Source organism: Phragmites australis, chromosome 6 (assembly GCF_958298935.1).
Source record: "Phragmites australis chromosome 6, lpPhrAust1.1, whole genome shotgun sequence".
Classification (NCBI taxonomy): domain Eukaryota; kingdom Viridiplantae; phylum Streptophyta; class Magnoliopsida; order Poales; family Poaceae; genus Phragmites; species Phragmites australis.
The window spans coordinates 32,108,426-32,180,514 of NC_084926.1; the positions used below are offsets into that span (position 1 = coordinate 32,108,426).

A 72,089-nucleotide genomic window follows, 5' to 3' on the forward strand; every position below is an offset into this window, starting at 1 on the left:
GCATTTTTCAAGTTTTCAGCCGATTTATCAACTCAACAGATATTCATTTCGCAATTTCCGATTTTCTCTAATATTCAAATGGGCCCACACCTTTTTCTACCGACACCGTCCCAGCCCCAGTTACTGACCGGTGGGGCCGGCTCCCTTGACCGAAGTCAAAATCGGCCACGGCAGCTGCGCGCGCAACTGGAGGACGGCCGGTGGCCCTTGCGGTGGCTGCCGGCGGCGAGCGGCAGCCTGCACGCCTCGGCCGAGGGCGAAAACGGCACTAGCGCGAGCACGCGGTCACGGTGGGGGCACACGTCGACGCCGGCGACGGCCGGAGCACGGCGAGCGGCGGCGAGGGGCAAAACTAGCACGGCGGCGGCACGGCTTTGACACGCCGACGGCGAACGGCGACGCAATAAGCCCAGCCGAGCACACCAATACGTTCTACGTGAGCGCGTAGAGCTAACGACGCGCTTCCCGACCGACGAGCTCGATGGCGGCCCGACCGGCGGCGTGCGTGGGGAGGCGGCGGCGACTCAACCACCGCGGAACACCGCGCCGGCGACGGGACAGAGAGAAGACGGCGCGCGCATAAGGCGTACATGAGTATGAGGAAGCTCACCGTGCAGCGGTTTAGGCTGGCGAGGCTGTAGAATAGCGGGGCGATGGAGGACGGCGGAGCTCGGCTGCCGCCGTTGGGGAAGAAGGCGCGGGCTGCTCCAACCCGTGCGGGAAACGACTGGGGAAGGAGGGGAAACGGCGGAGGAGGGCCTTGGCGATCCCCCTCTGTGCTCTACCTTACTCGGGCTCGGTGGAAAACGCCGGCGGCGCGGTGATTTGGCCGGCGGCCAGTGCGTGTGCTCTGCACTTTGCTTTCCGGCCGCGCGAGAGAAGGAGCAGAGAGAGAGAGAAAGCAGAGGGCGGGGAGGGGAAAAATAAGGCGCCCGGGGCTGAGATCTTTTGGCCGGCAATTGCGGCTTGGCCACCGACATCAACAAAGGCGGCGCCGCATTGCTCTGTGAGAGCGGGAGAAGGGGGAGCAGAGGCGGTGTCTGAGCGAAGGGGATGACAGGTGGGGCCGTGAACAGTGCTGGCAATGCAAAATATCCCCACTACTTTAGCCATCCATTTGAATGCCTTCCCAAAGTCCAAAATTTGCAAAACAAATTTTTCTTGAAACTAAAACTCAGAAAGAACCCATTTGAACTTGTTTGACTCAAAAAGCTTGCACCAATTTCAAATGAAAATTCTCCAAAGAGGCAAGCTTTTCTAACTTGTGTTGATTTTTATCCCTTTAAAACAATCCCCAAAAATTTGGGAAAATTCAATTATATTCTTCTCCTGGCATCTACTAATTTCTAAAATTATCACCAGCCCTAGGTTCCATAGAAGTTTTAGGAGATGCTTCACAACGCATCAGTTAAACCCAGTTCAACTAAATTCGGTTTAATCCACACTGCAAGTCTATATGGCTCAAAACAAAAACAAATGATGCTCATTAGCACTTAATTACGTGTTTAGAAACTCTGGGCCGTGACATTACATATCTGTTATCAGAAGTGAGCAGATACGTGGAGGATTGGGTGATAATCTTCTATACCAAAGTTTGGATTGCACATGAGAGGAACTTCATTCAGTTCATGTTCCAGGGAGAGAGTTTGAGGCTCTATAGAAATAATATTCTCAAGGTGTTGGGTCTTCAAGCGAGTTCTTGGTCTTTGCATGAGATAGTACACCCTCACGCTCAGTCACACCGCTATCCTCTCTTTGGTGGAGTATTCCTGATAGATGATGAGATCCTACTGATCTTCAGACAGCTCTTCGTTCCAGGATCACTCAGGGTGTCAGATATGTTGACCATTGAGGTGAAGGCATTACATATGACATTGAAACGCATCCTCCTCCCGAGCATTGGATATGGAGAGGTGATCACCAGTCTACAACAGTGGTTGATCTTGTCCATTCTCACACATCAGCATTTTGATGTAGTTGATTTGATCTTTTGTGAGACTAAGGACGTCATAGCAGAAGGGATGACTATGGCCAAGAAGCAACCATACACACACTTCATATCACATTTGCTTGCACACTCGGTCTGATTCCCGGAGTTTGTACAAATCTAAGAGCAGTCTCCTACTCACTTCAGGGTGTATGCACCTACTGCATCCTCCGATAGACGTCATGGTTAGCGTGCGATGTTCCACGCATAGGAGCAAGTGCCAGCCACAGATGGAGAGAGAGTAGCAACAGAGGACCAGAACCTTGCAGAGGCCGAAACAAAGCTCCCTCGCGCGTTCCACATCAGTGATAGGGACTCAAACTCTTCAGATCTCGAGTACTTCTCACCGGTCGCTAGGTCACACGATGCTAAGGAAGGAGGATATTCTCATGCTGCCCCTACAAGTTCTTTACCTTTTAGCTCATGAGACAACACCTTTCGTGCCCCCTGCTACACCACCTTCAAAGTTTGCCCTTATACTTCGATGGATGCAGCAGCAATATGCAGCACAGGTTGAGCAGCCGGCCAAGCTTCAGGCAGATATGTTACACCAGCAAGAACAACAACTTATACTTATGCAATCACTTCAGCAGTAGTAGTAGGCGGTGGTCACTACATTTCATGCTAATAGAGAGAACAACGACTGAATGTTCGTGTTCATTTCGGATTGTCTTGATTCTCTTTTCCAGGCAACAGGGCTATAGCTGCTAGTGGCTCCTTGGACTCCAGCACCAACTCCTACTCCTCGCTCGGGCAGTGTCAATGGATTCTTGGGTCCGCCAATGTCAGAGTTTCACCTTTCACTTCTTTTTAACATTAATGTTTTCTCTCAGCCTGTCCGGATGGCCCAGAGGCTAGTTTTGCCTTCCATGTCTACACCGTTGACAGTTGGCCCTCTACGCTTTGAGGACTCCCCTCAGTTGAACGTACCAAGTTAGAAGCCATCCGTTCAGTCTCCACTGGTGGTTTAGTCTGCCTTCAACGAGCTCAATGCAGCACTCTAGGAGATGGCTTCTAAGGGTACTGACACTACCATCTCCGCCCCAGCTCCAACTTTAGAAGCACCTACAGAGTCAATACAGTCTCCTCCTCCAGTTGTTGACCCCGCTACCATCGAGATTTCCGATTCAGATTCAGATTCAGGCTTGTAGTTTGAGGTGCAACCATTAGCAGTAGCGCTGGCTTCTTCCTCTCCTCCAGCTCCAGATGTCTAGGAGTGTGGTCTTTTTGGTGCTTAGATGTCAAAGGGGGAGAGAGTCTAGGTGTTAGGGGGAGTTTTTATGTTGGAGAGAGCTAGTTAGAGTGATTAGTGATCTTTCTAGTTTCTTAGTCTTAGCGGAAGCTTGGATAGATCAAGGTCGGAATATTGGTTCTTCATGGATTTTGATGTAATGACAGGTCATTTGGTTCTTAATTGATGTGTTTCGCTTGTCTTCTCATTGTGTTTCGTTTTGTGCTTAGTTTTATTTCTTATTCTATTAGCACCATAGACTGTTCTAATGCTAGGCTTTCTCTTGCTTAATTGTTATACGCTGTAGGGTGTTCTTCAATTCATATCTTTATCTTCCTATTTTTGTTGTCATCAATCACCAAAAAGAGGGAGATTGTAGCATCCAGGCCCCTATGTAAGTGGTAAGTGTTTCGGTGATTAATGATAATCGTATCATTTTGACTAACGTATATATTTTGAAGGGAATAAAAAACTTAGCTCACAATGATCATATGGGCATTCTTGGTCCCTTATGGATTTATAATGGATGATCAAAGGACATTTGCATCAAGATTAATAATCTTCAAGTTCTAAGTGTCATAAGGTGATGAAGGACACTTGGAGTAGTTATATGTTCCTTCTTTTAGTCTTTTGACTGTACTATAAAGGGGGACTAAGTGTTGTAGTTTGACCTAATTGAGTCTAGACTTAGTTGGATGCACACTTATGAAATTCTAGCACTAGGTAGCTTAAAGAAGCCCATATGTGAGAAGTCATGAAGTTAGAGCTCAAAGTTGATTGAATTGGATGGGACTCAGCAAAAATGTTCTCACCGGATAGTCTGGTGTGGAAAGAATTATGCTCATCAGGGCAATTTAATATTCTGTGTAGAAGTAAATTGACCTCACCGGATGGTCCGGTGATGGGAGCAAAAGCACACCGAAGTATTTAACAGAAGGGTTGATTTTTGAAGAAAACTGAAGTTAAGTACACCGGATGATCCAGTGTTAAAGAGAGTGTGAACATCGGAATATTTAATAGAACATTGGATTTTTCAGAGGAGAGGAAATTCAAGTCACCGGATGGTCTGGTGTTGTAGAGTTTAACACACCAGATCATTTTTTTGACTTGGTGTCTCGATGCAGGGAAATATGAACTCATTGGATGATCCGGTGTAGTGATTTGTAGATCACCAGAGCTATTCAGGCAACGGCTACTGACAGCTGGCAGGGCCAGCTTTTGCAAAAGGTAACACACTATATTGTACAAGGTTGTGTACACCAGATCATCCGGTGTTCACAAAAAGTTTGGGTAGTTGGGCAACGGCTAGATTTGGACCTCTAGCCTATATATACCCCCTTACTCAGCTTCATTCGTCTCTCTTGTAACCCAGAGGAGTTCATACACCGTGTGTGTCATCAAGAAGCAAGGGAGAGCATTTGAGTTGATTTTCAAGTTCTTTAATGCAAGATTTAGGACGTCATTAGTGCTTCAAGAGTAGCTAGTGTGCATCTAGCTGTTGTCTAGACTTGATAGGGATCAAGTGAAGCAATTAGTTTGTTACTCTTAGTGGTTGGCAACACCTAGCCGATCTTAGCGATTAGAGGTATTTTCGGTGAGCTCTTAGAGTTCTTGTAGGAGTCCTGGGAAGAGCTTTACTTGGTTTGATGCCCGCTAATCCGGAGATGAAGAAGTGGCAATCGCTAGTGAGCACTTGAGTCTTGGTGACTAAAGGGGGAGCAATATACTTGTGTTGATGCTCCAACGAGGATTAGGGGAGAGTGCCAACTTTTTGATACCTCAGAAAAAAATCGGTGTCCTCCTTCCTTACTCACTTACTTTCCCGCAATTTACTTCAAGCATTTACTTTTATGCAAGTTTCAATTCTGCATTTACTTTTGAGTTCTTTGCTTGCATGTTTGTTTGATTTGTTCTAGCTTGCTTGCTCAAGTAGTTGTTTTTCCTTCATCTAGATTAAGGTTACTATTTATTCTAGAAATCGGTAGAAGTTAAAATTTGATTAGAGCCCTATTCATCCACCCTCTAGAACCATTAGATCCTTTCAGGTACTGGTGCATCTCCTCCTCTTCTTCCCTCCTAGTTTTGCCTTGTGATCATTAGGTTTTACATTTGATTTTGCATTCTTACTGAGTTCCAGCAGTCGATTGAATAGATTCATGAGTAGCTAATTGAATAGATTCATTGACTGTATGGTGTAATAATCCTTTTACTGCAGGAGGAGATTATGTGTTTGTTCCAGTGTGGAAGTTATTGGTTATCTTTCTCTAATGCATTCAAAGAGTGCATAAGAATTACCCTTTTCTTTATATTTTCTAATTGTTGCATTCTATCAAAGTGGAGGGAAAAGTTATCTTCTTAAACCTTTATTCATTTATTATTTGCTTTATATTGGTCTGTAGGCTATATAGAAGTTGTATGATTTGATCTTTCATTGTGTGCTTTATATTGGTCTGTAAGCCTTTATCCAGTGAATTACATTGTGTGCTTTACATTGTGAGGCCAACAGTAAGTACAAATGTGATGGGTAAGTGTGGTTTTGTGCATGTGCACATTTCAGCTAGGTTATTTAGTTAGTTTTGGGCGATGACGGTGTGATAGAATTGGTATGATTACTGAATTTAGTTGAAGTTGTTTGCTTGCCAAATATGTCATACTATGCTAGAGTGCATGAATACTTCTGATTGGTTTGCTGATGTTATTCGATTTACTTCTGTGAGATAATTATAATATGGTATGATTACTGAATGCTTATGTTGGTTTGCTCTGTGTTCGTGCTCTATGAGATGATTGTAATATTCACTACTGTGAGATGATTGGAATGAAGGTGGCATCGAATAATGTAAAGTGTGAGCAAGCTACATACATGGTGAAATCATTTTTATTTCTAAAATGCAAGCTTTTTTTTACCCTATAATATGTATCAGTGTCGGTTGGTGTTAGAAATCGACACTGATAGTGCCAGGATCAGTGTTGGCTCTCTATTTTGAACCGAAACTGATACTGATTATTTTGCCCTGTAATATGTATCAATACCGGTTGGTATTAGGAATCAACACTGATATTGATTATCAGTGGCGAGTAATCAGTGTTGGTTCAAAAATCGTCACTGATGGTGTTTTTGAGCTGGTGTTGATGACTATTTTTTAGTAGTGGATTCGTGAAACGTGATCATCAATCATACATGTGCTGATTTTATGAATCATCATAATGATATGTAATCAGGGATCAAATTAGAATAACAACATGATACAAACAAAGAGTTCCACAAATAAGTCATATACTTGCTAATCGATGTAAATGATAGACATTCTTAGAATAATACATTATTCATAAGTATATAAATATAGACATGATACAATCATCTCTATGATTGCCCCTAAGGCATATCACCTTCAATTGTGTACATCATTTGAGTGCATGAGTGGCTTGAAGTAACAATCTTGAGTCCTGATTCACCAGGGATATGAGGTGATGCATAGCCAGAAGCTGCTTGTATGAAGCCACAACAATGGTGCATATAGATCATGAGGGCGCCTCCGAAGCACGTTTGGATTACACCTCCACCTTCTCTTGTTGATATGAAGGCCCATCTTTCTTAAAGAGGGATGTATAAACATGTACCCTTATTAATTGGCAGAAATGAGCCATATACATTGCTTGAAGATGCTATGAGCAATGTAGGACAGCACTCACTGTTGTTGTCTATAGTTACATAGTCAGGAAAGTGTATTGACATTTTGAAACATTCTGTCCAGGTACATCATTTTTTTTTTTGTGAGCATGCATCTATTTTAATTTCAATTGGCTAGATTGACATTGCATTGCTAGCTAGAGTTGGGTAAATAAAGTATTGTGAATATTCATATAAGAGGGTGTTATGGAATGTACATAACTTTTTAAATTTAATTTATTTCATGTATAGATGTTGTAGGTTTCGTGGTACATGCGACCAAAATACAATATGCATTGAGTGGGACCTGGAGGCAGGCACCTTTGGGCTCCATGACGTGTCCACGGGCATGTCCTTTTCTGCGAGGCTAAAGGGTTGAAGACTAGATCAGCAGCAAGGACAACTAGCTGGTGACCACGAACATCAGGTGCAACGTTGAGCTCCTGAACCCCCATAACTGGCGACCGCCCCTGCCATCCTTCACCACCATTTTTTGGTCAAAGTGGATATGATCTTTGAGCTTTATGTCACAAGCGTGTCGTTTAGTCGTTGTTTACAGCGCGTCACCCATTGTCGGACACCGATGTACCAAGATGGCTACTTGACTGTCGCTATATTTTCTGAGGGTTTGCTGGTATTCACGGCTACCGGAGATAAGCGCTAGACAGTGTTGAAGAACCCAATAAGCATGTTCTTATAAGACAATTATTATTATTCAGAAGTTTACTTGGCCACCATTGTCTTCGTGGGTAATGTGGTTGCCGGTCAACTAACATGGAGACATTTTTTATTGGGACATGGACGATCAAAGCCTGAATCCCTCAATGGTGCGGGGAACCGAGATTCACATCAGTGAAGACACTCTTGATGAGCACGGGTTCTACCTTGCCACGTCAAATGGCAGTCATCTTGTACTAATCTGCATGTATGACGACGGTAGAAGTTATAGCTACAATCGGAGGATGGTGATGAATGAATAGTGTAGGTTTGACTACCCAGATGGGATTTCGCTCCACGAGCTTGATGCCGTCGACGGCACATGGCAACACGTCTTGAGCCTCGGTGTTGATCTCGTGTGCTCGTTGTGGGGTTAAGCTACCCATTCTACGGCACTGTGCCATAGGGATCAAGGGATATCATGCTGAACTGCGTCTACATGGCATACGTGACTGACGATAACGCGGATATCTTTCATCTGGAGATGAGAGGTGATGTGAGCTTGGAGCTAGTCGTGGGTGATTCGTTGAGACACCAATCTTGTTCCGCCCAACTGATCCTTCAAAAGATAAGTGCTCTTAGAAGCTGGCTACGACTCCAATTAAAATGTAGAACTTTTTTTCTTATATATGCTTACTATGGTTGTGATACATTTCGTTTTGCAAATCTCAGGCATAACAAACATACTCGCTATTATTGAATAATAAACTGATTTTAGAACAATTCGGTAGCTATGATAAGGAGGCAATATTAGAACATTATTTCACCTTCCGAATATGTTACCTATGCTGATTTTGATCACTACTACTTGAACATGTACACTATTGGTCCTAGATTGCTAATTGAAATATAATTTTCAGTGAATTTTGTCATGTTAAATAAAATCTGTGTGTAATAATTTTGTTTTTCCAAATTCGTTGTTGGACATCATGGCTAAAGTGTGAAATTCCTCCGCCATTGAACTTACATCCGTATCGATGAACCTCATTCATATGAGCATGTACACTTTTGGTCTGAAATTCGTATAGAAAGAACAAGGAGCAAGTTTTATTTCGCTTTCGGGTGCTTGCGGATCAATCTTAATTTGATCGCAAGCTTTCCTTTTTATTTGCATGCACAAGAAAGTAATAGTTTGCGTGAAGATTGCACATTGCATGCAAAATATTTTGACAACGTTAGCATCCATCCAGGGCATGCAACGAAGGAAATTAGTTCTTTTCTTGTACATGTGTCTACCGTACATGTCAGCTATATATATATATATGGAATACTCTACGCACGTGAAGGTAATGTTTCAAAATTGCTACGAGAAAGGTTTCACGTGACACAAGATCAATTTGTTGATTTGTTTAGCCAGGGATGTGATGAGGTGGCGTTTACATTGCGAGTTTGCATGGTTTTATTACTGCTCCCTTTCTTATATCACTCTTTCAAAAATCTGCCCGTGAAAATGCAGTGAGTTTAATTAATTTGTTTTTGTCTATTTTTACTATTTAATTATTTTGTAAAAAGGATCTTGGTGAAAGCTACTTCCTAATAAATTATCTTTTCTAAATCCAACCTAAAATCAAGGAGTTGTTGCAGCAGCTCAATGACCGTCCTTTTCTTGCTGAGTCGGCTTTGTTTCCCTTTCTTTCATTGTGGAGACAATATTTGGTAACATAAGATTATTTTCTTTATTTTATATACGAAAACTCACTATTCACTCAGTTTCAGGGGTCAGAGTCAGTCTCCTCTTTCTTTTAGGTCGTTTAGCAGTTCCCCAACCAGCTTTTTCCATTTGGCACCCATCATGACAATATGTATGATTCCATTTTGATAGCACACAGTGCGGCTCTATCTTGAACGGGGGCGTGGAGGAAGCTCCTCTTCTATTTGTTTGCCAGGGACGAGGTGATCTTGACGAAGATCCGCGAGGCTGGGTTTGACGAGGACATTGTCATGCTACTGGACAAGGCGGCCCTCACCGCTAGAATCTCTTGCGCTGAGTTGCCTATATTGGGCACTTTAGCCGTATGGTTATACAGTTATTTTTAGACATTACTATGTATTTAACAATATATTACTTGTTGTTGTATCATTCATTTTTCTCCTTGACATCACAAAACCATCTTGGTACATATTATCTTATCAAAACATACACCACCATATCAATTACTTGATTTTTGTTAGGTCCAATTATAATAGGTGTATGTCAAATTAAAAAGTTGTAGTTTGCTTTTTAAACACGATGGATGTAGAACTGTCACACATGCACGATTAGGAAAATGCAACTCCGTATCTCTCCCACCGAATACTCATATCCGTTGATTCTCGCATCTACCTTATAATTTTTCCACCTACTCTTCTAACACAAATCTCAATATAAATGTATGATTCTAATAAAACCATGTGCCTGCATGCCCCAGTGAAATTATGATATTCACACGGTTACTAATGTATCTATAAAACTATAATAACCCAAAAGTGTCACATGTTATCGTGAAATGGTACTACCAGTAAGATAGTTGTCGCTCCTTTCAATAACCAATATTTTTTATGGGCATAAAATCAATTTTTTAGAGACCGTGCAGTTAACCAATATAAGTTTTATCCGATGCTTTCTTATGTATTTATATGCAACATATGAAAATTGTATGTATAGATTTGTCTCAAAAAGTGACTTATTATCATAATTTTATTAGGTTTGAAAGATATACTGTAAAAAATATATTAATTGTCAGAGTTATATTTTAGGATTGTGTCCATACCAAACCACCTACCAGGTTTCTCTCGTCCGATTGTTCCTCGCGATTTGCGAACGTGTCATTTGAATGAATAGCTGCGACAGATGTTACATTGTCTAGCTCCACCATTCTTCTCAGTGCTAGTACGCTTGCGAAGTTCACATGCCTTCTCAGTTCTGCGTTCTTACTGCTAACTCATGCCGTTAGTTGGGTAGATACCCACCTACGTAGCAAATACTTTTAAACAAAAATACCCTTTTATTGCAAGATGCGCGAAGGAAGCTAATTTGACTAATATTGATTATGACATTCATACTACACATCCCTTGTTTCTTAAATGATGCAATTCCTCAATTTTGGACGATCGCTCTCACCACCAACTCAGGTTGTACATGTTAAATTGAAGGTAGCTAAAATTATAATAGTTAGTCATACAACTCTTAAGGTTGTGTCGACTAATTCTGAATATGATACCAATTAAAATAGAATTTCAATCATAATCGTGTGCTCCTTATAATTCTCATTTGGAGAAGTAAAATTGGAAGACTAAAATAAAATAAGAAACTGCCCTAAACCCACAAAAGATGCTCTTCCGAGCTCTGACTTCTCTTACTGCTCTCACCTCTCGTCCCAACTCCCAGCCACATTCTCAGTCATGAGTCCCAACCTCCCCATTTTGTTTTTTTTTTCACCCTACCTACCGAATGATATCCTCCAAAATACCATCCTACTGGACATATGAACTTACTTTGTTATCTTATAACCTAGGGTGTAAGATAATTTTAAAAATTAATAAATCACATTAGAGAAATATTATTAAATTTTTTCAGATTTTTTAGAATTTTTATGAGACTTAAAAATTATTAGAAGTTACAAAAATAGTATCTTTAGAGAATTTTAGTTTGATTTCTAAACAAATGTTTTAGTGAATCTAATTAAAATAGTTTGCTTATGAATTATAGAGTAGGTATAAAAACGACATATTTTTTGATATTTTTTAGTTTAAATTATATAAGATTTTTTTTCTCTAGATACTGTTTTTAGCTCTTGATACATGCAGGACCAGTAGCATTTGAAAGTGAAGTTTTGATAGGATAGCATTTTGAAGGGTTCTATCCGGTACGTGGCATCTTCCTAAATAAAACCTTGAAATGTCCAGCAAATAAAAAAGTTTTTAATTAATTTTGGTTGGTGGTGCCGTCTACCGCGAGAGAAGGGGAGAGAGAGGGAAGGGGGAGGCAGGAGGAGGAGCTTGCCGCGACCATGGATTCCGACCTCTGGATCTCGCGCCTCACGGCCGCCAAGCGGCAGTATGCGCTGCAGCGCGCGCAGCGCCACCGTGCCACCCTGGCGTCCCACCACGGTACCCTTCCTTCTCGTTTCTTCATCCGGCATAGAAAGATGCGGCCTTTCTTGAGCTGACCATTATCCGGCGGGACAAAATTTGTCCAGATTGGGCTGTGCCGCGGCGCGGTTTCCCGGTGGATCTCGACTACCCGCTTGAGGAATCGGGGTTCAATTTTTTATAGTTTGCGCGATTTTTCTTTGGATTTATGTTCTCTTTGGTGAGCACCTAAAAAGGTTCGATCTTCCAGCAGGAATGCATATTAGTTTCGTTCCATTTGGTACATTTACGGGCGTTAGTGTGGTCACTAAATTCGTAACAAGGAGAGGAAGGAACCAAAAAAAAAAATTACTTTTGAGATAGTTAGACTTCTACCACGGCATATGAACAAATTATGAAACTTTTCGTGCAACATTTCTATCGTCCTCCATTATGCCAGCATTGCTAGATTTATCTGAAAGGTTGGGACTTGGAATTAGATTGCTTGCTATGTCAAATGTTATAACCATCTAATACTAGGTTTAGCTGAAAGGTGCAGTTTTTGTTATCATATTGCTCAGCAATCGAGAGACTACAGGATTGAATCGTGGAAAACCCACAATAAATCTACATTACGTGTATTTACCGAAACTTTATCCATGGCTATATACACAAGACAGATGTATTTTTTAAGTACAACACTGTTGGACTAGCTATCGGTTGGCACAAACCTTAAGTCTGTTGCACATATACGTTCTTAGCATGGTCTAGAATTCTTATTTCTGAAATGATTCTTTAGATTTTGCTTTGCGATCTTTTTTTATATTACAGATATGTCTGGTCCTTTGAGATGATGGGTGCAATCTTTGTTATTATTATTTTTTTCCTTATGGCACTTCCTATTCAATTTATTTCCCTTATTATACACAGATTGAAAATGCCATGGATCATTTTCTATAAAACACTCTGTTTATATTGAGCATAACCCCTACTGCAGATCGTTTTGGGTCCGATGATATTGAACCAGAGGACGACATACACTCAGACTTCCCATGCCCTTACTGCTATGAAGATCATGACATTACATCTCTTTGCACCCATTTGGAGGATGAGCACCCTTTTGAGTCTAAAGTTGTGGTAAGTTCTGTTCCTTCTAATTGTGTGATGTGCTTCTTTTATTTGACTTGCAATATCCAGTATATGTACAGGGTAGATTGAAAGTAGCCAAATCCAAACTAGTGAAGTTCTGTTTGAGATGTAAGAACTAAGAAGTGTCATCAGTCCTCCATAGCTTACAGTGTCGCCGGACGCCGTATTTTGTTGGTTGTTCTAATTAAAATTTCTTTCATATATTTTATTCAAAAGTATAGACTTAAGTGTTCACATCAAAATGATAGTTCGGTTTTTGTTCAAATAATGTTTCTCATTCTTAGAAAACGAAACTAATAAGCACTGAATAAACATGGTCTTGACAATATTTTACATGACCTGCAAGCTTACTCATCCAGTCTGAGCCCAGCTGTTCATAAACTTGATTGACTAAGAGGTGCGTGCATCATAGCTCATTTAGGTTGGCTTGAGATTATGTCAAGCTTTTAAACATTGAACTATTCTTGCCCCTTGGTATAAATTAGACATTACAAATTAGAAAAGTTGAAGTTCAGATCTTTCTTTTGCTTCTAGGAACTATACTAGGCTATGGGTGGTGATTATCAAGGATTTAGAAGTCACTCTATACAAGTAACTATGTGTTTAGGCCACAAGTTTTTATAGTTTGTACCCTGAGTTCAAATTTTCCCCTTGACATGCACAAAAAAAAAAGATAGTGTGTTAGGTCAAAATGGACGCAATCATCACATTCCCATTTAATCTGCTGGAAAATGCTGACGAGACACTGTTTTTGCTTATTTGCCTAATTACAGCTCCCACGTTGCTGTTAATCTCTCTTTCTCCTCATCTCTGCTCTACCATGCCTGTGATGGCACTGCCACTGGTGGAAGCGGCACCACCACAAAGTATCGCACAGTATGAGGGAGTTTCAACCATTCATATAGTATTAAGGTCCATTTGTTCAAAATGAGATGGAAAGGGGGGAAATCAAACTCAGAGTGACTTTGTTTCTTTTTAAAATTATTACTTTTTTACAGTACAGTATTAGAAAGCTACTCTAACCCAGCCTGTTTTTTAATGATACTTCTTTAAGTTACAACAGTTCCCACATTTGCTTCATTTGACATAAGAAATGGCTTTATAGGAGTAGATTCTTTCATTGCAACTAGCCAATTAGGTATTTGAGAATTGGGTACTGATAATACATAAGCAGTCAGCCAAGTTTCCTGTTCTTATCCATAGTAATGAAATATTCAAATAAACAGTGGAAGATTCTGTAAGATCTTCTGAAACTATTGCAAACATGTGTATCGACAATCAAGACATTAGTCTGAGTGACAACTGAAGTCTTCTGAACCTGAGTGGAGCTAAAACCTGTTCAGGTGCAGCAAGATCTTTGGCTGACCGCCGATCCGCACATGAACATATTCAGTAATTAGTTGCACTATGCAAATATTCATTCAATGTACTGAAACTGATTTTAGTAGAAGTTTGTTATACATTACAGTTAGCATGCTTACAGTTCATCCAATCAATGCACATGTAGAACACACTTCTCGAGGTACAATTGCTTATTTATTTGGTCTGGTTCCCACAATGATGTCATAGATTGTTAGGATATTTTGTTAGGGGAAGGACTCTTAGGACATTAATCATAATTAGAAGTCACATTTTTCATTTATCTCGTTGCCTTGTCCAATTGAACGTACCTAAGAAAATATCATACGTGATGTATCCTAATGGGAATAATGTGTGGCCTTCACATGTAGTTTCTTCCCCACTTCAACACCACCATGCATATAAGCAAGATATTCCCATAAGGTTTTTGGGTTTATGATGAAAGCCAGATCCTTTTTATTTTAATTTATTTATTTATTATTATTTTTTGTGTTGTGGGGGGGGGGGGGGGCTTATGCACCATAACCCTCCCATAAGGCAGCTATTGGCATAATATATTCTACAGTTACTAACCTCACTTGTATACTCTACACAGGCTTGCCCCGTTTGCTCGGCTAGGATTTCGAAGGACTTGTTGGATCATATAACCCTTCAGCATGGCTACCTGTTTAAAATATCCTTTTTAGATGATTAAGTCTTGATAGGCAATTTGCGCAGTTTTGTAAAAGTGTTTTTTAAACTGTAACTGTCACATGTTTCCTTAATGATGTGCACTTGCAGAGACATCACAGATCACGTAGAGTTGCTGGTACTGGCAACCACACTCTCTCCTATGCAGGGAGAGATCTTCAAGAGACCTACTTAAAGGTGCTTCTTGGAAATAGTGGTCGAAGCAGTGGTACCAATGCATCAAGCTCGGTTCCTGATTCACTGCTATCTTCGCTAGTTTTAAATTTATCTTCATCAGAAGCAGAAAACACATCAAAATCTTCCGCTCCTGCTGTGGTGGAAAATAATTGGTTTAAAAGAGCACTACCTTCAAAGACTTGGAAGGCAAGGTATGATTGATGTGTTTTCCTGTCACTTACTACTATTAGTTTGCTGAACCTAGTTCTGTATGGTATGTGGTTGTTTTTTTAGTTCTATATCAGGTGAAATTATTTTAGCATCTTTTGAATGAAAATTATTTTAGCTAAGCCATGAAACCTGTATAGATAAATTTAGCTTAAAGGTGCTAGACCTGTAAGCTGCTTGAACCATCCACACTAAATTAATTTTGCTGTTATATATGGGTTAAGACTTAGAATCAGTTTAATATATTATGAACCAAACAGCTTTCAAGTTTTTACTAGCCTGGACTCATTCTGTAAACCAACTTATTGCTCTTATATATTATGAACCAAACAGCTTTCGAGAAGCTATTTTGTTAAATCCAGTATATAAGCCCTTGCAAGGGTCAACAGCTCAATTGCGTAGGTGATATGCCGAAGAGTAAATTGCACTGCGGGTACAAGATCTTGCATGGTGGGTGGAAATAAGTCAGAACGGGACAGCAGATCAAATGCATCATTAATCTTGGTTTAGTGTGCAAGCTTGGTGCAAAACTAGCCACGCTGGCACTTTTGGCACCTAATCAGATTCCAGCGTGGCAATGGGGCTGGTGCAGCATTGCACTCTTCTGCACGTCGGAGGGCCTCCGCATGAGTTGGTCGGCTACGGGGTTCAAGAAGAACGCAACAGAGTCAGTCCCAAACAAAAGGGCGAAGGAGAACATGGTGGAGGAAGTGGACGTGTGCAAGTCTCCTCCGAAGGTGCCACAGTGGATTTGCTTTTGGTCTAAAAGAAAAATCGTGTCATATATAAATTTCTAGGCTAACAGGTTCTGATTTCAAGTATATATGGTTAATTTCGGGTCGGATTTCAGATTATGGCTGCATGGTTTGGTTCTGGTTAGGGGGAATGCAACGAGGCAATTGTTTTATTGTTTAAGTTCGGAGATATATTCCGGCACGCAAGAAGCCAAATCCATGGAGCAGGAATCTGAGCTATATTGCTGAAGTAGTAGGTGTAGAACGACTCATGCATCATATTGAGAAGTGCCATCACCCTTGATGTTAGCAGGCATGGTGCCAATGATGTGTCCATGTTGCTCACTGAGTCGAACTTGCTCAGCAGATTCGTAAAGGATGTGCAGTGCACCGCACCTAGTGTGTGCCTACTGAAGTCCGGACAGAGCACCAGCTTGGGGGGGGAGGGGGGGGGGGTTGAAACTGTGTGACTGCTGGTGCGTTGAGCTTGGACAATGGAATCTTGGTTATGTCGTGAGACATGCTGCAAGCATGTTGGAGAAGGTTCTTAACTAAGCTGCCCTTTGGAGGCGCATGAGCATTCCTTGTGTTTCTGCACTTTGCAAGTGGTTTGAATGGTAATTAGGGGATGAAATGTTAGGCCATGGTTTGGTAGTGTAACTGAGTCAAGCCTTCATATCCTACAATATAACGTATGCAGAGAAAAGGGAAACACTCACTGTACTCAGGAGGAGCCTGGTCCTGGAGATAAATTTATCAAACCAGACTTATTATATTGTTCTCCCATTGTTGCATTAAGTTAGATTTTTAAATAATACACTGTTATAACAGATGTACATGTTCAATGTTGAAAAACAAACAGGCTAAAGTTTTATACTAGATCCAACACTGTGGGTTCTCATCTAGCCCTGAAGTAAGCTTGCTAAACTGTAGCGGATGTTGGGAAATTGAACGGATGCCTGTGCACAGCACAAAGGTGGACCACCTGTGTGGTAGTTGAATTCAGATAAAAGTCGCAACCTTTGCAACCCCTCACTTTCTGTCGAGTAGACTATGCACTGCATCAAATGTAGGCACATATTTTGAACTAGGTACACCATTGATCATCACTTATTTCTGCGTAGACAAATTGCAATTATTATGATGGGATTTTAACCTCTAGTAGGGAGAACTGATGTTTTCGACATTGGCATTGAGTCTTCAGAGGGCATGATGAAATGTTAATGCAATTTCTTCTTTTAGTGCTGCTGATTCCAACCTTAGTCATGAAGAGAGGGAGCGAAGGAGGAGGCGAGCTGCGGTGAGGTCAGCCTTTGTACAGCATCTCCTTGTCACTACCCTTTTTGATGACTAGAAGAACAATCGCAGCTCATGCACCGGAATCATGTGGGCCCTTCGCCCACTCATTTATCTGGATGAATAATGAACTAGCCATCTTGGATATCTCAAAGTTGTTCATCCCACTGAGGCTTGTACCTCCATCAACCTCGACGATAAACTGAAGTGGAGGGCCTCTTATCCTATATGTTATGGAAGCAGCTCTGAACATTTGTTTTCTGGATCAAATTCAGATTTCTAGGCTATTCACTAGCGTTCCTATAGTAGAGTCATGATGTTTTTCATTGGATTTCAACCTGTACTTCAGAACAGTGGTGTACTTTACCTAAATTGATTCGTACTATGAACATTTGAAGATTGCCTTTCCAAGTTTGTGTTATATGCATGAAGTTACATGATCTTTCCTCTTGTTTCTTTTATTTTAAGTCATGATCTTAACTCATATTTGGATGTTGTAGCATTTACTAACCCATAGTATTTGAAAACCATAGTTTTCCAAGAGTCGGAGTGGAAGTTTTATAACTGCCAAAAACATTACGGTTTTAGGGATACCACAGTTTCCAAACCAACATAATCTCATGTAGCCAAACAATCAAAAGTATTTGATACCTTAGTATTTGCAAATACCATAGTTTTATCTAAAAACTCTAAAAAAAACCTTTATATCCAAACAGCGCTAGTACTGCAAATTTTGAATGTGTTGGGTTGGTTTGAATCATAAAGCTTGAACCTGGTCTTGTTGAAGTCATCCTTAGACCTGAACCTGGTCTTGTTGAAGTCATAGAGGAGGGCACTGTGACATGATACGATATGTTCAACTTTGAAAAAAAACTGAGTGCGATGCTTGGATCGTATTCCTTATTCCTTCAATTTGATCCTGCTAATACTAAGATTACAAGAGCAAAGCTGTTCATCCAATTGAAAAAGTTTACATCGTATGAAATAAATATTACATTTAGGAAGTAGGAGAACTTTGCTAGTGGTTACCCTAATCTACACCCTAAATTCTTGGAAATTTATGGTCCTCCCCATCGCCACCACCTAGGGCAGAAACACTCTGTCAGTCGGAAGCAATTGATTCATACCTGTTGAGATTCTTGTCTGATATCAGGCTCCAGGCCGGGTAGGCGTCTTGTAGCTTGGAAAACATGGTCTGGGATGCACCCCTGAATGTGCTCTTAGTGTCATCCTAATGGTCCTAAATCATGGTATGATCGGCGCCTTGTTCGTATAAGAAAAGAATGTTAGTTTCATGATATGATCTCGGTTGCCTTGTTCCTCTAGAAAAAAAAAAAAAGATAGGCGCCTTGTTTGTCTGAAATAAAGGATGGCGTCTTGCAGCTTCATGATATGATCTTGGCTGCCCCGCATCTTATTTTTTTATGAAAACAAAAATAGGAGCTCTGTCACTCAATTAAGAAGGAGAAAATCCAAAGACATGCGATCGAATCCTACTAGGGACTGGGGTGCTACAAGGCTGTGGCAGGGACACAGCAAAAAATGATTAAACGACAAACTGAATGCATCTCCAGCTAAGGGCGATGTCATCTTTCACTTTTACACCTATCTCCTGTGAGTGTTGGCAAATCCTTTCTTTCAACATACTCCACAAGATGTAAATGGCGACGATACACCTCTCCGATCGCCACCGTTAGTACCCTATTTTGTATGAGAGACCATACGAAGAACTTTTTGTTTTAGTATGGCCTTTCCATATTGGATTCCCCACTTTACTTTGGTCGTAGATAAAGAAGAGAACTTGTCGATGGGTCAAGCGATTCCAGATTCTTCTTCATTTGCAGCCTGTTCGTCATGCATGCTCCTATTATTTTTCCTAGTGATTTTAAAGAGACTGGAAGAGGTGTTTCCACGCTTCTCCTTCAAGCATCTTTGGTGCCGGAATTTTGAGTCTTTTCCCTATCTCAAGAATTATATCAACCGACATGTTTAAAAGCTACAAATCGGTGGGGTGATAAAGATCATCTCCAACAGTTTCTCTTCATTTCGTTCCCTTCATAACCTAAAATCCCTTTCCGAAGAGATTCCCTTATCAGACTCGTTCTCTCTAAGTTCCTGCATTCCAACATCATTCTTTTCTCCATTCCCTTCTCCAACAAACTTGCAATATTATATCATTTTCACACAACTGTCACGACGCTTACAATACGGCTGAAATATGTGGCATGTATACACTATATATGTATTTTGTACGTAAACGATCTTTAATTCCCTTCCCCATTCCCTGCTAGCTTTATGGCTTCCCCATTCCCTGCTAGCTTTATGGTCATGATTCTTCCCGTGGAAAAGAGTTTGGGGGAAAGTTATGTACCTCTCGCCGTCGCTCATCGCCGTCATCGCACCGCCTCCAGGGACGCCGCCACTTCCCTCCACACGTGCTCCTACATCAAGCCTCCGAGAGCCCATCGCCGTTGCTGCCAACCTTCCGCCGCCCTCCTCGCCGCCACCGTTGCCGCCCCTCGCTTTCCACCTCTTTCACCCGAGTGCGGAACTGCACGATCCTTTCCCTGCCCCACTCATCGTATCGGCGTGGGACGGGAGAGTGAGTGCGGAATTGCACGATCCTTTCCCTGCCCCACTCGTCGTATCTGCGAAGGGATAGGAGAGTGTCCCGCGCCCCTGGGAACATCTCTCCTCTCCCGTCCCACGCCGACCCCCGACGAGCATCCCTTGGAGTCCGGGTTTAGTTCCTTTCGCTATCTCTTTCTCATCGCAAAGGGAACGTGTCGGTGTATCAAGTAAAGGGGTACCCCGGCTAAACAGGCCCCACGAAGCGTGCAAACAGCTAGGGGAACATCTCCTAAAAAATCTAATTAGTCGATGGGCTACCTCGACCAGTGCAAAGTATGAGAAACTGTCCAAATAGTATTCTAATTAATCACTAAGTCGATCACTGATACGATCATGACTTCAGTGATTAAACAGAATACCGCTCCGGTAGTCCCGGCACGTGTTTTGTGCCTAAGGATAGGAACATATGCCTTCCAATATGTACATCACAACATAGCTTAATAAAGAGAGAGTAATAAACATTTATATTACAAGTATTAAGCATGCAACTAATTTCAACAATTTACAACAAAAGCGAGCTAGAAGGAGACAAAACACTTCAACTCCTAACCACAAAAGAACTACGCAGCGGAAAGTTAAATTTATAAACAAAAAAAGAGAACGGTGTCGTATGCCCTTAGGCACCGTCTCAAAAACGCCACTTTCAGAGTAGGATACACTACTCTTGCCTGCCACCAATATCGGTAGGCATGAAGTAGCCAAAAATATCCTCTTCCTCAGTAGTAGGAGTAACTGAAAGCGCATGCATGAGTACGAAGGTACTCGCAAGACTTAAACCATATAGAGCACATATACATAGCTCGACTCCAAGGATTATGCATTGATCATTAGAAAGGATGAGCCACAGGTTAGGTAAAACATATGTACTAAGCATCCTCGATATATGTGTGAGCGACTGAAACTTAACCAAAACATATAAAAACTACCCTGCAACTAACAACTGAACAAGTGTAACTGTAACTAACATGTGTATCAATAAATAACAAGAACCAGCATCACCATCTCCCACATATCGAACCACAAACCATACTTCAAACTCTACGACCGATGCAGATGGATAGAATCATGCTCATGACCGAGAGCGCTGCAGTGCGAACCGTTTATACACCCTACAGAGGATACTCCTGGACCCACATGACATGAGGACCATTCGACTTGTGCCACCGGCCAAAGTGTACACAAAGGGGTACTCGTGATAACCTTTCCCAACCAGCCCCAACCATTTGGATAATGCATCGCTCAACATGGCAGTACTAGAACTACTCCCAGAGCAAACTAGTACCGCTACAAGCCCGCCCGCTCACACCGTCGATGTCCACGCCCAAAAAGACACAGCTGAGAAGGTATTCGACTCGCCTTACCATTAGATCGGCATGTGGTGAGTAAGTTAAGTGCTAAAGCCAACAACACCGACGATCGGTGCTTAACCGGCGCAAAGCGGTCTACGGTGTCCGGTTTCCTCTACTGACCTACCTAGGGGAACTCCACATCCAGGCAGGACAAAACACCTCCTAGCACCGCCAACACCTCGTCTCATACTCACCACTCATACAACTATCTCAACCTCAACAAGTAAGGTCCTATGCTCGCGAACAACGGGATGCGCCATCGTTCGACTTCTACCGAAATGACCTAAGCATGGCTAAGCATATAAGTCAAACTCATGCCTAGACATTGACAACATCTTAAGGCTACAAGGAATGTAACTACACAGTTCAAAGTAGAAGAATGCAATCGGCATAGGTTCTACCTATTGGTACCCGACACTAACTTACTAAACATGCATACATATATAAGCATATTTCATCAATTTTAGACTTATCCAATTACACCAGATGGATCGATATGCTTAGTTTCTTGCCTTGATGCACTGGCTCAAATAGGTGGGGTGCGTCGGAATCGCCCTTGGCCTCCAGGATCGACGGATCGGCGTTCTCTAAAAAGGATCAACGCGTGCAATGCCATGAGTATGAATGAAGTGCAAATATACCAAAATATGCATATAATGGCTGAAAACATTTTTCATAGATAGAATAAGTCATAAGGAAACTAGCAAAATTGGATTCATCAATTTTGGACTCGCAAAGAACCAACGGTGAATTAATGAAGCATTAACCTAATTAATTTATCTCAGAAAGTTAATTAACTCTTTCATGGATGGGGACATTTTTAATAGGTATATTAGGTTATTATGAAACCAAAAAAATTGGTTTCATAATTTTTGGAGCTATGAAGAATTTATTATGAATTTTATAATTTTTGGACCGCTTGATGAATAGTAATTGTAGAAGTTCTGCAGATTTCTGCGGAAGTTCCGGACTTTTGCGGAAGATCCATGAATTTCTGCGGAAGTTCCGGACTTCTGCAGAAGATCCACAAATTCCTACGTGAGTTTCGGACTGCAGAACCTCCGGAACATTGTTCGAAACTTCCGGACTGTCCAGAAAAGCTCCATTTTGAGGGAAAACTTTGCCAAATTGATTTGCAATCGTCTCCAATCCAAAGGGGAATATGTTTGAGATGGTTTATGGAGTCTATAATTCACTCATCAACCTAGCAACTCGATTCCTAACTCAAATCTCATCTAAATCCTCATTTTAGTCCAAAACTTCAAAACTCATGAACTTTGCTCCAATTCAAAATCGACCACCCAAATCACAAATTCATGCCATGGGAAACCTAAGGGACTTACACAAGATGCTTGTGGAGTTGGGTGACCACCGGAGAATGGAGGAAACGAAGGGAAATGGAAGAACTCCTGTGTTCCTTGTGCTTCAACCAAGAACATCAAATCCGGCTCGAATATTTCGGGAAAGAGCAAACAAATTGGAGGGATAGGAAGCTTATGAGCTAAGGATCACGTGAGTACCACATGCATACCTCAAATCCTTCTCTTGAGGTCAGATTTTAGGAGAAAGGGAGAGAGAGCTTGAGAGGGGAGTGAGAGGGAGCTGCTCCTTGCTTCTTTGGCCGGTTGAGCACAGGAGTGAGGGTGGGAGCAGGTGGTTGCACATGAGGGAGAGGGAGGGATGGTTGGCCAACTCCAGTGGGGCCCACGTGCTAGAGAAAACAAAGTATTTCTAATGCGATTTCTATTCTTTTCTCTCTCGGATTAGTTTCTCTCATCCAATTGACTTTTAATGAAGTGCATTAGTATTCCCAATTACAATTACGTAAAATTAAACATAATTCTTAAAAATCATAATTATGCTTAATTGCGTGATTAAGGATTTCTAACGTGACACAAAGCCTCTAGCGACAAATCTCGCTACTCCTTCATACAAACCCACGACCAACCCCCTGGTCGCAGGACCAGATTGGACACTTGCCCGATCAATTCTCTTCATAAGGTCGTGGGGGGTGCAGGGGGATGTGTCTCATCCCGTAGCATTAAAGGCTACTGTGTGAGACTCTACAGGCTGGCGCAGCGCTGCACGACAGATGGGATGTTGTCAGCCATTCGGCAGGGCAAGTGGACGGAGATGGCGCAGAGAGGCAAGTGAACGGAGATGGCGCAAAGGCAAGTGGACGGGGACGGCGCGCTGAGGCAAGTGGATGAGAATGGCGTGCAGAGGCAAGTAGACGAGGACGACGCGCAAAGGCAAGCAGACAGGGATGGTGCAGAAGTGCACCATTCCGTCTCGTCACATTAAATGCAGCAGGATAAGGTTCTACAGCCTAGGCAAAGACGGTGCGCGGTAGCACGATATACAATGTTATCAAAGCAAGTTGCATGCTCGATACTCCGTAATGATGATCTGAGTTAGATATTAGAATGAGCAGAGGCCATTTGTGTAGAGCCCACATGTTAGTTCTCCCTCTCCCTACTATATAAAGGAATGAGGACCCCGTTGTAATCAAGACAGATCGATTCTGGTAATATGCTAGAACACTGCTGTAACCAAGTGAGATCTACTATAACACAAAAAACAGGACGTAGGGTTGTTATTCTCCGAGAGGCCCGAACCTGTATAACCCCCGGTGTCCCCGAATCCTTTGTCCAAATACATAGACAAATTCACTCCCTAAAATGCCGTTCACGCACCCACCATCTGACATACCCCGGAATCACTGTCAGGGATTACCCTCGACATTTGGCGCGCCAGGTAGGGGGCGCGCTTTTGTCGTTTCAGTAAGTTTGAGAAAACTTGATCAGGCTACCCATAACTGAATCCACGGCAACCGCTGAGTCCTATTCCGAGGACCCCGGGCGCCGCAATGTATTCGTCATGGGATACCACCCAGATGAACCAAGTGTACTCCAGGCATGGGACACCGAGCCAGAATCAGGGAGCTCCGAGACCCAACACGAGGTCTGCATGGTGACCCATTCCACAGAGGACACTGGAGGGCCTCACGCCTCAAACGCCGGTGGTGAACCCCGGCTTTGCGCCCAGAGGGAAACCAGCCTAGCGCCGGACAGGCAAGAGCTTCAAGATAACCCCAGCATTCCCAGCACCGTTCCAATGAGCCCTTGCACAGGGCATTTTCTACTGTGGCATCTTCACCTAGGCCATCACGCCACCCCAACCCTAGGGGCTCCCCACCTCACGACCTATCACCGCTCCATGCCCAGCGTCTCGACTACAAAACCATGACACTAGCACAGAACCTCCAAACCCTACGGGTTCTCCTCAGCCATCCGTCGATGCCCGTACGAGAAGGCTCGCTGGTGGCACCTTGGCTACGTGATCTCGCCCTCCTAGCAGAAACCGCCCGGCGCCAGACCATGTCAGCGTGCACCGCGCCTGTCACGAGGTTTGGTGAGGGTCGCGGTCGCCGTGGGTCACAGCCAGGCCCGCGATGGAATAGGTCTCGTACTCCCCCAACAACGGGAAGTACCCGTGGGCCACCACTAAATCGACGTGGCCAACCCTCCGACCTACGCGACTCCCTGAGCCAGCGTGACCTTTGTGGCGTAATCCAGAGCCAGGTGCCCACTAGAGAGGAGGAGAACAAGGCCCGACGGGTGTTAGAAAAGGGCAAACAACCCTACCATACGCCTTCCACCTACAAGGAAGCATCAGACGGCTCCACCCCGTCACTAGGGCCCAAAGACTGCCGTCTCTCCCCTAGGACATGAGCCGCCGCTCAGCAACGAGCAGCGCCCAGTTATAGGACAAGGTGTAATGCCCTGTCCGCCAGGCTACGAGAGGTGCGCTGGTCGGACAAATTCCGACCGGTCCAAGTCGAAAAGTATGACGGCTCAACCAACCTGGAAAGTTCCTACAGATCTACACCACCATGGTGCAGGCCACCGGAGGACACGGGAAGGTTATAGCCAACTACTTCCCTACCGCCTTAACCGGTTCTGCCCGGTCTTGGTTGATGAATCTCCTCTGTGGGTCAGTTCACTCCTGGGAAGACCTATGCGACCAGTTTGTGGCCAACTTCCAGGGAACCTACGCTCGATCAAGGGTCGAGGACGACCTGTATCAAGTTAGACAGCGACAAGGCGAGTCGCTACAAGACTACATCCGGTGCTTCACTGAGCACCGGAACACCATTCCAAGGATCACGGGGGAATCCGTAGTCATAGCATTCAAGAGGGGGGGGGTCAAGGATCAGAAAATGGTCGAGAAGCTGGCCACCCAGGTGATCCGAAACACCACCGAGCTCTTCGAGCTCGCAAACAAATGCGCACAGGCTGCCGAGGCCTGAGAATGGCAGATTGACTCCAGGTCGCGCCTGGTGATCGACCGGTCCACCTCTTCCAAAGGAGCCGACTGGAAAGACAAGAAGAGCAAGTGAAAGGCTGGACCCCCCGAGGTCTTGGCAGTCGAACAAGCCGGCCTTACACACCAACGCCTCGAAAAGAAAGACGGGAAAAAGGTCAGGGCTACTGCCTGATCCATCGCACGGACACCCACGACCTAACCGAATGCAAGGTCGTACGAGGCATCATCGACCAGGAGCTCGAAGAGTGCAAGCACAAACACGGTGACAACGATGAAGACCAGGCTTACCCCCGACCAGTCGGCACTGGGATACCAACAGGCCGACCACATGGTCCATCACATCTTTGGAGGGGCCGCGACATATTCCTCTAATAGGGAGTACAAGTCGGTGGTCCGAAAAGTGTGGGCAATCGCATCAGACCTGAGCCCGCGCCTCAAGTGGTCGGAGGTCCCGCTTACCTTCAGCCAGACCGACCATCCGGCATACATCAGGCTCCCTGGTTGCTACCCCATCGTGGTTGAACCCACGGTACAGAACATCCGGCTAGGCCACGTGCTCATCGACGGTGGGAGCTCGATCAACCTTCTCTTCATCAATGCACTGGATGCCCTGCAAATTCCAAGAAGCTCTTTAAAGCCATCCCCACCTTTCTTCAGAATCACCCTGGGCTCCTCGGCCAAACCGCTAAGATGAATTGAGCTACCAGTCACCTTTGGCTCCCTGGACAACTTCATGATCGAAAGGATCCTCTTTGATGTGGCCAACTTCGGGACTACGTATAACGCGATCCTTGGGCGACCGGCAATGGCCCAGTTCATGGTCGTCACTCACTATGCGTACCAGGCAATCAAGATCCCTGGGCCAACAGGGCCATCACCATTGCCGGCAACGCCAAGACAGCCCTACACTGCGACAAGAGGAGCCTCGACATGGTCAAGCTAACTCACAGGTCATAGCCTGAGACCGCCGAACCCAGCGGATGGTCGATAAAACTCCAGGTCGTCGCTAGCCCAGACGATCGACTCAAAGCAGTAAGCCTAGACGACACCAACCCGACCAAGACAGTCCAGATTGGGGCCTCGCTGGACCGCAATTATGAACTCGCACTCGGAGTCTCCTTCCTCCAAGCAAACACGGATGTCTTTTCATGGGGTCCATCTGATATGCCCGGAGTCCCTAGGGATGTAATTGAGCACAACCTATCTATAAGGCCGGATGCACGACCCATCAGGCAGAAGGCGCGCTGGTCCGCGGCCGGCCGGAAGGAAGCACTTCGATAGGAGATCGACAAGCTCCTAAAGGTAGGCTTCATCCGAGAGGTACAGTACCCGGAATGGCTGGCTAACCCAGTCATGGTTCGGAATGCGTCAACTTCACTGACCTGAACAAGGCATGCCCGAAAGATCTTTTTCCCCTTCCCTGAATCGACCAGCTAGTTGACTCAACCATCGGTAGCAACCTGTTATGCTTCTTAGATGCCCGGTCAGGGTACCATCAAATTAGCATGTGTAGAGGGGACGAAGAGAAAATAGCTTTTGTCACACCCTTCGTAGTCTTTTGTTATATAAAAATGCCTTTTGGCCTAAAAAGCGCCGGTGCCACTTACCAACGGTGCATTCAACTCATTCTCTGACCACATCTGGGTAGAAACGTTGAGGAATACGTGGAAGATGTGGTCGCCAAGAGTCGGATCAAGATGGACCTAGTCGCTGACCTCCAAAAAATATTTGATAATCTCCAGAAGTACCGTATGAAGCTGAACCCGGAGAAGTGTACGTTCGGGGTTCCGTCCGAAAAGCTGCTAGGGTTCCTCGTATCGCATCGGGGTATTGAGGCAAACCCCGACAAGATCAGATCCATCGACCAGATGCGGCCGCCGACCAGGTTAAAGGAAGTCCAGAAACTAATGGGATGCATTGCTGCCCTGAGCAGGTTCATCTCAAGGCTGGGGAAAAGGCATCGACCAGATGCGGCCGCCGACCAGGTTAAAGGAAGTCCGAAAACTAATGGGATGCATTGCTGCCCTGAGCAGGTTCATCTCAAGGCTGGAGGAAAAGGGATTGTCACTCTTCAAACTCCTGAAGAAAAATGACCACTTCCTGTGGACACCAGAGGTGGAAACGGCATTCCAAGAACTCAAAAGGTACCTCTCCACCCAACCTGTACCAACCGCGCCTTGACCCAACAAGGAGCTCTTGCTCTATGTTGCCGCAACACCACAGGTCACAAGCACGGTCCTGATCACCGAGCGAGAGGGCCTCCAGCGACCAATATACTACGTTAGTGAGGTCTTACATGACGCCAAGGCTTGATACCCACAGGCTCAAAAACTGTTGTATGCCATCATGATAGCCTCTCGCAAGCTCAGACACTACTTCCAGGCTCACAAAATCAAGGTGATCTCCTTATTCTCAATTAGGGAGATTCTCCATAATAGAGATGCAACAGGGAGAACAACAAAGTGGGCAGTAGAGCTCGGGAGATTCAACCTTCAGTTCATCCCCCGAACTTCTATTAAGTCCCAAGCGCTAGCCGATTTCGTAGTCGAGTGATCATCCTCTGAGCCCAAGTAGGTGCAGCGACTGGAGGCGGACGAGCACTGGACCTTGCATTTCGACGGGTCGTTCATGCTTGATTGGGTTCATTTCTGACCTCACCCACTGACATTCTCAGGTACGTCATTCAATTGTATTTTCCAGCCACTAATAACACTTCTGAATATGAGGGCCTCTTGTCTAGAATGCGAGTAGCCTCCACACTTGGGATTAAACGATTATTAGCGATAGGGGACTCGCTACTAGTTGTAAACCAGGTGCAAAAGGAGTTTTAGTGCTCCAACCTGACGATGGTGGCATACCTCATCGAAGTGAGAAAACTAAAGCGACGCTTCATTGGCTTTGAGGTCAAGCACATCCCTCGTAAGGACAACTTCCTAGCTGATGAGATGGCCAATCTAGCTTCTTCTCGAGAATCTGTCCCAGTAGGAGTCTTTGAAGAAAGACTCTCATGACCATCCAATGCGGTCTCGGGCCAAGGTGACAGGGATGCTCCGCTAAAAAATGGAGCACCCAAGGCAACACCTTTGGAGGTAACCCCTCCTTTGGTTCCGTTGACCTCGGGCGACCATCATGTGGTCGCCTTGCTCGGCTTAGGTACGACCTGGATGGATCAGATCTTGGACTACCTTCAGAATCGAGCAATCCCTGACGATGATGCGTCAACAGAAAAGGTCTCGCGGCAAGCTCGCAGATCTCCCTGGTAGAGGGATGCCTCTACCACCGAGGGAGCAACGGCCTCTTACTGAAATGCATCACTCAGGAAGAGGGGAGTACAGTGCTCTCTGATATCCTTGGAGGCATATGTGGTAGCCCCGCTTCATACCACACTCTGATCAGAAAAGCATTCCGGCAAGGATTTTATTGGTCCACTGCCCTCCAGGATGCCTGTGAGCTGGTGAAACGGTGCGAGTCATGTCAGTACCATGGCCGAAATACCAACCTACCAGCCCGGGCACTGAAAACTATTCCACTCTCTTGGCCTTTCGTTGTCTGGGGGCTTGATATCGTTGGACCATTCCCTAAAGCCTCAGGCGGTTTTAAGTTCCTGTTCGTGGCAATCGACAAATTCACTAAGTGGATCGAGGCCGAGCTCACCAGAAAGATCACCGCCGTAGCAGCGATTAAGTTCATACGGGGGCTGGTAGTGCAGTTTGGCAGTCCAAGCCGCATAATCATGGACAACGGAACTCAATTCGCCAGTAGTGCTTTACAAGACTACTGCAAGGAAATCGGGACCAAGATTTTCTATGCATCTGTGGCTCACCCCCAAAGCAACGAACAAGTCGAGAGGGCAAATGGGATGTTACTATAAGGGATCAAAACCTGGCTTTTTGATCGGCTTAAAAGCTATTCAAGGCATTGGGTGGACGAACTCCTCACAGTACTCTGGTCGCTACGGACGACCCCCAGCCGGGCTACGGTCGAAACCCCTTTCTTCTTGGTCTTTGGCGCCGAAGCCATGCTCCCCTCCGCCCTCCACTCACCCCGAGTCAGCAACTACTCGGACAACGACCAAGTGGCGTGATGAGAGGACGACATAAACCTGATCGAAGAGTTTCGCGATCGTGCTCTGATTCGAGCCGCCCAGTATCAGCAGAGCCTCAGACGCTACCACGACCGAAGGGTACGACAATGAACACTGGTCATAGGCGACCTCGTCCTTAGGCCGATTGGAATAAACTTGCCCCCAAATGGGAGGGACCCTACAAGGTGGTCGATGTCACCTGACCTGGTGCGGTCAATTTAGCCATGGAGGACGGCCGTGAATTACACAACTCCTGGAACATTGCCCTGTTACGCATGTTCTATGTGTAGGGTCCCTCGGAGACAGGACTATTTTCCTTATTTTGTAGGACCTTTTGGACGAGTGTGAAATACGACTTGTAAGTTCTCAAATTAAAAAAAAATAGACTCCTTGTTTTGTAGGACCTCCCGACCAAAAATGGACTCCCCGCAAACCGGTCCTCCGACCACAGCGTCCTACCGCACTTGACGGCCACTACCAAACCTAGTGACCAGCACGAGGTTGATGTGTAAAGCCGTCAGACACTAACCTCTACCTACCCCTGAACGAGTCAAGGAACCTCTTATACTCCTCTCTGGGATGGCACTCATCGCTCCAGGGATCGGACGGTGACCAACGTAAGGGCCAGGATGCGCGATCGATGCAAAGGCCCTGCTGGAGCTGTTGACCAGCCCCAGCGCGCCCCGAAGACCTCGCTTTCGCTTCTCCAAATCTTCATCAATCTCCTTCTCCAGAAGATTCAAATCAATCCCCTACTCATCATCAGAGATATCGATGACATTGGCCATGGGGTCCGCCCAGGCAGGAGAGCGGGACGACCCTCTAGAGGGTGGCTTTGTGAAGAACGGTGTAAGCTTGTCGGTCGCGGGCCGTTCGGGTGACATATGATTCGTCTGGAAGCACCACGGCAGGCGAATCCGGGAAGGGAAGTAAAACCCCCTCCACCGGTTCATTCAAAATCGTCAACCTCTCCGGTGAGAAGGGAGGGGAACGCGCCATGACCTCCGGGTCCGTCTACTCTACGGAGCCGAGCGCGAGACAGGACGAAGAAACTGGACTCTAGGTGCAAAAGTGCTCAAAAGAAGGAAAGAATGCAGAAGGACACGAAGGACCCTCAAACACCCGTCCTTTAAAAAGACTACAACAGCATCCCAACCAGCACAACATTCAAACCGCTCGAAACCCGAGGGGACACACAGAAAAAGCCAAGAGTCCTTCAGATCCAAACGGTGATAAATATGTCTCCCCCTTTTCTTCTCCCCCCAAAGCATTTGAAACCACCCCCCATGATGCTGAGCTCAAAGGTTAAACTTTGAGGATGGACGACATCAATAATCACTCCTGGGGCGAACTACGTTCGCCCTGGGACCCAGGTGGTAGGATCAGGCCGAACCGCGATCACGAGGGAGCTTGGGGGCTACTGTCGGTGTATCAAGTAAAGGGGTACCCCGACTAAACAGGCCCCACGAATGGTGCAAACAACCAGGGGAACATCTCTTAAAAAATCTAATTAGTTGATGGGCTACTCTGACTAGTGCAAAGCCTCCAGCGACCAATCTCGCTGCTCCTTCATACAAACTCACAACCAGCCCCCTGGTCCCGGGACCAGATTTGACACTTGCCCGAGCAATTCTCTTCACCAAGCACCGACCCCGACTAATAAGGTCGCGGGCGGTGCAGGGGGACGTGTCCCATCCCGTAGAATTAAAGGCTACGGTGTGAGACTCTACAGGCCGGCGCAGCGCCGCACGATAGATGGGATGTTGTCAGCCATTCGGCAGGGCAAGTGGACGGAGATGGTGTAGAGAGGCAAGTGAATGGAGATGGCGCAGAGACAAGTGGACTGGGATGGCGCACATAGGCAAGTGGATGAGAATAGCGCGCAAAGGCAAGCAGACGAGGACAGTGCAGAAGTGCACCGTTCCGTCTCGTCACATTAAATGCAGCAGGATAAGGTTCTACGGGCTAGGCAAAGACAGTGCATGACAGCACGATATACAATACTATCAGAGCAAATTGCATTCTCGGTACTCTATAATGATGATCTGAGTTAAATATTAGAATGAGCAGAGGCCATCTGTATAGAGCCCGCATGTTAGTTCTTCCTCTCCCTACTATATAAAGGGATGAGGACCCCGTTGTAACCAAGACAGATCGATTCTGGCAATCTGCTAGAACACTGCTGTAACCAAGTGAGATCTACTATGACACAAAAAACAAGATGTTGTGTTGTTATCCTCTGGGAGACCTAAACCTGTATAACCCTCAGTGTCCCCGAATCCTTCATCCATACACATAGACACATTCACTCCCTGAAACACCATTCACGTACCCACCATCCGACATACCTGGAATCACTGTCAAGGTTACTACGGGAAAAAAATCATATCCTTCCTAGTGTGTTGTACACCGTTTGCATTGCATTGGGGCAATGGCTTGACTGGCTAGCGGGCGGAGGCTGGGCAGAGCGGTGAGGCAGCGGTGGTGCCACCGGGGCCACCGGTGAGGCAGGAATGCAGTGGACGGTGCTGTTCGTTGGATGGTAACCAGACGGTAGGGAGCAGTCAACTGAGATTTGTCAACGATTAATGAGGAGCAGTGGCCATGTAATTTTCCTGACCTTTTGTGGAACAAGTGTCTGGATGAAGTCATAGCTGAATTTTTCTCAAATGTTGTATTAGGTCCATGAAAAACTGGACGAGCAAATTCATGGCTGAAGAGCTAACCCATAAATAATTCATATATCTGTATGCAGAGAATCGTGAAGTATCAATTGCTAGGTTCAGGCACTAAGAATTAAGAATCACACACAACCTCAAATACGAAAGGATTACTTGACACCAAATCAGTCGCTCCAGAACTCTCCAGAGTAGTAATGACTTGTGTTGGGGGTGGGGGGGGGGGGAATGAAGCACGACCCAGTTTCAAACAGGATTGAGATGCTAAGGTCCTCAAAATTATGGTCACTTATAAGACATTGATCTAAGAGAAACTATCAAACAGGCGTTCTAATATGTAGAGAACACTTCCAGACAACTGAACAACAGTTAAAGTTGCAGCGATATAACTGTACTATAACTTAACAGAGCAAGTTAGTATGGCGACATGGAAGTTTCTAAGTTGTCGACATGAAAGGGCTTCCTGCAGTATAAAATTGGCAATTTTGTCAAAGAAAATGATCTTATTACCAGTGCTACAAATATCTCCACTACAATATCAATTGATCAACGGTATCTGCAGCAGGTATCATAGCCGATTCAACTCCCCTGACAAAATGCTAATTAGGTAAAACAACTCGGAATACACCGAGGTCCCGCCTCTTGCTTCAAGCAGCAGGCACAGATGTAACACTGCAATGGTTCATACCTCATTAATCGCAACATGAACAGAAGGATAACAAGTGACCAACTGAGATGATGAAGAACAACGTTAAACATAAAGGTATTTGGATTTATCGCAGAAATGAGTCTCACTGATGCTAACTAAAAATATCCCATCACCATATCCGTAGTTGAGTGTCACATCACACAGGCAGCTAGTGAGAAGGTAGCTACACAAAATTAAATTCTGATACTGTAATGCGACCAATAGTTGACATTCTGATAGGTGCAGGCCGCACGAAACTGCAAGCTACTCGTTCTGTAAGATATTGATGATCTCTTGAATGTCTTCAGTGCGTGCAATAAAACCTGCAAGATAAGTTATTAGTCAATGACATATAAATACATGAGATAGGTATGCATGGGAGCACCAAAGGAACCAAGGGGAAAGTGGTGGCAGTACCCTGATCCAATGCTAGATGCTTGCTGTCTCTCAGACCGTTCATGCTCCAAACCTGTTGATCTACCAAGCTCCCAGTCTCAGTCCTTTTCTTTTTCATTCCCATTATTTTCTGCTGCAATATTGGTATTGCCTTCGCGAGATCTGCAAGTTCAGCACAGTTGAGTAGGCATACTTTCTGAACCAGAGGTAACTAGATTAAGTGGAGGTTGTATTGATAAAGGGGTAGCACTTCTGTCTAGATTAAAGGTACATGTAGACATATAAACTTTGTAATTGATGTCAAGCATTTTGTAACAATATCGATGCATTAAATCAAGTAAAAGGCAAGAAGACATTCAAACGATGAAAAGTGACAGAATCCACAAGTTGACCATTTTTCTTGCTAAAGCTAACACATGGGAGCGAGAAACTCTATGCAATGGCCAAACTTTAAATGTCAATGCTCCTATTATCTTTCAATGCAGAATAAACATGTCCAGTAAAAGAATACTGGTTCCTTGACAGTTGATGGTCTTTCCATATGAAATGACCCAAGCTACTAGCCACCAGCATTATGAAAGAATAGTGATGTGGTATCAGATTCTCAAACAAGGTGATGAAGGGGAATCGTTATCATTTGTCAAGGGTATTAGAGTAATTACATATTCTACGTCGTGTGTCTCTCATGTACTCTGTATATATGCATACCCATAACAACCATCAAGACCTAAGGTCATCATAACACATCACAACTTCCCCAACATGTCATCCTCCTGAGTTAGTAATGTCCAAATAAATAGTAGAGCAGTTCAGAGCTCTGACCAGGTTGATAAGACAAAAAATTCCCTAACCCCTTACTTTGTGCATATTTGTTTCTCAATTTTCTCTGAGCTAAAAAAGGAAAGAAAAAGGATTTCACATGACATCAATATCGAAACTGTAACAATGGCGAACAACAATAGTGCAACTTTCTCTGGAAATACTAGACAACTGGTAAACCTAATAAGTGGATTGATCAAATAATGTGCCTTTCTAGATGATATTGAGAAAAATTGAACATCTTTTTTTCCTAGATGATTTCTAAATGCAAGCATTGTTTAGAATCCGTTGCCATCCACGGACATTGTACTAGTTTGTATTAAAATACTGAGTACTATGCCATACCTTCAAAATTCTTTTGCACAGATTTGCCTTCAAACAACTTCTGTATTTCAGCAATAGAGGAATCAAGTTTTCTTTTGTATGTAGTTTGCCTTTCCAATGAGGACAACTCTCTCTGAAGATTTTCAGATTCTGTGTTGGCCTGATGAACAAAAACAATGGCATTTGTTACAAAAATCTAGATATATTATAAACTAATTCGTTACAAGTAAGGTGCTTAGTGCTTACACTTTCAACCTTTCTCCTTAAGGAATCAAATTCCACATCCAAATCTGAATCAGAAGTCCCATCTTTCTGTGAATTTTTTGCACAGGAATTATCCTGATGAAGGAGATCAGATATATACTCATCAGCATTAGCATATCTTTGTGAGATGAGGGAGTAAAGCAGATGTGAAATAAAGCATAGCTTCACTGAACAAAACATGTGCAATTGTTTTCTAGCTACTGTGCAACCACAAAAAAATGAAGCTTGATTGATAATTTTCAAGATCAATGGAGCCAGCGGTAATACAATTACGGCATTGACCAGAAGCTCTGGTTTCGATAACATAAAATTAGCAAGTCTATGATAGAAACTGTATTCAATTAAACAAAAACTGCGGTATTTCATTCATCTCCCCATCAAAAACTAATCCAGCAGTTTAGAGAAATACTCTAGTCAATATTGAAACTATCCACAACCTCATGTTTTTATGACTGCAAGAGTGTGGGGGGGGGCATCTGTAATTGAATGTGCAGCGGAATATAATCTTCTGCAAAGATCAATTGTGAAACAGAACTGCACATTTGTATCAGTAAACTCTAAGCATCAGATTTCCGAACTATGAATCTTCAAAAGCAATGTATCTATTCCCCTTCATCTATGATGAATCATGAAGAAGGATGAACACAATTGTAATATTGCAATAGCAGCTGAATTATAAGTTCAACATGTTGGAGTCAAATCTGTTATTTTGAGATAACGAGCATACATCTTCAGGCACCCTAAAACCTTCGGGTACAGTGAAGCAATGCTGAAGGCAGTATTTTTCCCAGAACGTCATTCTCTTGTCCAGTACATCCTTTACGACATGACAAATGGCATCTAATCCCTACAGAGAAAACATAAAAAATATTGTACTTATCATAATGGTCCTGCTGGTCCATGAAAAGATGAAATAATAATTTACGACCTTATGAATGTTATGAAACAACTTTATAAGAGAAGATATGATAATAAATGGCAGCATAAGTAAAACAAATTAGCTGTTAAACATGTTAAAGCATGTTATGGAGTATGCAATGATTACACAAGTACATTTGATTGAAACATTTGAAGCACCACAGTAGCTAAGTGTAATGCTACAACTGGATGGTTAGTCCACCATAGATGGTTCATATTATACTTAATGAAGTCATGTTTTTCGGTTCTCTGGTTCTTTACAATACAGCTCTGTAAACAAGCATAAACTGAAATGCCATAGCCCATAGCGAATCAGCTAATGATCTCTGCTTCATAAAAATAAAAAAAAAATAAAAAAAATCCAGGCAAACTAAAAGTGGTCAGGTGGGAAATTAACATTAGATGAATTTCAAAACCGGTAGACTTGCAGTGCCATGTATCTAATTAACCCTTATTTTAACCACTCTGGTATTCCATTCAGCATCCACTTACATTCAAAATTTAGTGGAACAGAAATTTGTTTATCAAGGCATGTGAACGCAGCAAGGTACTCAAAAAATTGTCCCAGTGCAAAGAAGTTCCAGAATGATCACTGGAATGGAATTAACAAGAAAGGAAAATGAATGAGCTAAGGACAGACAACTATTTTTTTCTTTATTTATTTATTTTTAAACGAACCAAACAGGAGAGTTGCCGATTGTATTGATAAAGGAGAAGGCCCAGACTGGGCAAAACAACGGCCCCATAAGGGGTTAAGCGATTAAACAACAACTGTTACAACTAAGACAACAACGACACTCATGGCAAAAAAAACAACAATGACGACTATCAACAACGGCCGGTTGGACAAAAGCTCCAAACACATGCCGCATCACCTAGGTCACCGACGTGTCGCCCCAAAGAGCACGGCTGCCCTTCATTGAACCGACCACCGCCATGCAGGACTGGTTGCCGTCGAGCCACCGTGCCCCGCAAGGCCGCCATCAACAGAGCACCATCTGACCACCATATCACCAAATTGCCGAGCACCAGTCTAGTCGCCGCCAGCCCCAACACATCTCGACTTGCGCTCGCAGTTGTCAAAACCCCGATCTTGACCGAGTGTAGAGAAAGCCATCATGAAGCTAACCGCACCTCACCGAGAAGACCGCCGCTGTGCCACTGCAGCACCGCACAGACCGATCGACCGAAGCATCGCACCAGATCCGGTCACCTTTGAGGCTGCCTCAATCATCGCCTCAATAACAGCGCGTAGGCACCGCCCCACACCCATCGCGGACACCACACTACAGATTTGGATTGCCTTGCCATCAGGGGTGCGCAGCCTCGCCCTGCAACCCGTGCAGATCCTCTTTCCACTGAGCCGCCACCAAAATCAAAGCCGCACCACGTGAACGGATGCCTAGATGCTGCCAGCAAAACCAACCTGACTCCTTGGTGGCCTCCAACCTCAAAACTCCACCGCGCCACGACGGGGTAGACGCAGGGGAACTCCACCGCGCCACGACGGGGTAGACGCAGGGGAACTCCACCAGCGAGAGCGCGAACGTGAGGTTCTGCCCCAGGAACAACGCATGCCAACCAAGGTCTGCCTCACACACCAGCCGCACTGCCACGTCCCCCAACCACTCCACCCTGTACACCTCCACCACGGACGCGTCCTCGCTGCCGCTGTTATCGTCTTCGTCGACCGCAAGGCCCACATCTGAGTTGCAAACCATGTTGTCGTGCACCAAGAGGAGCAGTAGCTCGTCGTCGTATTGAAATGTACGTGATGTCACCTAGAGAGGGGGTGAATAGGCGTTTCCTGAAATTTAAAACTTCAGCGAATTACTAAATCCGGATACTCCAGGTCAATCCGGAAACTCCGGGCTATACAAAACCCGGATACTCCGAGCTTATCTGGATAATCTGGATGATACAGGAAATTGAAACTTATAAATTTTTGAGCAAATCTAAATGAGTCTATAAGTTACCACAGATTCTAAGAGATGCCTAAATACCTTATCACCAACAACCTACGGTCACACGCACACAAGCAAGTAGATCGGAAAAATCCTCAAAAATCAACTAGAACAAGTAAATGTGCAATAAAGTAAAGAGACAAGGATTTTTTCCCAAAGTTCGGCCACCTCACAAAGAAGTGTCTATGTCTCCGTTGAGGAGCTCACAAAGAGCCGGGTCTCTTTCAACCCTTTCCTCGCCCAAACAACTATAAAGATCAAGTTAGAATTCTTACTCAAATCAAAGGGTAATACAAACTTCCCAGAACACTCCATAAGCTTGGGTGCTCTCTAGGTGACGCTTTGCCGTCTAGAAACTCAAAGCTCCAAGAGTAAAGAACGCGAATCGAAAGTTTGGCATGACCTCAAGTGCTCAAGAATGGATTTTAGCTCTCTTGCACTCAATCTCACTTCCTAAACTCTAATCTTCAAATCTTGCAAGAATCAAAGCTATAAAGGAGTTAAGAGAGCTATTGAATGGCTTTGAATGAGTTTGTCCACGAGTTGGTTCAGCAGCCATTGAAGTAAGGGGTGTGAGGTATTTATAGCCCACTTCAAAAAACTAGCCGTTACTGTGCGTTTTGTACTGACCCGGAGTATCCGAGTTCACCCGAAAACTTCGAGTAACACATAGGCACGCAGCCAGAAACACTATCCGCCGAAGGGTCCGGAAACACCAGAGCCCGGAGTATCCGGACCAACCTGGAGACTCCGGGTCAAGCACTTAAAGCCTACCTGAGACTCTGTCGCGGAGTCTCACTCGGAGACTCCAGCCACAGACTAGATCCTGCAGTATCCGAACTAACCCGGAGACTTCGGGTTGAGCTCTCAAGCTCAAACCGAGACTCTCTGCCTGAGTCTCACTTGAAGACTTCGACCACATACCAGACTCAAGAGTATCTGGACTAACCCGGAGACTCCGGGCTGAGCTTTCAAGCTCAAACCGTGACTCTCTACCGGAGTCTCACTCGGAGACTCCGACCACATACCAGAGTCCGGAGTATCCGAGCTAACCCGGAGACCCCGGGTTGAGCTTTCAAGCTCAAACCGTGACTCTCTGCCGGAGTCTCACCCGGAGACTCCGACCTACTAATCAGAGTCCAGAGTATCCAGGCTAACCCGGAGACTCCGGGCTCAGATAACAAAAGCCTTTTTCCCAGTGTCCATGGGTGATTGTGTCTCTCAACTTTCGGTTCTAAAAGGATACTTTGAGCACTGAGACACTTTCAAGACTATCAACACGCATCTCTCTTGATAGTATGGCTATCCTGAACTCAAATTCAAAATAAAATGAATTAAAGCCTATTGAGTAACTACATACCGCTTCTCTTTTTTTTTTGGGACGCCAACGTCTCTTTACTTATCCAATGAAACTTAAAATCTGTTCATAACTTCAGCAAACCCATTAGTCCATTAATCGTTTGTCATCAATTAGCTAAAACTCACATAAGAAGTCTAGATGCACTTTCATGTACTCCACCAGATGCGCCTCGACAACGTGCCTACCGCTGCTGGGGACCTTCACGTCGACCAAGTCGTCGCCGTCTGCGTCATCAGGTTCCAGCTGGATGACCTCGGGCGCGTCACCGTTGAGCTTGCAGGCGCAGATCTGCTCGATGGCCGCATAGCCAGCCACGCTGAAGTCCAGCTATGTCCATGCCCTGATGGCGGACTGGCCGGTCGCACAAGGATCTCGGCGGTGTCGTGAAGGGGTCGGCCGCCATGAAGAAGACTGCCCCCGAGCGGAAATCAGCGGCGTCGCGGCGGATCCCGCCAGCGGCGCCTGGATCCAGCCCCTAGCACGTGGATCCCGCCGAACCATACAACACCGCACCGATGCATAGCAACCCTGTCGGGGGGAAGCCCTGCCGCCGCCGTCCTCACCATTGCGAGGGCTTCCGGCAGCCAGCTCGGGTAGCGGCGAGGTAGAGGGAGGGGGTGGTGGCATTGAGGGCGTGGAGCCACCCGAGTGGCCCCTGGGAGCGATGCAGGGGCAAACCAATCCCCTTGTCATAAATAAGCTGTCCGGTAGCATTCACAACATCAATCTCGTAGCGAAATTGATGCCGTCCATCATGTGGAAAAGGCACTAGCAAGAAAGCAAGTACAACAAAACACCTGAATGATGCAGCTACTACAGACCTCTTCACAACATCAATCTCGTAGCGAAATGGGTTTAGCTACTGTCCAAGGCAAATTTAGTTGAATTTCTCCCTAGTGGGTTGTAGCACAAGCATAAACAACCTGAACACGTCTTAACCAAAGAGCAAGGACTGGTCCAATTGCCGGGTGGACTTGCCTACCAACATTCCATTAACGTTCAACTCGTCACTAATAATAAGTAACCATTAGCTGATTCCGCTACGGGTGTGTGCATCATGTGATGCAGAGGCTGGGATAAATTTATTCCATCATCTAAAAAAATTCGCTGATTATCCTAAATTGTGGCCATTGCAAGGGCGGTACCAATGCTTGTGGAATTGCACTACAAGCAGACGCTCACCAGTTTCTCCTATGTGAACAACGCAGTTAGATGGAGTAGCATGTAAAGAGTAACGCACAACAAACACTAGCAAAGGCGCCCTGAATCATCCCCAAATCTTATCCCGGATTTGGGCTGTATCGAATAATGATGTGGGAGTCCGTCACTTACCCGCTCGAGCTCCGCGGCCTTCTGGGCTGCCTTGGTGGCGCCGAGGACCCCAGGGGCGGCCGCTTCCCTGAAGAAAGGAGACGGAAATGGCAAGTTAACCAACCAGCCGGTCGGCAGCAAAGGAGGGGAGAGAATGACGAAACCAAAAAAAAAAATGAGGCGGGGATTCGCGGGAGAGAGATCCGGAGAGGACATAACTGGAGGCAGTAGTCGAAGGCCTCTGCGCGGACCTCGCCGATGGTGTCGAGGATCTCGTCGACGAAGAGCTGCGGGCTCAGCCCCAGCGCCGCCTCCGCGGCATCGTCGCTGCCTTCCATCGTCTCGCTCCTGCTTCCGGCTCTTCGGAGCTCTTCGGTGGTGGGGGCGGCGGATCCGAGTGGGGAACTGGGGATGGTTCGCCGCCCGGTCGCGGGTTTCAAACTTTTTGAGGAGAAACTGAAGTGTCTGTTCTCTATCAAGTCCTGACTGGGCCTGCTTCAGCTAATGGGCTAAAACCATGCGCCGGGGACCTCCGGGGCGGTCGCTTCCCTGAAGAGATTTTATTTTTCCTCAATGTTTCAACGATTTCTTTTCTAATTTCTGTTACGAAGATATTTTCAAGAATATTCTTTTTATCTAGATTCTCTCTTTTTTTTCACGAAACTTTTCGAAAAGAAACTGTTCAAGATAAGAGAAAATAAAAAAAGAATCAGAAAAAATAAGAGGATATGGTTAAGAGAGGGCAGCCACATCCTCGCTATCCATGTCTAGAAAAAATGGGCCCAAGATTAATAAATCAGCATCGACGTGGGACCCACCATGTAAACAGAAAAAGGACGCAGCCGTTTTCCCATCAAAGATTTCCGCTCTTCCCTTTAACCCATAAAAGAACAAATTTACTTATTGCCATCCATTTCAATTTAGTTTACGTTTTGCCGTCGAAATTCATAGTTAGTCGTTACGGTTTACAGTTACTGTTTAATATGCAATGATAAAAACTGCATATAAATAGAATATTATAAAAAACTTACTTTTCCATCTATAACCTAAGCCTATAAATAATTTTAAAAATTATTACATTATATAATAAGAATATTAGTAAATTTTCTTAAATTTTTTAGATTTTATTTGAGAACCTAACAGTACCATGAATAGTACCATCGACAAGTGAATTTTAACTGTAAATATAACAGAGTAGTATGGAAGGAAATTTTTTTTGAAATGGATAGCAAATTAGGAAGAGCCAAATTTTTTAATAACAAATAAGAAATTTGTCCAATTCCTTATCCTGGCGCGCGAGCATGATGGTTACTTTTTAGGCATGGGAACACTCGGGATATCGTTTTCTATTGATTGGTCATCGATGCAAGTAGGTGCACCAAAACTAGCATTTCCCCACATGTCCATAGCATCTCCGCAATGCGGTCATCACATTTCCTCACCGATTTCTTGCCGCACATGGGAATCTAGAGGAGACTTGGTAAAAAAAAAAGATTTTTTTTTAATTAAGAGAAGGAACTGTGTCATTCAGTTAAGGGTTAATTTAATTTGTGCCATTATAAAATTGGCTATTTTGAAAAAAAAAACACTACATAGTACTATATCTGACTGATGCTATTATGATTTTGTCCGACTTCAAAACATACAATTTTGTACGCCCTGACGCTCTTAGGCTCACCTACAAGCCATTGTATTTCGGTAAGAACCATATTGCCCCCATTCATCATGCCAAAGCCTCTCGATTGGACTCTACCGGTTCAAAACTCGACTCATCATCGAGTCCGATTAACCTAGCTCGCGGTGGCAGAGGCGAGTACATCAAGCAGCAAGGTACGCCCTCCGCATCCTCCTACGATAGGGCACCATCGGACTCCAACGCTACCACAAGACAGTTGGAGGAGGAGCTTCCACTTGTGGATTGCTTGACGTGTGGGATTGCGGTGGTGAAGCTACGGAGCAAGCAGCTAAATTCGTATGATGAAGGTTTTACAAGTGTGAGAACAACCAGTAGGTTCATTTTTTTTCAATTCTTTTCATGTATGTTTAATGTCAATGGCGTGTAAAGACTTGAGTGTTGAGTGTTGTGTTTGTGCAAACGACAAGAAATGTGGATTTTTCAAGTGGGAGAGTGATTATGAGCGATATTTGAGCCAATTAGAGAAAGTTGAATTAGGTTGTAGATCTTATATCGATGGAGAACCACAGGGTCCAATAGGTCAGCTGAAGCATCAGCTCTTGCAGATGAAGCAGCACGATCTAGAGCTGAACCAGATTCTAGAGATGAAGTATAAGAGAGGATTAGTACTGAACAATGACTGTCAGTTGCTGTATTTGTATGTGTTATATTTGAAATTATTGTGAACTCTATGTGTAATGCTGGTAAATGAACACATGTGTTTGTTGTCAATCTGTGTTCCTATGAGTTGATCACATTTGTGCTCCCTTTGTTTAGTTCTAAAAATATGTTGAAATATTTATTTTTTACATATGTGTGATTTTGTTATGTGGGAAGATTGAGATCTGTGCTTTCAGAATTGAGCTAGTTTGTACAACATTCTTGTACATAATTGACTATAATTCTTGTACAAAATTGTGCATTCTTATTCCTCTCTTCTTACACACAAATACATGTCAAAACAGAAATGGAAAGAATACAAAGTACGGAACATGCATTGAACATTTAGATTTATATGTCCATAATATGCACTGCATAGAACATTCAAAGAGTAATAGAACCAGATGTCCATACATCCGTACACAGCTAGGGTTACCAATAGATCCGGATGTCCATACATCCATACATATGTCCATACATTCACAATAAAAACATCACACCATACATCTAGCTGGCACAAAAACATCATAAAAACAACACACCATGCATCCAAATGGCACAAAACATTCACATGTCAATCCATTCTGAGATATTTCTAACTACTCAAGCAAGAGGTGCACTTGTGATAGCTTGAGCCTTCCTCTTCTTTGGTGTCTGTTTAAGAGTTTCGGTGATTAATGACAATCATATCATTGTGACTAATGTGTATGTTTTGAAGAAATTCAAATTCTTTTAATTCACAATGATTGGGTGGTTTTTCTTGGTCCCTCGTGGAATTCTATTGGTCGATCAAATGATTTTTGCGTCAAGATTAAGGATCTTCTAGTTCTAAGTGTTATAAGGTGATGAAGGACACTTGGAGTGGTTATATGTCTTTTTTTGTCTTTTTACTGTACTATAAAGGGGGGCTAAGTGTTGTAGCTTGATCTAGTTGAGTCTAGACATAGTTACATGCACACTTATAAAAATCTAGCACTAGATAGCTCAAAGAAATCCATGGGTGAGAAGTTGAGAAGTTAGAACTCAAAGTCAATTGAATTGGATGAGTTTCAGGAAGTTTGTTCTCACCGGATTGTGTGGTATAAGAAGGTTTTTTACTCACCGGACTATTTGTCTTTTCTAAGAAGACTTCAACTGAACTCACTGAATTGTCCAGTGATGGAAGGAACTATACACCGGAGTATTTAACAGAAGAATCATTTTTTAGATAAATGTGAAGTTATATGCGCCGAATTGTCCGGTGATCTGAAGGATTCATACACCGGACCATTTAACACAAGCTCGATATTTTTGGAGAAAATCAGAGTTGAATTGACTGGATTGTTCGGTGACTTAAAGGAGTCATCACCGTACCATTTAAGAGAAGCTTCATATTTTCGAGGAAATAGAGTATTGCTCACCGGACTATCCGATGATGCTATATGGAAGAACATCAGAGCATTTTGTAATGGCTACTGACAACTATCAAATCAGTAGGTGGAAAAAGTTAACTCACCGGATTGTCCGGTGTTAACAGTGACATGTGCATTGGACCATCCGGTGTTAAAAAAAATGAGTGGTTGGGCAACGACTAGATTTGGACCTCTAGCCTATATATACCTCCTCACTTGGTTTCATTCGTCACTCTTGCAACCCATAAGCATTCATACACATTGTATATCATCTAGAAGCATGGGAGAGCACTTGGAGTGATTTGCAAATTCTTAATTGAATATTAAGGACTCCATTAGTGCTTCAAGAGTAGTGAGTGTGCATCTAGCTGTTGTTTTAGGCTTGATTGGGTTCAAGTGAACCAATTTGCTTGTTACTCTTGGTGGTTAGCAACACCTAGCTGGTCGTGGAGATTGGAGGTGTTCTCGGTGAGCTCTTGGAGGTCTTGTGAGAGCCCCAGAAAGCTCATGTACTTGATTTGATGCCTGCCAATCCGAAGATGGAGAAGTGGCAATCACTAGTGAGCACTTGAGTCTCGATGACTCAAGGGGGAGCAACATCCTTATGTGGATGGTCCAACGAGGATTAGTGGAGAGTGCCAACTCTTCGATACCTCAGAAAAAAACTCGATGTTCTCTTTCCCTACTTTTGTTACATTCTGCATTTTGTTTCTAGCATTTCTTTCATGCAAGTTTCAATTCCGCACTTTACTTATGTTTTATATGCTTGCATGTGTGTTCTTACCTTTCTAGCTTGCTATGTCGTCTAGTTGCTTTCTAGGATAAGGTTGCTTCTTGTTCTAGAAATCGGTAGTTGGTTTAGTTTTAAATTAGTGCCCTATTCACCCCCCTCTAAGACCATTAGATCTTTTTAATTGGTATCAAAGCCTCGTGCTCTTATTAGGCTTTAAATCTTAGAGCAATGGCTCCGGAAAATGGAAGTAGTGTACCAAGGTTCGATGGAAAGAACTTCGCCTATTGGAAAGTTCTCATGGCGAGCTATCTTGAGGCTATTTCCTCCGAAGTTTGGTTAGCCGCTTCCATTGGGTTTGATCACCCTTTTACCGATCAACAAGTTAGATGTAATGCTAAGGCTAATAATGTTATTTTTGAGGAAATTAGTGAAGAAGTTTTCTCTAGAATTCGTAGTAAGGAATATGCTAATGAGATATGGACCGCTTTTTGTGAAATTCATGAGGGGTCTAGAAAAATTCATAAGGAAAGATATCATGTGCTCATGAATGCTCTCAATTAATTCAAGATGCTTCCAAATAAATTATGCAATGATATGTATTCTCGCATAAACATGCTTGTAGAAGAAATTAACTCTCTTGAACTAACTCAATTATCTCAAGGAGACGTTATTCGCAGGATCTTGATGTTGCTTCCAAAGCCGCAATACAACATTGTCATCTCTCTTCTTCATGAAGCAGACCTCAATGACATGACCATCACCGACGTTGTTGGAAAAATATATGCTCATAAGATATTCTTATTTGGAGATCATGAGTCTTCATCCAAGAAAAATCTTGCTCTCAAAGCAAAGATAGTTGACAAGAAGAAGAAGAAAATAAAGCTCACATCATCAAGCGAAAGCGATGAAGAAGATAATGATGATGATGACTCTGACACCGAGCTTGCTTTTCTCATGAGAAGAAGTACAAGGATGATATCAAAATTCCAAAAGAAGGGCTACAACTATGATCCCAAGAGGAACACATTTCACCCAAAGAAATTTGACAAATTTGGTGGAGAAGACAAGAAGAGATGCTATAATTGTGGTGAACTTGGCCACAAGTCATATGATTGCCCTCAACCCAACAAGAAGAACATGAACAAGGGCAAGAAGATTGAAGCAAATGAAGATGAGGACAAGCACAAGAAGAAGAGCTAAGATATGTATTCAAGGAAGAAGCTCTTCAATAAGAAGGGTGGAGGACGCAAGGCCTATATTGTTGGTGAATGGGTGTCCAGTGAAAGCTCAAGTGATGACTCAAGTAATGATGAAGGCAACAATCTCACAGGCCTTGCTATCACCAATGATGATGATGCACCCCTACCTCCACCATCTATGTGCCCTATGGTAAGAGGTAACAACAAGATAAGTAGTGATAAAGATGATAGTAGAGATGATGATGATGGTCTTTCTCCTAGTGATTTATCTAAACTCATGAATGATTATGCTACTATCATCAAGAAACAAAAAGATGAAATCAAGTCTCTTGAAAATGCTAATGTCATGCTTAGTTCTAGTCACAATGAGTTACTTGCTAAATACAATGATGTGCTTAACAAAAATGATAAAGTAGTTGCATTTAGCAAGTCTCTTGAGGCTAGTAACAAAAAGCTAAAGCTTGAGCATGTTGACTTGAAATGCAAATATCAAGAACTTGAACTTGCTTATGATGTCATTGATTTTTCTCTAAATGAATTGCCCACTACTAAAGTAGTTAAGATCAATGCATCTACATCTTGTGATGATCTTTTTGAAATACTTTGCTCATATTCATGTGATGGTGTATCATCTTTAAAGACTAACCATGCAAGGGAAAATGAGCTTAGGGATGAGATTGGAAGCTTAAATTCATGTATGGCCCGGTTGACTAAAGGGGAGTACAAGTATAAAGAAATCCTCATGAAGAATTCTATGTACTACAACAATAGAGGCATTGGTTGCTTCCTATTTCCGGTGGAAAAGGTCATCAAGTCACCGGAGATAAACAAGTGCTTCATAAAAAAATTGGCTCCTATTGTCAACACTGTGAAGTCACCGATCACCACACAAGGGTGTGTCCCATTCCTTTCAAACCCCTTCCTATTTTGCCATCTAAATATAAGTCTACATTTAATAGTCATCATTTTCTATTGCATAACCTTAAGAATAGGAAAGTTATGGCTAAATTCATTGGAACTCAAGCAAAGGGCAAGCTTCCAAGGCAAATTTGGGTGCCAAAAATCTTGTTTCTCACATGAAAAGTACCAAACTTGGTTGGGTACCTAAACAAAAGACTTGATCCCATGTGTGTAGGTGAACTACAAAGCCAGCGGAAAGCATTGTGTGCTTGATAGTGGTTGGACACAACATATGACTAGCAATATAGAGATGTTCACCTCTCTAGAAGATGACGTGAGCAGACATGATAAAGTCACATTTGGTGATAACTCAAAAGCAAATGTGGTAGGTTTGGGTAAGGTGGCAATCTCCCACAATCTCTTTATCTCCAATGCACTTTTAGTTGAGTCTCTTAGTTTCAATTTACTTTATGTAGCTCAACTATGTGATTTAGGCTTCACATGCTTATTTAGTGATGTTGATGTTGTCATTACTAGCAAGAAGCATAATGATCAAATCTTTAAAGGCTTTAGACAAGGACATATATATCTTATGTATTTTTCATCTAATGAAGCTAGCTTGACAACGTGCCTCTTCACCAAGATATCTTTGGGTTAGCTTTGACATCGATGACTTGCTCATATTGGAATGAGCCAACTCAAGAAGGCATTTAAGAATGGAATGGTGGTCGGTTTGAAGGACGTAATCTTCGAGAACGATAAATTATGTAGTGCTTGCCAAGCGGGAAAGCAAGTTGCAAGCTCACATCTTTACAAGGCTATGATGTGTACATCAAAACCCTTGGAGCTACTACATATGGATTTCTTTGGACCAACTACCTACAAAAGTCTTGGTGGTAATCTCTATTGCTTTGTCATTGTTGATAATTATACAAGATACACTTGGGGCTTTCTTTCTAGATGACAAGAGCAAGACCGTTGGGATCTTTAAAAAATTCGCAAAGAGGGCTCAAAATGAGTTTGATACAACATTAGTGAAGATCCGAAGCGATAACGGGACGGAGTTCAAGAATACTCAAGTTGAAGAGTTTTGTGTAGAAAGAGACACCAATCATGATTTTTTATCAACCTACACTCCTCAACAAAATGGTGTGGTGGAGAGGAAGAACAAGACATTGATTACACTTACAAGAGCTATGTTGGATGAGTATGGTACGCCGGAGAAGTTTTGGGTAGAAGCAATCAATACGGTATGCCATGATCAAATAGAGTATATCTCCACCGACTATTGAAGAAGACACCATATGGGCTTCTTATTGGGAGGAAGCCCAATATCTCCTACTTCCAGGTGTTTGGTTGTAAGTGCTTCATCTTTAAAAAGAAAGAATGTATAGGGAAGTTTGAGTATCGTTGTGATATTGGATTTCTTGTTGGTTATGCATCTAACTCCAAAGCATATAGAGTATTCAACAATGCCATCGGTTTTGTTGAAGAAATGTGTGATGTGGAGTTTGATGAATCTAATGGCTCCCAAGGAGAAGGTATTGTTTGTGATGATGTAGGTGATGAAACTTTGAGAGAAGTGATGAAGAAGATGGTCATTGGGGATGTCAAGCCTAAGGAGGATGACGAAGACATGCCTACTACTTTCACTCCACATACCTCCTTAGCACCCCAAGTGGATCAAGATGAAGAAAAGGATGAACAACATCTTCCAATACATGATTAGTCGCTCAAGTGGAAGGCTTGGATTTCGACGAAACATTCGCTCCCGTGGTAAGACTAGAAGCTATACGTATCCTTCCTGTATTTGCTTCACATCATAACATTAAGCTTTATCAAATGGATGTGAAGAGTGCATTCTTAAATGGCTTCATGAATGAACTTGTATATGTTGAACAACCTCCCCGTTTTGAGGACCATAGATATCCTAATAATGTCTACAGGTTGTACAAGGCACTCTACAGACTCAAGCAAGCCCCAAGAGCTTGGTATGAGCATCTTCGTGACTTCCTAATCAATCAAGGATTCAAGATCCTAAGGGTGGACACAACATTATTCACAAAGACCATCGACAATGAGCTTTTCCTTTGTCAAATTTATGTTGATGATATAATCTTTAGTTCAACTAACAAGGAATTTTGCAAGAAATTCGGAGACTTGATGTCAAAAGAGTTCGAGATGTCAATGATTGGTGATCTCAACTACTTCCTTGGGCTTCAAATCAAGCATTGAAGGAAGGGACTTTCATCCATCAAAAGAAGTACACAAAGAATATTCTCAAGAAATTTAAGATGGATGATTGCAAGCCAATCAAAACTCCAATGCCCACAAATGGACATTTCAACTTGGATAAATCGGGTAAATCGATTGACCAAAAAATTTACCGTTCTATAATTGGGTCTCTCATTTATCTTACCGCATCTATGCCCGATATCATGTTTAGTGTATGCATGTGCGCTCGCTTTCAAACTAATCCTAAAATCTCATCTTAGCGCCGTAAAAAGAATCTTGAGATATCTTAAGCATACACCAAGCATAGGCTTGTGGTATCCCAAAGGTGCTAGTTTTCTACTCTTAGGTTACTCAGATTCGAACTTTACCGGATGTCATGTGGATCGTAAGATTACTTCGGGTGGGTACCACTTACTAGGGCTGTCCCTTGTTTCTTGGTCTTGTACGAAGCAAAATTCCGTACCTTTGTCTACTGCGGAAGCCAAATATATATCCGTCGGAGCATGTTGTGCTCAAATCCTTTATATGAAGCAAACCTTGTTAGACTTTGGTGTTTATCTAGAGAAGGTTCCACTCCTTTCTGACAGTGAGAGTGCCGTAAAAATTGCAAATAATCCGGTTCAACACTCTCGCACAAAGCAAATTGATATTCGTCATCACTTCCTTAAAGACCATATGGTTAAAAATGATATATCTCTTAGTGGTGTAAGGTCGGAAGACCAATTGGCAGATATCTTCATAAAATCTCTAGATCAAGCCACTTTTAGTAGGTTGAGAAGTGAGCTAAACATTATAGATGTTTCAAATGTCATGTGATGCTTTTTTCATATAGATGTATTCATGATAGGCGCTTGTCTAACCTTCTCAAGATAGTGGTGAATATTGGGTTCTGCTTGAGACGGTGGTTCCCTAATTTCTCTCAAGGCATGTTATTGGGTTCACCATGAAGAAGCTTGAGAAGAGAAGTAATGTGACAAGATAGTTTAATTTATGCTATGCACTCAAATGCCATATAATTTACACTCATGTTTAAATTCCTGCACTTGTTATGAATTGCATGTGCTTTGGCCGTAGAGATCACAAAGGAGAATATCACTCTTTGATAATGTTGTTTGCTTTTCATGTGAACATACACCTCTATAAGTGTGATTAGAAAGATATAAGTGCTTAATGCCTATTGAGTCATGTCCTAGCGAATTTAAAGCCTTAATCTTTGAATTCATAGGCAATATGGCTCAAATATTTCCTTGGAGTTTTCCTCTCTTTTCTTTGATTTTTATTGCCTATTTCAAAATTATTATAAGATAGCCTTTTGGCAAATATTTGAAAATGAGTGTTTGAGAGGGTGAGATTTCACTCAAACTGGTCCAAACATGTGTTTTCTTTGTGTGGTTGTTTGAAGTTTGGACTCTGTGTGAAATTTTAGTTCAGCAGAAATCTTTTCTTCTCACAAGATGGTTCGGTGCTCTCTTGGTTATTCTCAACGGCTCATCTTATGCTTGGTTGTCAGCATTTGCAAAGATCTCTGGAATTCTGTTTGGTGCTCTTCAAGTTGGCTTCATCAGACCTTCTGGTGTTCTTTTTAGAGGCAGAGAATTCTCAGTGGAAAGAAATATTCCAGTGAGTTCAAAGCTTACATCGCCGGACCATCCGGTGTGCTTATTGGAATATTTAAGACAAAATGGTCCGGTGAGCATACAGTTAGACGTCGGACTATCTGGTGTTCAATTTTCAGCAAAGATGCAAAATTTCAGAGGTTCTGTTAAATGGAACAGTGCTTTGTTCGATGCTCATTCCTGTCATCACCGGACTATCCGGTGTTAACAATTTTGGCAGGACCCACCTGCCATATTTCTCTCGTCCGGAAGGCCTCCTCTCTTCCTAACCCGTTGCCCGAGTCTTCTTCCTCTACCGCCAAATCGCCATCAGCGCCACCTGAGCTCCGCCTCCAAAGCCTCACCGCCAGCCTCCACTACTGTAGACGTTGCCGCCGGTCTTTAGAGCCACCGCTGCCTAGCCTCCGCCAGACCAGCGCCGCCGCCAGACCGAAAAACTTCAGGGGCCACCACCGAAGTCCGTCTAGCCGCCGTCACTAGCTCGCCTCCGGCCACCTAGGAGCTCCCCTCAAGCCCTCAAGTCATCTCTCTCTCTCTCTCTCTCTCGTGGTGAGCTCATCTTTGATGAGTTTTTCCAATTTCTTCGAACCCTAGCTCGTTGTTCCACAAATTCATTCAAAATTCATGCAAAATTTGAGCAAAATTGAGTCAAATTGCTTCAATTAAGGTAATATATTATGCAATTGGACCTCAATTAGTGTCGCAATCTTGAATCCCTAGCATGTTCATCAAAATTCTCCTAAAATTATGGCTCGGGATTCAATTTCGGGCAAATTTCATTCAAATTTCAAACTCCCGAAACTCTCGCTCATCCATTTTGCATCTTTTGATATTCTAGATGGGTCGTGAGCACCGCGACAAGGGCAAGGCCGTCGAGCAGCCTAAGAAGAAGAAATCAAAAGAGCAGAAGGAGTGAGATCGAGCAATTGCAGTTGCCGATGCTCCAATTCCTCAGCGAGGGCTGCAGATTAGAGACACAGATACGACTCCACCACGTCGGTCCACTCGCACTCATCAGACTACTGGGTTGGGATCAATTCCATCTGGCCAGGAGAGCCGCAACAAGGCTCGTTAGGAGCCTCAGGGAGAGATTGAGTTAGAGACGTCAGAGCAGCCACAACCTCAGGGGAAGATCAGGTTACTGGACTCGACTTCTTACAAGTCCTTCAGGATTAATAAGCTCAGATTTGTGCTGATTGATGAGTGGTTTATCCCACAGAGGGATGAGGGGGTCAACCCCAGGTTTTGGACTATTCTCCAGGAGAGTTTTCACGCTTCTTATCTCAGGAGGAGAGTCAGTCTGAGCATGCACAAGGAGATCAACTGGCATTATCTTGAGTTGGCAGCCGGTAGAGTTGATATGAGAGCTCATTTTGAGTCTATCCCTGGACTAGCTAAGTTGGTGTCTGGAGTGGGCCAGTATGTTGAGGACTGGTTGAGAGTGTTGTATGCTACCGTATGGATTGCACCCGAGAGGAACTTCATTCAGTTTATGTTCCAGGGTGAGAGCTTCAGACTCTACCAGAACAACATCTTAGAGGCATTGGGTCTTCAGGCAAGCTCCCGTTGGTTACACGAGATTGTTCATCCTCATACTCAGCCACCCCACCGTCCTCTCGTTGGTGGAGTCTTCCCGACAGACAAGGAGATCCGACCGATTTTCAGGCCGTCTTTTGCTCTAGGATCACCGAGAGTGACAGATATGCTGACTCCTGAGGCAAAGGCTTTACACATGGCATTGAGACGTAGCCTTCTTCCAAGGATTGGATATGGAGAGGCGATCACCAGTTTGCAGCAGTGGCTGATACTCTCTATCCTCACTCACCAAAGATTTGATGTGGTTGACTTGATTCTTTGTGAGATTGAGGATGTGATTGCTGACAGGATGACCATGGCTAGACAATAGCCTTATGCACATTTCATATCCCACATGATTGCACACTCGATCAGATTCCCTCAGTACGTTCAGGCCTACGAGCAGTCGCCTACACACTATAATGTGTATTCTCCCACAACACCTTTAGACAGGCGACGAGGCCAATGTACGATGTTTCATGCTCAGGAGCAGATGCCCGCTTATGTTAGAGAGAGAGCAGCAACAGAGGATCAGGCCCTTGCAGTGGCAGAAGTAGAGCTCCCGCACGCATTCTTCTTGAGTGATAGCGACTCAGATTCTTCATATCTTGAGTTCTTCCCACCAGTCGCTAGGTCAATGATGTTGAGGCTGGAGGGTCTTCTCAGGCTGTTCTCACTTCCATAGTACCTTCAGTACCTAAGACAGCGACCTCCGTGCCCCCTGCTGCACCTCCATCAGAGTTCATTATCCTTTAGCAGATGCAGCAGCAGCAGGTAGCCTAGGTAGAGTAGTAGGCAAAGCTACAGGCAGACATGCTTCGGTAGTAGGAGTAGCAGCTCATGATGATGCAATCACTCCAGTAGCAGTAGCACTACCTTAGCAACCCTTCAGGCCGATCGAGAGAACAATGACTGCATGTTCACTTTTATATCTAGATGTCTTGGGTCTCTCTTTCAGGCTTCAGATCTTCAACTGCCAGTTGCTCCTAGGGCACCAGCCTCAGCACCTAGTTCTCTTCTGGGCAGTGTTAGTGGTCTCTTGGGAACACCAGTGTCTGCATTCCCTTTGTCACTCCTCTTCAACACTGGTGTATTTTCTCAGCCTGCCATGACTACGACGAGGCCAGTTCTACCCTCTTTGTCTACTCCTATGACTGGCACTCTTCATTTTGAGGACTCTCTGCAACCAACTGTGCCTTCTCAGCAGCCATCCATTCAGACTCCTCCAGTCGTTCACTCTGCTTTCGAGGAGCTCGATGCAACACTTCAGGAGATGGCTACTCAGGGCACCACTACTGCTACCAGCTCAGCCCCAGCTACAGTCTCAAAGGCACCATCTGACACAGCTCAGCCTCCTCAGCCAGCTGTTGGCCCCGCACCTGTCGATCTATCGGATTCAGATACAGACTCAGGCTCACAGTTTGAGGTACGACCATCGCTAGCAGTGTCGACTTCCTCCTCTCCTTTGGATGTTTAGGAGTGTGCTCTTTTTGGTGCTTAGATGCCAAAGAGGGAGAGAGTCTAGGTGATAGGGGGAGTCTTTTGAAGAGAGGTAGATGAGTGACTAGTGAGTTTTTTAGTTCATAGACTTAGGGGGAGCTTCGGTAGTATAGGGTCGGAGTGTTGAATTTTCATGGATTTTGATGTAATGACAAGCTATTTGTTTCTTAATCGATGTGTTTTGCTTGTCATCGCATTGTGCTTCCTTTCATGCTCTGTTTTAATTCTTATTCTACTAGCATGATAAGTTGTTCTAGTTCTAGGCTTTCTCTTACTTATTTGTTATATGCCTAGTCTAATAGAGTGTTCTTCATTCTCATATCCTAATTTATTTGTATTGTCATCAATCACCAAAAAGAGGAAGATTGTAGCATTTACCCCCCTAGGTAAGTGGTAAGTGTTTCAGTGATTAATGACAATCATATCATTGTGACTAATGCATATGTCTTGAAAAAAAATCAAATTCTTTAATTCACAATGATTGGGTGGTTTTTCTTGGTCGCTCGTGGAATTCGATTGGTCAATCAAAGGACTTTTGCGTCAAGATTAAGGATCTTCTAGTTCTAAGTGTCACAAGGTGATGAATGACACTTGGAGTAGTTATAAGTCTTCTTTTGTCTTTGACCGTACTACAAAGCAGGGCTAAGTGTTGTAGCTTGACCTAGTTGAGTTTAGACATAGTTGGATGCGCACTTACAAAAATCTAGCACTAGGTAGCTCAAAGAAATCCATCGGTGAGAAGTTGAGAAGTTAGAACTCAAAGTCGATTGAATTGGACGAGTTCCAGGAAGTTTGTTCTTACCGGTTTGTCCTATTTAAGAAGGTTTTTTACTTACCGGACTATTTGTCTTTTCTGAGAAGACTTCAACTGAACTCACCGGATTGTCCGGTGATGGAAGGAACTATACACCGAAGCATTTAACAGAAGAATCATTTTTTAGATAAATGTGAAGTGATATGCGCCCGGTGATCTGAAGGATTCATACACCGGACTATTTAACAGAAGCTTGGTATTTTTTGGAGAAAATCAGAGTTGAACTGACCAGATTGTCCAGTGACTTAAATGAGTCATCACCGGACCATTTAACAGAAGCTTCGTATTTTTGAGGAAATAGAGTATTACTCACCGGATTATCCGGTGATGCTATATGGAAGAACACCGGAGCATTTTGCAATGGCTACTGACAACTATCAAATCAGCAGGTGGAAAAAGTTAACTCACCGGATTGTCCGGTGTTAACAGAGACATGTGCACCAAACCATCTGGTGTTCACAAAAGAAATGTGTGGTTGGGCAACGGCTAGATTTGACCTCTAGCTTATATATACCTCCTCACTTGGTTTCATTCGTCACTCTTGCAACCCAGAAGCATTCACACATATTGTATGTCATCTAGAGGCAAGGGAGAGCATTTGAAGTGATTTGCAAGTTCTTAATTGAAGATTAAGGACTCCATTAGTGCTCCAAGAGTAGTGAGTGTGCATCTAGCTATTGTTTTAGGCTTGATTGGGTTCAAGTGAACCAATTAGCTTGTTACACTTAGTGGTTGGCAACACCTAGCCGATCGTGGAGATTGGAGGTGTTCTTGGTGAGCTCTCGGAGGTCTTGTGGGGGCTCCAGGAAACTCGTGTACTTGGTTTTATGCCCGCCAATCCAGAGATGGAGAAGTGGCAATCACTAGTGAGCACTTTAGTCTCGGTGACTCAAGGGGGAGCGACATCCTTGTGTGGATGCTCCAACGAGGATTAGTGGAGAGTACCAACTCTTCGATACATCGGGAAAAACTCAGTGTCCTCTTTCCCTATTCTTGTTACATTTTGCATTTTGCTTCTAGCATTTCTTTCATGGAAGTTTCAATTCCGCACTTTACTTATGTTTTATATGTTTGCATGTGTGTTCTTACCTTTCTAACTTGCTATGTTGTCTAGTTGCTTTCTAGGCTAAGGTTGCTTCTTGTTCTAGAAATTGATAGTTGGTTTAGTTTTAAATTAGTGCCTTATTCACCCCCCTCTAGGGCCATTAGATCCTTTCAACCTTTTGCTTGGTGTTGATTGACTAGCTCTTATATCAGGTGCTTCTGCAAGCTTGCGAGTCTTCTCGAAGTGACCAAAACCTCCACATCTTTTACACCTCACCCTTCTTGCCCCATGTTCAAGAATCCCCCTTATTCTCTGAACTATAGGCCTTCCTACTCCTCTTTTCTACTTAGGTGGAAATACCTTGAAGCCCTGATCAACCAAAGGCCACTGTGATCTATCTGGCATTGGTGGAATCATGGCAGCATAGGCTGCCCTAAACTTCTACATAGAGTAGTATGTATGAAAAAAAATCTTCAATTTTGACACCTCTGTGGGTTCTTCTTAATCCATTCCCCAAGCCTATCTGCCACCCACCCTTGAGAACCATTTTACTTTCCTACCTCTTGGTTGTAGGACAATTGTGTTTAGCTGGCAGAACCTTTATCTGCAAATAAGAAACAAGGACTATTACAACATATGTGATCATTGACTCAAATGACATACACTGACCTTTATTGTGCACTCATCCCGAAGCCTAGAAGCATGTATGCACCAAGGACAACCCTCATGAGCACAAGTAGCAAGGAACCTTGTAGGATCTATCTTCAAACTAGTAAACTTAAAACCCATCTTAATGGCATAGTGTCTGATAACTTTTTTGAATATACACTACGTGAAAAAAAGTCATTAGTGACAGGTGATAACCGGCATTAGTGATTGGTTCCGTACTCATCACTTTTATCGCATCACTAATGATAGGTCATTAGTGAAAGGTGATAACCAGTCACTAATGAGGTTATTAGTGATAGCTCATAATAGTGACCCATCACTAATGTTTAGTCATTAGCGACGGGTTGTAACTGTGACCTATCACTATTGACTGAACATTAGTGACGGGTTATAATCTTGACCTGTCACTAATGACCAATGAACATTTTTCGTATTTTTTAAACACAAAAAAAGTTAAAAAAATATTTTTCACCTGAGTCCTCCCAACGTTGGCCCATCCCATATGCCTCACAAACCATGCTTTTTCACATTATTTTCAAGTTTGTGTTCCATAGGAATCGAACCCGCAACCTCCTCCTCACGTGTGTAGCACCTTACCACCTCTGCTATCACTTAGTTGTGATAGAAACCAGATATTTTATCCTTTTAACCTTCTTTATCGAAGGTCATTAGTGACGTGTCATAATCATGACCCGTCACTAATGACTAATTTTGCCAAATTTTGTCGAGGGTTATAATTTGATAGGTTCGAAGTGCATTCGATGCAATGGGCATAACTTTTGCATACGAACTCTAATTTTGACTTTTTTTTACTTTACGAACATCTAAAAAAAAGTTACATCCGTTCCCCTCTCCACTTCATCGGGTTTGGAGAATTTTTCGAAGCCAAAAACGGCTTAGAAGATTGAGTTCTCACCCAGAAAGTTTCTGCATCGTTTTTGGAATGCACGTTTATGTCCATAGCCGCCACACCTTGCATCAAACTTGAGCAGAAATGTACAATAGTTCCTATTCTAGTGTTACTGAGGTGAGAAAAAATAAGAGAAAAATAAAAATATTTGCGAATATTGTCATTAGCGACTGGAGTTGGTCATTAGTGACGGATTATAAGTTGACCCGTGACTAATAACTAGTATAAGATGACCCGTCACTAATGAATGGATCATTAGTAACGGATCAAGTTGTGACCCATCACTAATGACTGACCTAGGACAACACATCACTGATGACCTTATCATTAGTGACGGGTCACAACTTGACCCGTTAATAATGACTGGCCTAGGACGATCTGTCAATAATAACTTAGTCATTAGTGATGGGTCATAACTTGACCCGTCACTAATGACTGGTCTGGGACAACCCGTCACTAATGACCTAGTCACTAGTGACGGGTTACAACTTAACCTATCATCAGTGACGAGTCATGTTATGACCCATCACTAATGACCACTTATTAGTGACGGGTCTCTATCTGTTCCCAATCAAAAAGAACATTAGTGACGCGTCCTTATTGGACCCGTCACTAATAGGACATTGGTGACTCGTGTTGAGTAGCCATCACTAATGTGGTGTCTCATTTGCTGGTTTCTTACGTAGTGATAATTATGTCAGAAAATAAAGCCCCCCATCTAATGTCTGGGTTCTCAGGATCATGAAGCTCATTCACTTCCTGAGGATCTACATCATTTACCTCTGGCTCATGCTCAACAGGCTGAGAGGGTTGTGCATAGTCAGCATGATGAGATGCTTGTGCAAAGTCAGCAGGCTGAGCTGGCTATGTAAGTGAGGAGAAACATATATGTGCTCATCATTGACACCAACATATTCCTCTGTAGTGTCAAAGACATCAGGCTCAGGAGCACCTACTTCTTTGGCTGTAGGTTCCTTAGAATCTGCTACCTTAGATGCAGACTTAGGTACTAAAGGGGGTGTTTCACCATAACTATTATTTGGTACATTAGGGGGCAGAACACACAAATGTTGCAAATTTTGTTCATTTTCCTCAAGTGATATCACTCCTTTTTCATACACCCCTACATGAGATGAAATTGTTTCTCTGGTTTGTACATTTCAAACAAAACTATCAATTGACTGTCATCAACTAGTTTTACATCCTCACCCATAATTATTGTCATAGAACCACACCATAGCACTCTGGTTCATGCCCCATTTAACCTCAACATTCAAGCTTTTCATAAGAAAATCCATTGAAAAACTTTCAGAATCCACAACCCAATTTCGATTAATGCTTTTGTTGTAAGATTTCCTACCATCTGCATCCAATGTAAAAAAAAAAAAAACCTTGAACCTTAACCTCTATCGTGTACCAATGCATAGTCAATAGGATACGGGCACGAAATCAATTCAACCACTACCAAAAAGTGAACAAAAAAGAAAAATATGAACCACACCATTCAACCTATCAACTGTAGAGGGAGCTCAGAGAGGCTAGGGTTATTCACATGTTCTCCGAACCTGGCGCATTGGAGATCTGCATCTCTATCCCCTCCATCACTTCTCTTGCGAGCTTCCGCCACCTTAGAAGAGAGCCATCATGTCCGCCTAGATCGCTATTGGCACCCTCTTCTCCACAGTCACCTTGGCCCTGCCCCCTCCGTCATCAGTCACATGCTACGCTGCAAGGAAGCTAGGGTTCCACTGCTCACAAATGGGGAAAGGCGAGCGGTGGTCGAGTCCAACCGAGAGGCTTTGGCGCGATGGATGGGGTTCCAGGTATATCACTATGTAGTGGTATTTTTCAAAACAACCAATTTTCTAATGGCACGGATTAAATTAACCCTTCATTTAAAGAAGAAGATAATATACTGGTTCGAGGGGGAAACACCATGAAGTACAAACACCGACACAAATCCTAGTACAAGACCCAAGAAAAGAAAAAGTAATCTCAATACCTCACCTAAAAATACGAATGAACGTCAAACACCTCCCGGGCGCACCATGGCACCAAACCCAAAAAACAGAAGATTTTCAACCTTCCATAATGCAGTCTTGTGAAGTAAAGTGATGCATGGATCTGTATTGCTTAACCACATGAGCATGGTATGTGTATGGTTATCTTGGGCTTTGATGCTCCCAGTGGCGTAGCCATGTTGTGGGAGGCAGGTGCACAGGCATCTCCCTCCCATCTAAAATTGCTACTAAATATAGCTAAGATGGATAGTAAATTTTTAAACAGTACTTTTCCCCTCCACGCCGCTATCCATTCTCTACCTCCCCTTTCTGCAGATCCACGCCGCTTTCCCCTCTCCCTTGCATACACACGTCGTTTTGTTTGTTTTGCTTGCAATTAGCCTCAGTGTTGCTGCTTACCGTGCAATCTTCAATTGATGAAAACCATCAGTTTATGCAGGTTGATGGCAGTTCATAATTAGGCCCTAATCTTTTGATCCATGTAGGTTGCCTATCATAGTTAGCGTTCCTTAATCTACTTTCCCCATGGTTTTTTATACATATATCTGAATTTTGTTTCTCCCTGCATAGATAGTCCAAGAAGGCGCGAGCTTGCTTCTACAATGACTTTGGATGTTAGCTTTATCCAGACCAAGATAGGTGCGTGTGTTGTTATTCTCCTGCTATGTCAATTGTTGTAGATTGGTATTGAATTGGACCATTGTGTTTGGGAAATTTACTCCAGCTCTACTTCCAATGTTGCTTTTAGAGTCTGATAGTGGAACTTACTAGTCTGCATATGGAGGACGCAGAGAATTAGTTTTTTCTAAGTATATTGTTTGGTTCTCCGTTTTCTAAGTATATTGTTTGGTTCTCCGTGACTGCCACAGATAAAGAGAGTTTACCTACCTTCATTTCTTACTCAAATTAAGCTATATCTGTACTTTCTGCACAGATTCATCTTATCTTCTTAGATCCTTTTTCCCCATATATATTCCATTGATTCCTGAATGCTTGATATTTGATTATTTGCCTATCTTGCATAACTTTAGCATTTATATATGGCAAAGTATTCGGTGGAAACACCCTCTCGGTGGAATCATGAACACCCCCCCCCCCCAACAAAAAAAGAAAGAAAAAACTTGTTTAGAAGTTTCAAAAAATTCTTAAAAAAAACCCACATGCATAGACGGTGACAAAAAATCATATAAATTTCAATGCTCAATTCGACTTTGTGTCTAAGATATGAAATTGACAAATCATGAAGAAAGAGTGAAGAAAAAGGCAAAAACTATGTATGCTCTGTATTTTTGTCTTTTTGTTCGTGATTTGTCAATTTCATAACCGCCAAATGTAGTTGAGTTTAGCCTAGAAATTTCGTATATTTGTATGTCACCATGTCTACTACATGTGTTATTGTCTTCAGAATTTTTCATAACTTCAAACATATCTTTTTGGGAGGTTTTTACGATTCCTTCGCAAGAAGGGTTTGCACCGAATATTTGCCCTTTATATGTGGCTGGCGCACAGGAAGGAGCGGCTTTCCTACCGTCAGTTCTTTTATTGGTTTGGTTGTTGCCTCGTTTCTCGTTCATCCTTTGTTGCTACTGTTGGTCAACACATTCGGTTCGAATTTGTTTCTGCTTTTTTCCATATAGCAGCTAGAGGCTTTAATCCAGACAAGCTGTTGATCTCTTCTTGATGCTACTCTGTTTCCTCTACAGATGTTCTTGCTGCTCTTTCAGGTAATTTCATAGGAGTCCTGCATCTTCTTTAATCACCAGGTGTACTCATTTCCATTTAGACTAAAAATTAGCTAATGTAGTATAATGTGGAACTACATTTCTGAATTCTGCTCCAACTGCATGTCTGGTGGGGCACTATCCCGAGCCCCCAGGGTGTCATACAAAAGCATATAGCCCTAGAGAATGTCAAATGTTTAAAAGTGATGCAGCAGTGCTACAGTGCCCTCGTTTTACGTAAATATCTGGTGCTACAGTACCCTCACATAGCAACCCCTTACAGTGCCCTCACATAGCAACCCCTCATCTATAAAAGTAGTCCCATCCCAACGCAGCAAGGAGCTCACTCTCGATTCATTTTGTCCACTCCTCACACTCACGTTCCTGGCTCCTCTCTCCACCTTCGTCTAGTCTTCTTAAGGGAAAGGAGGTAGTGAAAGTTATACTACCTATGTGTTGTTCTTTACAACAACAGTGCCTAAATTTGATCCTTTGTAGGTTTATGAAAAATAATTACATTGTTACAAAAATAAAAAAAAGTGTAAGTCATGTAGAAATGGCAACAAGAGTGATTGCTTTCATAAGAATTTTATTTGTTCTGTTGGCTATGAATTATAGGGCAACCTCACATTATGAGTAAAAATCAAACATGTTAATGGGACAGGTTTTGGTGTGTTAACAAAATACAATGATTTATTATGCCAGGTTCAGGTCACCAACTCCGTATTAAACTTTTATATTTGATTGTAGCTTACTAACTTAAATGAGTGGTTGTTTTGCTATTTATTAGGATGTAATTCAACTTTAGGATTTGGATCACATTCTCGATAAACAAACATGGTATTATTCCTTTTGGATGCGCGTGGAACTATGGGTTGATTTTGAGAGACAGGGACCTTTTCATAACAAGAACTAGACGCGTGCCAGGATTGGGAAAGCGTGAGGCGGCCCTGGAATTGCAAGTGATGCGGGCGTATCAGCAGGATGACTTTGGAGCGAGCATTAGGGTTTTGATTTCCTATAGTTAACTACTCTATAATTGATTTTGTTTATTTCAAATGGTTTGGAACATCTACTCATAAGCTATCTTTTTTATTCCTGAAGTAAGAAATTAAAAAAAAAACTCGACCAAGGAACTAGATGACATTATAAATAAAACAAATATTTAAATTCGTGTCGAAGAGAACTCAGAGTTAGATGGTCTATATGTACATCCACGTCCTCAAACACCTGAACTAGGCTCAGTTCATGAAGTAAGAAATTATAATCATGCTCATTTAAGGTTATCTGTTGCTAGCTGCTATGTAAGCATAACTTAAACTTTTTTTAATTTCCTGAGGTGTTTGAATTGCTAATGATAAAATGGTCCTCAACATTGAATATCTTTATGTTACTGATAGAGCATGATTGTTTTTTTTTTGTTACATTGGTCTTCAGGGATGAGTAAACCTCATGTTTTGAATGACAATGTTTTTTGTATGTGAATTACTTATGTATAGTGTACAACTTTACATAGGCCAGAAAAAACTTTGCAAACAATAAAAGGAGCAAAGCACTGTTGAAGATAATTAAGCGGTGACAATTGTTATGAGCCCCATCAGAATTTGTTTAATATTCCTCCAAGATCTCATCCATGTATAATTTATCTAGCTACAATTTGTATCGTTAGTACCAACAAATCTATTGGCACGGTATTTGCTTCAAGTTCACTGAACTTCTTGAAGTTTTATCTATCAAGGAATTGAGGCTATGTCGAAGAAAGCAATATAGGTGGTTGTTAGGGGAAAAATATTCCAGCTTGAGGATAATGGTTAAAGATTACTATCCAGGTTTCTTCGGAGCCTTGATCTCCGGATCCTCAGCTAAAGGCTCGACCTCCGAAGTCATCAGGTCCCTTTACGTTACCTCTCCGTACCTACGAAGCCTTCCCTTGGCTTAACTGGCTCGGAATCCCAAAGGCTCAACCTTCCGAAGCCTCGGTCCCCCGAAGCCTCAGCCTCTTGAAGCCCTGATCTTCCGGAGTCCTGCTTCCCGAAGCGTTCACCTTCCGGACCCTTGCCTCCTGAGGCCCCCGCCTCGAGATGATCGGGCCACCTTCCCGAAGGCAGCAGGGTGAGTCAGCAGTCCTTGGGAAAATCTGCCGAAAGTGGAGCACCGGTCGTGCTTTGCCTGCCAGGAACTGACCGGCATTAAAGGCCTAGGCTGATGGGCGCCACTCTGACACCCTAGCGTAATGGAGGCTATCCTGACACCCCTGAAAGTACGGCGCCAGGCTGCAATTGGCGACCGACTCGCCACACTTCAGGGGGCAGGCACCACGATAGTTACCACGGTGGATGTTCATCTCCCCGATAGGGAAGAAAGTAGTTATCCGGGATAAGGCCCAATAATTAGGTTGGGTCCCCGATATTCCTATATTATGATAACTTGTACACCAAGCTACACATGACCCTATAATAGGGGGCCATGGTCGTCTGGGAAGGGGGACAAAAAACGGAGGACAAGAAGGCTAGATGGTCACACCAACACAGAACACGCATCACAGCAAACCTGTGATTCTCCCCCCAGATCGATCCATTTTTCCCTATCATCAATATACTTGTGGTGTTCCTTCCTCTCAAATTTCGTCTCCAAGCATGAGTCTCCTCCTTAGAAGAAACTCTCGTCGTATTTGCTGGGGCAAGAAAAACTCTTGCTCCAACAGTACGCCGCATGTGGGGTTTCGAACACAAAAGTGCTAAGAGAGGTAGGAATCCACTAGGAAAACCACCAGAGAATCGGCTAAAGCCACCATACCCACCGTTGCAAGCATGCAACCGTATGCATGGTTGTCTCAGCCATACGCATCGTACGCATGCTCCAACCCCGCTGCCATGTGGGACGGCGTTCCTCCGACCTTGACCAACCCAGAACCCTGGGTCAGTACAGGAACTCCAGACGGCGCAGAGGCCTTCCAGCCCCTGCACAACGAAGACCTCACCACCTCAGGAGAGGATGCAGCCGAAGCCACAGCCAAGCAGGCCGCCTTCCAATGATTTTGGGCGGTCCAACCCAGGAATGCTCCCAACTGGGCTTGGTCCCCGGGTATCCCCTTTGACCACACCTGGAATACCCCAAGTGAGCCAACATCTTCGGAAAGTCTGTCCACCCAGCACCCTCCTTGGGCCCCTCAGGCAAGAAAGGGTTCCAAGGAGACGCAGGGCTCCGGGAGGCGCGGATCCCGCCAGCGCCTCCGATGCCGCCCTTGCAACGCCAATCGCACGCAGGGAACTCCAAGCCCACCTCGTCCAGGGAAGCATAGTCAAAACCACTTCGGCTCCGAAAACGGGTTCACCGGGTGGCTTCGATGGTCTCCCAAGGGGGAAGGAAACCCTGGGGAAACCACAGGTTCCGTGGCACACCACCTTCAGCAGCGACCCCAACGACAACTCCAAGCTCCGGTGCCCCCGGGGGCATATGGATGCGTCCTGCACGGACCAGAGCGGGCCACAACACCAATGACTGTCGCACCCTCATTACCTTCCGGGAGGAATACCTCGGAAGGCAAGCCGAATGCCTGGCCATAGAAGGAGCCGACGAAGGACAACGCAGAGTTTGGGGACCTAGGGCAAACTCCCGGGCGAATCCCCAGCCCCTCAACCTTGCACCATCACCACCAACCCCACTACCAACAGTACCATACCCAACAACGAGAACTGAATTGGGGACACGCCGTCGCTAGGCTCCGGACGAAGTACCTCCGGAGCCGGGCAGCAGCTAGGGGCCGAGGCGATCAAGGACCGCCTCTCCCAACCAGCCTTCGACCATGCCTCCCACATGCCGCCGCCAGGCTCCAGACGGATTACCTCAGGAGCCGGGCAACGGCTAAAGGCGGAGGGGGTCAAGCACCGCCTCTCCCAGCCTAGCCACAAGCTTCGAGGCTTCCAAGCCTCACAATAGAGGCCTTATTCCTACAAAGGTACGCCCACTGTTAACTACCCAGTAGTTTACCTTGTGATCCGTCTTTCATGCAGCAAGGTTAGAGTCTGTTGGAGGCCTCCAACTATATTGTTAGAAGACTTTTGCAATGGATAGCTACTAAGTAGATGCGGTAGAACTTAAGTGACATTCTCATTTAGCATGAGCAGTTGTTAACCTAGCTATGTTTCATGCTACAAATAGCTTCTTGTTGCCAACAGTAGACTGCAAAACTTAACTAGTATAATCATGCAAAATCCCTGCACTCCCGCAGACGCATCGTGCCTAGGTCACCTGGGGGCGGGTCTGCCCAAGTTTCCTGGAAGGTATTGTGTGGCCTCAGAAGTGTAGTTGCCACATATCAAGGGATTTCCTTGATAGACCGTATTACGGTGCCACCCGTAGGACATCTTCGGGTGGTGTGACAAGCCCACTATTGTGGATGTAGCATGACTAGGTCAATTGGAAGGTAAGATTGCCTAGATTTCCTGAAAGGCATTGCGTAGTCTCGATAGATAATGAGGCCCACACCCACGGGCGCCGCCTATGCCTAGGTCACCTGCAAGGCAGATTATACCCAGGGTGCCTTGGAAGGCATTTGCATAGCCTCGGGTGTTGAAGCCACACCCCGGGGATATCCTCGGTGGTGAAGTTACGGTGCTCCGAGGAATGCTGTCACAAGGAATCCTCTTTGCACGACATGCCTACACACCGTAGGCGTAGCATGCCTAGGTCATTTGGAAGGCAAGACTGCCTAGGTTTTTTGGAAGGTATTGTGTAGCCTCGATAGTGTGTAGATGCCGGTTATCAAGGGACTTCCTTGGTAATGTAGTTGCGGCGCCCTCGGGGGATTTCTTCTGAGACGTGACAAGCCCACGCACCAGTAAGCATCGCTTGCCTAAACCCAAGGTCACCTGAAAAGGTTTCCCGGAGGGTAGGCTTTGCCCTGGTCGGAAGTGGAGCCCACACACCGTGGGTGTAGCATGCCTAGGTCACCTGGGGGCAAGACTGCCCAGGTTTCCTGGGAGGTATTATGTAGCTTCGATAGTGTGTGAACGCCGCATATTAGGGGACTACCCTGATGTGAGGATGCAGTGCTCTGAGGAATGTTGTCGCAAGGAATCTTATCTGCACGACATGCTTATATACCGCGGGCACCGCTTATTCCTAGGTCACCTGCAAGGCAGATTATGCCCAGGGTGCCCTGGAAAGCATTGCACAGCTTTGGTCATATAAATGCCACGCATCGGGGCACATCCTTGGTGGACAGCGTTGCGGTGCACCTCGGGCGTTTTCTTGGGAGCACGTCAAGCCTACACACCGTGGGCGTAGCATGTCTAGGTCACCTGGGAGGCAAGACTGACTAGGTTTCCTGAAAGGTATTGCGTAGCTCCAATAGTGTGTAGGATCTTCGGCATTAATACATGCTAAGGAACCTTACCAAAACCTCCGGTAAAAATGGAGAGTTTTACAAACCTCCGACAAAAACGGAGAGCTTTACCAAAACCTCCGGTAAAAACGTAGAGCTTCACCAAAAATCTCCCATAAAAACGGAGAGCTTTACAAAACCTCTGGTAAAAACGGAGAACCTTACCAAAACCTTCGGTAAAAATGGAGAGCTTTACCAAAACCTCTGGTAAAAACAGAGAGCTTCACCAAAACCTCTCGTAAAAATAGAGAGCTCTACAAAACCTCCGGTGAGAACGGAAAACCTTACCAAAACCTCTGGTAAAACGGAGAGCTCTACCAAAAACCTACAATAAAAACGGAGAGTTTTACCAAACCTCTAGTAAAAACGGGGAGTTTTACAAACCTCTAACAAAACGGAGAACCTTGCAAAACCTCCGTCAAAAACAGAGAGCCTTTCACAAACCTCCGCAAAACGGAGAGCCTTTTCAAACCTCCACACAACGGAGAGTTTTACAAACCTCTGGGAAAAACGGGGAGCCTTTCCCAATCTCCGCACAACGAAGAGTTTTTACAAACCTCCGGCAAAAACAGAGAGCCTTTTCCTAACCTCCGCACGACGGAGAGTTTTCACAAAAACCTCCGCACCATGGAGAGACTTCCGAAAACCCCCGCGATGGAGATGTTTCTTCGAAAACTCCACCGGGCAAAAAGATTCTGAAAAGATCTAGCAGGAAAGGTACCCCAGCATCTTGAAGGCTAATGCCTCCATGCCGAACGGGTACCCACTAGCCTCTAAAAAGGCACAGAAGGACAATCAAAGGGGTATAAAAATCCCCCCCTGAAGGGAAAGGTATGACCCACGTGACCTCAAAATCATTGCCCTACCATCTCCTTTTAAGACACATTTCATACGTTATTTTTTTATACTAACATTTAATAAAAGCCCACGTTGCATGGCACGGGAAACAAAATGGAACCCCCGACTATCCATTGTAATGACAGCAAGGCCTAGCAGTGGCTAGGGGCCGACTAAGGGCCGAGGGGGTCATAGACCCTCTCTTCCACCCAGCCTTCGACTTCGCCTCCGATGCTCCGTCGCTAGGCTCCGGATGGAATACCTCCGGAGCTGGGCAACGGCTAAGGGCCGAGGGGGTCACGGACCATCCCTTTCGCCCGGCCTTCACCTTTGTCTCTGACGCGCCGTCGCTAGGCTCCGGATGGAATACCTCCGGAGCCAGGTAGCAGCTAAGGGCTGAGGGGGTTCCGGACCCTCCCTTCCACCCGGTCTTCAACTTCACCTCTGACGCGTCGTCGCCAGGCTCCGGACGGAATACCTCCGGAACCGGGCAGCGGCTAAGGGCCGAGGGGGTCGCTGACCCTCTCTTCCGCTCAGCCTTCGGCTTTGCCTCCAACGCGCCGTCGCTAGGATCCCGACGGAATACGTCCAGAGCCTGGCAGCGGCTAAGGGTCGAGGGGGTCGCGGACCCTCTCTTCCGCCCGGCCTTCGACTTCGCCTTCGAAGCATCGTCGCTAGGCTCTGAACAGAATACCTCCGGAGCCGGGCAGCGGCTAAGGGCCGAGGGGGTCGCGAACCGCCTCTCTTGCCTAAGCCTTCGGCTGCTCCTCTAACACATCATCGCCTTCAACCTAGGCAATTGCTAAGGAACCTGAATGGTCAAGGGCCACCTCCGGAGCTCATCCCCAAAGGTTCCAGAGGGACTTCGCTGAGTCGGAAATATGGAACAAATTAGGAAGGAGTATGCAGTAACCAGGCCCGAGGAGTATGCAATAACCAGAGACGACGAGATCGCCACTACTCCACCCGGTTCTCCTCAGTTAGCCTAAGTATCCACTGGTCGTCAAAAAAACTAGTCATCGCCTTCAAAAGGGACAAAAAAGTACGGTTTGGAGGCACGAAAGCACGCACGCATACGGCCACCCGTTCGAAAGGTCCTCTTGTATTCCAATACGGAAGGAGACACGACCTTTCCCAAAGATCTACGTTATATTATTAAACAACCAGTACATCTAGGGGATACAAACTAAAACAATTGTACAGAAATTGCCACGAAGAAGATGGATCCCTACGGAGCAAGACAAGGCGAGAAAGAGTACAAGGTGACTAAGTCCCGCCATTACATAGGTATATCACAGTGTCACCAAGTACGCCATCCCGGTGACCGCCTTCACCTCCTACGGGTCCCGACAGGGGCCACGCATGAGACAGCGTATGCGCCTCATCTGCGGCCTGCCGTTGCGGAAGCTGATACAGTAGCCGGCTCTCGAGCTGCCAGAGGACGCTGAGGAGTCCGAGGAGGTCACCAGCAATGCCCTCTCCCTCGCCTTCCTAGCCTCTTCCTGCTTCACCACCGGTCCCATTGACGCCGGCTCACTCTCCCTTCGCAGGAGATCCCAATCGATCTCCTCATCATCATCGAAGATATCGATGATCTCGACAGGCATGCCCTCCCTGGCCAAAGATCGGGCCGGAACAGCAGACAATCGCCTCCCCTGTAAGGGAGGAAGCTGTTTCACCTCTAGTACACATAGTTGAACATTATGTTATTTGAAATTCACTTCTGTTATGACGATTCTCATGGGTCTCACCTCGTTGCTTCTTTGAAATAGAGATATCTTTGGTGTTGACCATTTAGTGAGGTACAAGTAAGATTGGTCTATTTATTTTATGTTGTTTTTGATTTCTGTTTCGGTTAGAAATTCAGAAGTCAGAAATCTAAATAAACGAGTTTGTTAAAAAATGATTTCAAAGAGGTCAGAAATCTGTTTTTAAGGAAATGAACTAGAAACTGAGAAACTAGCTAAGAGTAGCTTTTGTGAGAAGTAGTGTGCTAAGAAACTAAAAAATTATTATAAAACTCAACAACTAAAATTCAAAGTAACTTTTCAGAAAAACTAAAAACATAATTTTTCAAACAAACCAAAAACAGAAACCCAAATAAATAGTCCCTTCCAACTTACTATAATAATAGAACTGCAGTTGCTCTTGACAAACCCCTAGAGACCTCATTTTAGTAATTGCGGTAGACATTGTCCAAAGTTAACTCATCCGTCCTAGGAACCTGAACAAATGCACGATTCAATAATTCACTATTCACTACCAGCCCGCGCATCCGCCATAGGTGTGGGTTGTCTCCTTGTGCTTTTACATAGGAATAGTAATTGTTGTTTCTTTGGCATCGCTGGATCCATTCTATCAGGAGATGGCGATTCACTCATCGTCAATTTCTATGTAGACATGAATTGTGTAATTAAAAAGCAGAGGAGGGAGAAATGATTCTTAGCAGCCTCATAAGCTGTTGGATCCTTCACGGCGCACGCGTGCCGAGGGTGGCTTCCCAGCAGTGGAGGCAGCATTTCCCGACAGTGGTGTCATATAAACTCATCTCTATTCTTCTTATTGATAAACATGTATAACTCTCCTATATATTTGAAAAAAAAAAGTCTATAATAGCAATAATAAGTACAATTAGTTCCATAACAAAGTAACGAGCTAGACAACAAAAATTACATCAAATATACATCCATTCTCCTCAGTACTAATGCATATGTGTAATATAGCTCCTAAGGCCAGCTCCAACAGGAGCAGCATCGGCAGAGGCAATACTGTGTCGGCAAGTTTGTGTAATACCAAATTTTTGAGAGAGGAAAAAAAAGAGGAGTTTTGATAAAAAGTTGACATTTTGATCCGTTGCTCGTATGGACGATCGGAGACCGTGGTTGCGTTCATCTCGTCGAGACGAACCCATTTTGCTATTCATATGTCCGTTCCGGACACTTTGTGACCCGTAGCAAGTCCAAAAATTTAGACCGTTCGTTGTTTTAAAAAAAATAAAAAAAAGAGGATAAGTATTGGATGGATCGGCCCTCAACCCGATCCATCCAGACACTTCTTGCGTTCATCTCTCTCTCTCTCTCTCTCTCTCTCTCTCTCTCTCTCTCTTTCCGTCGGCGCCGAGCTTCCACGCCGCATGCGCTGCGCTAGGCTGCTCGCTGGTCGACCTGCCTGCTCCAGCCGCCGCGCCCCCTGCTGTCGCCGTCCTGCTCGCTGCTCGCCGGTGCCGTGCGACGCCGTCGCCGCTGCTGTGCGCGCCGCTGACGAGCGCTGCTGCCCGCGCCGTCTGCCGATCGAGCTCAGCTCCCGCGTGTCGCGCGCCTCACCGCGCCACCTGACCGGCCGCGCCTCGCCACTGAGCCGAGCACCTACGCCGTCGTCACGCCGGGCCGGCTACCATGCCCCACACGCCGCCGCCGTGGTCTCCCTCTCTCTCTGTGTGTCTTGACCAAACGAGCAAGCCAACAGCCGGCCGAAGAAGAGCTAGGAAGAAGAAGCCAGGAAGGAAGAAAGAGAAAAGAAAAGAAAAGAGAAGAAAAAGAAAAAGAAAAAAAAGGGAAGAAAAAGGGAAGAAAAAGAAAAAAAAGAAGAAAAAGGAAAAAGTTGGAATTTTCGCATTTTTGTCGGATTCGTCGTCAATCCTTCAAAGGTGATTCCTCGGTAATTCCTAGACGTTTGTGGTTGGATTGAATCAAATCAATCAATTCATGTCGTATCATTTCATGTGATGAATAGTCTGATTCATTTCGATAATCGTTATTGATTCGAAGATACGACATCCGAGTCGAAGTATTCTTTTCGTTCATCGGAGCGAAATCTAATTAGTGAGAATTTTGGTTCGACTCTTAATTGGAAATAGTGTATCATTTCATGTGATACAGTTCTCTGTTCAATTTTCCGGAATGTAGGCGTATATGCAACGTTTTCAGACGTAGGTTTGACATTTCATATTGTATGTGTGTTTAAATGTGTTGTAGTGCTAATAATATACCTGTACAGGTGGTACTACTTCCGGGCGTTCTTGATCAAAATTTCTTCATCGCTTTTGGTAAAAGGCAAGTAACGTGGGGTGTGATTCCGTGCTATGTTTATATTCATGTCTTACTTCTTTTGCAAATAAAATTGAAGTATATGGTTTTTTTTCTAATTCATTCCAATCATGGATGATGTTGCATTTGATTATTTAAATCCATGCTTTTCTTATTGATTTGGATTGTACCTTTGTCTTCATGAATCAGTTGTGGTTTTTATCATGAGTCATTCAAAAAGGAAATTAAGAATTGATGTCAATTCACATGCATACATATGCATTTATGCACTACATATGGTGATAAAGGCCGATCACTGCCATCGTGCGTGATTCGTACCGGTACATGGAGTTGCATGAGATGTTGGCATCGTTCAGCTCTCAAATGGAGTTGCATCATGGCATTCATATATTTTTTTTATGATATCTGGAGAATACAGAATTCTAGGAGTTGAATGTCATTTTTTTTTTGTGGGAGATCGGGTTGGAGTCTGTCATTATTTTCTCGACAAATACTTCTGAAAAAATATTCTCTTTAAAACCATGTGGTTTTTTTTTACATTGTGAGAAGAATGTTTTATTCCCTAATATTTTTGAATGGAGTGAGATGTGTTTATATTCATAGCTATTACTTGCTGAGCTCGTCTCACCTCCTGTTAAATCTTTTACAGGTATGTTTAGATGTTGACGTGTATTTTGGGGATGGATCTTGGTAGTTGCACGCACTACCTCATCACAATGTCAATACCTCAACCGGTGTTTATAAGTTGTGTTTTTGGTGGTTTGTCGTTTGTTT

The 72,089-nt window shown here is 44.0% G+C and overlaps 2 protein-coding genes across 4 annotated transcripts; one reads left to right on the top strand and one right to left on the bottom strand.

The window, feature by feature from the left end:
- The first annotated feature begins 11,496 nt into the window (after window positions 1–11,496).
- LOC133922235 (protein DEHYDRATION-INDUCED 19 homolog 4-like) lies at window positions 11,497–17,709 on the top strand. 3 transcript variants are annotated; one of them, XR_009910426.1, is made up of 6 exons: window positions 11,497–11,694; window positions 12,653–12,792; window positions 14,759–14,836; window positions 14,938–15,221; window positions 15,571–15,974; window positions 17,214–17,709. XR_009910426.1 is itself a non-coding variant. In XM_062367471.1 (5 exons), the coding sequence occupies exons 1-5, from the start codon at window positions 11,595–11,597 to the stop codon at window positions 15,641–15,643; spliced, it is 675 nt and encodes a 224-aa protein (XP_062223455.1). In that variant the 5' UTR covers window positions 11,497–11,594; the 3' UTR covers window positions 15,644–17,207. The 3 variants fall into 3 exon arrangements, 2 of the variants coding, with proteins under 2 accessions (XP_062223455.1, XP_062223454.1); XM_062367471.1 differs by lacking the exon at window positions 17,214–17,709 and having other exon boundaries at window positions 15,571–17,207; XM_062367470.1 differs by lacking the exon at window positions 15,571–15,974 and having other exon boundaries at window positions 11,499–11,694.
- Window positions 17,710–33,089: 15,380 nt separating this feature from the next.
- On the bottom strand, window positions 33,090–40,866 carry LOC133922236 (protein MIS12 homolog). The gene is made up of 7 exons (XM_062367472.1): window positions 40,602–40,866; window positions 40,404–40,470; window positions 35,557–35,676; window positions 34,812–34,904; window positions 34,587–34,725; window positions 33,444–33,584; window positions 33,090–33,349 (listed from the first exon to the last, which is right to left on the bottom strand). The coding sequence occupies exons 1-7, from the start codon at window positions 40,718–40,720 to the stop codon at window positions 33,291–33,293; spliced, it is 738 nt and encodes a 245-aa protein (XP_062223456.1). The 5' UTR covers window positions 40,721–40,866; the 3' UTR covers window positions 33,090–33,290.
- Between the last annotated feature and the right edge of the window lie 31,223 nt (window positions 40,867–72,089).

What these genes read in the sequence shown, in the direction of transcription:
- LOC133922235 (XM_062367470.1), top strand. Translation starts at nt 11,595, where the DNA reads ATGGATTCCGACCTCTGGATCTCGCGCCTCACGGCCGCCAAGCGGCAG. An exon ending in CTTTTGAGTCTAAAGTTGTG is followed by an intron (nt 12,793 to 14,758) that starts GTAAGTTCTGTT and finishes TACTCTACACAG; the next exon opens with GCTTGCCCCGTTTGCTCGGC. An exon ending in AGCATGGCTACCTGTTTAAA is followed by an intron (nt 14,837 to 14,937) that starts ATATCCTTTTTA and finishes AATGATGTGCAC; the next exon opens with TTGCAGAGACATCACAGATC.
- LOC133922236 (XM_062367472.1), bottom strand. Translation starts at nt 40,720, where the DNA reads ATGGAAGGCAGCGACGATGCCGCGGAGGCGGCGCTGGGGCTGAGCCCG. An exon ending in AGGCCGCGGAGCTCGAGCGG is followed by an intron (nt 35,677 to 40,403) that starts GTAAGTGACGGA and finishes TTTTCTCTGTAG; the next exon opens with GGATTAGATGCCATTTGTCA. An exon ending in TGTGCAAAAGAATTTTGAAG is followed by an intron (nt 33,585 to 34,586) that starts GTATGGCATAGT and finishes CTGAACTTGCAG; the next exon opens with ATCTCGCGAAGGCAATACCA.